Below are 72,089 nucleotides of genomic sequence, written 5' to 3'. Positions count from 1 at the left end.
AGGAAGAAGAAGGAGGAAGAGGAGAAGGAGGAGCAGAAGGAGGAGGAGGAGGAGCAGAAGAAGGAGAAGAAGAAGTAGAAGTAGAAGGAGGAGGAGGAGGAGGAGGAGAAGGAGAAGAACAACAACAACAAGAAGAAGAAGAACAAGAAGGAGGAGGAGGAGGAGGAGAAGGAGGAGGAGAAGAAGGAGGAGAAGGAGAAGAAGGAGAAGGAGGAGGAGAAGAAGGAGAAGGAGGAGAAGGAGGAAGAGGAGAAGAAGGAGAAGGAGGAGGAGGAGAAGGAGGAGGAGGAGGAGAAGAAGGAGAAGAAGGAGGAGGAGGAGAAGGAGGAGGAGGAGGAGGAGGAGAAGGAGAAGAAGGAGAAGGAGGAGGAGGAGGAGGAGGAATAGGAGGAGAAGAAAGAGAAGGAGAAGAAGGAGGAGAAGAAGAAGAAGGAGGAGGAGGAGAAGAAGGAGGAAAAGAAGGAGGAGGAGGAGGAGGAGGAGGAGGAGGAGGAGAAGAAGAAGAAGAATCTGATAACATATCATTATGTCTCTAGAAAAACAAGAATTAAGCCCAAATTAGAAGGAAATAAATATTTCAGAACAGAAATAAACAAAATTAAGACTTAAAAATACAAGATAATAATGAAACAATGAGCTGGTTCTTTTAAAAACAGATTAAGGGCTGGGAAGGTGGCTCAGTGGTAGAGCACTTGCCTTGTATGCATGAGGCCCTGTATTCGATTCCTCAGCACCACATAAGCAGGAAAAGCTGGAAATGGTGCTTGGCTCCAGTGGTAGAGCGCTAGCCTTGAGCTGAAGAGCTGAGGGACAGCACCCAGGCCCAGAGTTCAGGCCCCATGACTGGCAAAAATAAAATAAAAACAGATTAATACGTAGCTAAATCTTAGCATTTTGGGGAGGTGGAGACTTGGATAGTCAGTTTCAGGCCAGCCAGGCAAAAGTCTAGATCCCCATGTTACTCAGCAAAAAGTTGGACATGGTTGTTTTCACTAGTCATCCCAACTATGGAGGAAGTATAAATAGGATTGCAGTTTACCTTAGCCCAGGCATAAACATGAAACCTGTTTATTCAAAACCAAAATAGAAAATCTGAACAGACCAACAGAGTAATGTGAATGAATCACTAATAAAAGCATCCTATCAAAGAAAAACCCGAACTAGATGGTTTCACTACTGTACTGTTCAAATTATTTAAAGCTTTAACATTTAGAAAATGAATACCAATTCTTAAGTCATTCTGGAAAATGGAAGAAGAAAGAATTCTTCCAACATAATCAATGAGACATTACACTAACACAGAAAACAGATAAAGTATATTCAGGACACACACACACACACACACACACACATACACACAGAGGAAGGATACACACAAATGACACTCAACCAAAAATAAACAACAGAATATTCTTAAATGGATGCAAGTCAGACATTGGTGCATGTCTGTAATTCTAACTATACAAAAGACTGAGATTTGAGGATCACATTTGTATACAGCCTGGGCAGAAAAGACCATTAGACTCTTATATCTAGTTAATCACCCAAAAATATCCAGCAATGATGCTGTGGTTCAAGTGGTAGAGCACTAACCTTGAGCTGAAAAACTCAAGAACAGTGCTCAGACCCCGAGTTCAAGCCTTAGAACAGGGACAAAAAAAAAAAAGAAAAACAAGATGCAAAAACTCTAACAAAATATTGATCCAAATGCAATAATACATTAAAAGAATTAAACACTGTGATCAAGTGGGATTAGTCCCAGAAATGCAAAAGTAGCTCACTATATACAAATCAATAAGAATATGAATATATCAACACAATTAAGGATAAAAATAATAGTCAACAGATACAGGAAATTCACTTGATAAAATGTATATTAAATACATGATAAGAATGCTAAAAAAAGTATGTGAAGGAAAATAATCTCACTATGAAAGGCTATTTATAGCAAGTCAACAACTAACATTATATTATATGAGGAAAAGTTGAAGTCTATCTAAGATCTGGAAGACAAGGATACTCACACTCAACATAGTATTTTTTTTGGGGGGGGGGGGGCCGGTCGTGGGGCCTGAATTCTGGGCCTGGGCGCTGTCCCTCAGCTCTTCAGCCCAAGGCTAGCACTCTACCACTTGATCCACAGCACCACTTCCAGCTTTTTTCTTTTTGCTTATGTGGTATTGAGGAATCGAACCCAGGGCCTCATGCATGCAAGGCAAGCGCTCTACCACTGAGCCACCTTCCCAGCCCCTCAACATAGTATTTTAAGTCCTAACCAGAGTGGTCAGGCAAGAGAAAAAAGTAAAGGCATACAAATTGGAAGTCAAATTGTCACTGTTTGCAGATAAGAAGAGCTGGCAAGGATCTAGAGGAAAGATGACCCTTCCACACTGTTAATAATTGTAAATTAGTACAGCCCTTATGAAAAATAGCATAAAGTTCCTCAAAAAAACCCATATGATCCAGAAGACCCCTCCTGTTATATAATTAAAAGAGGTGGAATCAGTATACTGAAGAGATATGTATTTTCCATGTTCAACAGTAGTCACTCTAGCTAAAATATGGAAACAGCCTACATTGTTCAATCAACTAACAAATGGATAAAGAAAATCTTTAACATATACATAATGGCTAAATAAACCATAGAAGAGCCTGAAATTTTGTTTATAACAACATGGTAGGCACTAGAAGTCATTATGTGGTGTGAAATAAGCGAGGCAGAGAAAGACAAATAATATATTATCTCATTCATATGTGGAACCCAAAACATACCAAATAGTTAACCAGAGGCCACAGAGTATAGGTAGAGAGGGGAAAGATGGAAACAACTTATCAGTGCATACTAAGCTCTACTAGATAAGAATAGGGAGTTCTGGGATGTTATTGCACTACAGTGACTACAGATAACAATAATATGATGCATTTCAAAGAGCTAAAATAAAGGATTTTGAGAATTTCTGCCATTAAGAAAGTAAATATTTGAACATGTTTAACATTATATAAACATCATATAATATATACATGTATGAAACATGGCACTCTATTAATATGTATAATTTTATGGTGGTATGGGTTCTATGCATGCTTCAAGTACTCTACCATATACCTACTCCAACCAAGTTAATACATTTTTGTGTTATCAATGAAAAACTAATAATCTCAGAAATAACAAGTATCAGAAAGTACCTTTTGTCCCTACCCCCATACAACATCATAAAACCCACAGCTATTGTTGGATACTCTACATTGCCTTATGAAGATTTATTTCTACACTTGGATTTCCCAATAAACTGTGGGTTTAATAGCTGCATAACCATGTTTTAAGTTATCTTTGTATTTTCAGAACTGGATACAAAGTAGAAACCAACTATCATTTGTTGAATAAAAGAATCTGCTTTCATTACCAGATGAAATACTAAAATTACCAGCCAAAATAGTAAAACTTTGCACAGAACTTTTTTTTTTTTTTTGGGTCCGGTCATGGGGCCTGAACTCTGGGCCTGGGCGCTGTCCCTCAGCTCTTCAGCACAAGGCTAGCACTCTACCACTTGAGCCACAGAGCCACTTCTGGCTTTTTTCATTTTTGCTTTATGTGGTGCTGAGGAATCGAACCTAGGGCCTCAGGCATGCAAGGCAAGCACTCTACCACTGAGCCATCTTCCCAGCCCTGCACAGAACTTTTGTCCAGCTATCTAATAACCTTCCTGATTAGTATCACATGCTAATTATGCAATTAACTAAGTATGAACAGAAAGACATTGTATATCTCCCAAGTTAAGAAAATTTCAGGAGTCCAGAAGAAGGCTGAGGAGAAGCTGAGGGCTAAACAAGCACTCATGTAGAAGCCAGTTTTAGTGTTCCAGTGGAAAATCTAAGGCTAAAGAGTCACACCGAGTGTGCCATCATAGTACAGAGGGTTTGGCCAGAAAGGAAATATTCAGGCAGCTTGGTTAACGAGAAAGATTCGGGCACTCACCAGTGTCTGCAACAGTGGCAGCAGCTGCTGCCATGGCCCACCATATCAACAGAGAGAGCCCAGGACAAAGGCTCCAGAGGTGGAGTGTGAGCAGATTTTACTCACCACCAGCAAAAGCTGATAAGGAGTAGAAATCTTCATCCTGCTGACCATAGATAGTCACAGACCATGGACAGCCTGGAAACCAAGGAAAAGATGTGAGTACCCCCAAGACAACCTCACTCATTCTCACAGAGCAGCAGTGGGAAGGTAGCCCCTCCCCACCACCGGAGAAGAACTCCATCTTTGATACTAACAAAAGACTGGCCAGAGCAGCTAACACATAACTCAGGCCTTGGAAGACTTTATGAGCCATTCAACAAGTCAAAGGAACCTGACCTGCAGGGCTCAACTCCACCACTGGGGAAAGTTGCCCTTCCCAAGCAGAGGCAGCTCTGCAAGGAGGACTATCCTCAGTGGGTAAATTGTCCTCAGTGGGTAAACAGAGCCAGAGGCTGCCATACCCCTCTCAGCTAAGGCAGCAACTCCAGCTGCTAGAGGGTAAAATAAAAACAATTGGAAACTCATTACACATAAATTCTGAGGATGGCTCCGGACCAGGCTGCTTGAGTCTCTCAGGAGCTAGCCCATCAGTGTAAAGCTACAGATTGCTGACAATCCACAGCCCTACCTACAATCCAGCTCCCTCTCACAGCAACTCCAATTAGAGGAAACAGCCTCTTTTGTAATGCTCAAAGCAGATCTCGCTCCCACTGAACTAGCCTGGGAGGAGGGTCATAAAAGTCCCTGGTAAGGCAGAGTTTCATTCTGCACTCACACAAACTGATTTAAGAAACCAGTCAAGCCACAGAAAAACCAAACACCACAAGCAAACCAGAGACTCCACCAAGAGACTGGTTATGGACACTATTTTTTCTACCTAATTTTTGTAAAAAATTTTGTTTTCTATTTTTTTCATCATTTTTACTTTAGCTTTGTTTTTTGTTTTCATTCTCTCTATACTCTTTCCACTTTGGGTCTGCTTTTTTTTTTTTTTTTTTTTGCTTTACTTAAGGTCTAATAGGCCTTATCCTTATTATGTGCATACTTAATTTAGATATTGATTACCCAACTCACAAACTCTCAGCCGTAAGTCATTTATACTTCTATAATTTTAAGTGTTTCATTTTTAAATTTTTTATTTTTCCTTTTTCTTTATCTCCTCATTTCCTTCTATCCCTCTCCTCTCACTGAATTTAGGTCTTCATTATATTCCCTCTCTGTTTCCCTCCCTACATTTTCTAATCTTACTTTCTCCTCACAATTCTCCCCAAACCTATTCATTTCTATCTGCTGATTCCTTCTTTGATTTCCTTAGTCTAATGATCCCTAGTTGTTTGTTGTTGAACTAGATTGTATCTGTTGAACTAGATTGTATCTTTACTCATTTTGACTGCATCAAACAATCTACCCACCTACAGGGCTCTGGCTGAGGCTTGCCTTAAAATAGTGTTCTAGCATGAAATTGGTTTTGCTTTCATACCCAAATGGGCAGAACAAGCTGGAGAAACACAAGAAAAATGCCAAGTCCAAGTATCTCAATTCCTGCTCATGATAATCAGGCAACAGAGCAGTTAATGAATAATCCAGAGTTCCCAAAATGCTCTCAAACACTACTGGTACACATGCTGAATGAAAAGACTGAAAGCCTGCAAAAGACTCTCTGTAAACGTGATGAGGCTAACCAAAGGTTAATACAGGAATTTTGCCAGCATGTGGAGGCTAACCAAAGATAATAGAGAAATAACGTGAGCAGGATGAGAATAAACAAAGATTAATAGAGGCATTCATGGAATCCACAAACAGAAATCTGGAGGAATCCATAGAGACCACAAAGGGAATATACTGAATGAAGCCCTTCAGAAGGAAACAAAGTCCTATGAAACTATAACTAATCAAATAAAGGATTTGAGAATGAACACTGAAAACCAAATTAAGGAGATAAGTCCATACAAGATCTAAATCTAAGCTCCAACAAAGAATTTGAAGCCATCAAACCTGACCAATTAGAAGGAAAAGAAATAAAAAAGAAAGTAGAAAGGCTTGACAGTAGGTTAGACCATACAGAAGATCAAACCTCTGGGATTGAAGACAGCCTAGACATTATAGAGAAAGAACATAGACTTATTTAAGACAAATCCAAGAAATATGATAGATCCATTCAACATTTAGAGGACACCATCAGAAGGCCCAATTTAAGGCTAATGGGTGTAGAGGAGGGCCTAGAGACAGAAGTTAAAGGTCTAGGAAATTTATTTAACAGAATCCTAGCAGAGAACTTCCTAAATATGCAAAAAGATAGGCCCATACAGATACAAGAAGCTTTTAGAACCCCAAATAGACCAGACCAGAATAGGACATCCCACTGTCACATTGTAATCACACAGGATCAAGTCAGACCAAGGAAAGAATCTTTAAAGCTGTCCATGAGAAAAGATCAATCACCTATAAAGGGAAACCAAACAGAATAACTTCAGATTTCTCGCAGAGACAAAGCAAGAAGAGCCTGGAATGATGTATGCCACACCCTAAGGACAAACAACTATCAACCAAGAATACTGTACCCAGCTAAACTCTCCTTCACAACAGAAGGACAAATAAAAACATTCAACAGCAAAGAAAAATTGAAACAATATATCTCCACACAAACCAGCCCTACAAAAGATACTTAAACATGTCCTACACATAGAAAACCAACAAGAGCATAATAAAGGTCAAGAAACAGGCCCCAAACAGAGAATCCAAGAATCATAGGAAGAACACAGCTGGCACAGGCTCCAAGAAGGTGGATAAATGGCAGGAACTACCAAACACCTCTCAGTCCTCTCAATATTAATGGACTTAACTCTCCAATTAAGCGACACAGACTGTCTAATTGGATCAAAAAGCAAGATCCTTCTATTGGCTGCCTTCAAGAGACACACCTTGCCCACAAAAACAAATATATTCTGAAAGTAAAAGTCTGGAATAAAATCTACCAAGCAAATGGCCCCATAAACAGGTGGGAGTTGCAATCCTAACATCAGATAAAATAGACTTCAAATTTAAATTAGCAAGAAGAGATAAAGAAAGTCATTACATACTAATTAAGGGATCTCTCCTTCAGGAGTAGAATGCCAGCCTTGAACAAAAAAGCTAAGAGATACTGTCCAGGACTTGAGTTCATGCACCAGGATCAGTATCAGTATAAGAAGAAGGGAGAAAAGGAAGAGGAAAGGGAAGAGGAGGAGGAGGAGACATCTGAGCAGCAGCAACAGCAGAAACCTTATAAGAAGTCTGACCATTGAGGAATGAACTTGACCTCACTGGCATTTACAGGATTCTGTCCCCAACATTTCAGAATATCTAATCCAGTAAAATGGAATGTTTACCAGAATAGGGCACATGCCAAGCCATAAAGCAAGACTCAGATTTCAAAGGGCTGAAGTAATAGCAAGACTGCTTTCTGGCCTCAGTGGGATTAAGCTAAAATCAGTGACAGAAAGAAAATTAGGAAACTTCCAAATTTGTTAAAATTAAGTAATACATTCTGAATGACCCATGAATCAAATTAGAGAAGTTACATCCCCCAAATATAATGTTGGGTAAAAGAAGCCAAGTATAAATAAGTACATATTGTATTATTTTAATGGTAGAAAGTTCCACGACATCTCTGATGATGAAGATTAGAATAATTTGCTTTATTTGTGGGCAGATCACTATTGCAGAAGTTCCTAGGACACCAATAATATTCTAGATCCTAACTTTTGTGTGTTACATGGGTGTAACTCAGTAAAAACTCAAAACTTGTAGATCTTAACTGAGCATCAGTGGGTCGCCACTGTAATTCTAGATACTGAGGCTAAGATCTGCAGATTGAAGTTTGAAACCAGACTGGGCAGGAAAGTTCAAGACATTTTTTTTCTTTTTTTACATTTTTTATTGTTAAAATACCATACAGAGGGGTTACAATTACATGGGCAAGATAATGATTACATTTCTTTTTTTCAAGACATTTTTATACCCAATTAACCACACAAAAGACAGAACTGGAGCTGTGGTTCAAATTGTAGAGTGCCAACTTGCACCACAAAGCTAAAGGATAGCACCCAGGCCTGTAGTTCAAGCCGCAAAAGTGCACAAATTTCAAAAAAACAATTGTGTATCTCACTATGTTACAGTTCAACATGAATATTTACCAAAAGGAGCAAGCAGGAAAGTCTGTGAAACTCATCTCTAATTAACCACCAAAACACAGGAAGTGGTACTGTCATAAAGTGCTAGCCTTGAGCTTAAGAGCTGAGGGACAGAGCCCAGGCCCAGAGTTTAAGCCTCACCAACGACCCCCCAACCGCCCCCAAAAAAGAGCAATCCACACAAGCGCTGGTGGTTCACACTTGTAATCCTAGCTGTGATCTGAGAATCGCAGTTCAAAGCCAGCCCGGGTAAGGAAAGTCCGTGAGACTCTTATCTCCAGTTAACCACCAGAAAACCAGAAATGGCACTGTGGCTCAAGTGATAGAGTGCTCTCCTTGAGCTGAAGAGCTCAGGGACAACACCCAGGCCCAGAGTTCAACACCAGTGGCTGACAAAAAAAAAAAAAAAAAAAAAGCATTCCAGTCTTTCTTAACCTCTATCATCACATCTAAAACTTCACCCTGCGTTTGGCCCACCTCTTCCCTTATATTTTTCAATTCTGTCCTATACACACTGAATTCCTGCCTGAATTCCTTCCCCTTCCCCTCTCTTTGTTCTTCTACCCCTCTCCTCTCCTTTGTCTCACCATCCCCTCTTGCAAGTATCTATTTCCTGGTACTTAATTTGTTGGGCTTTCACTTAGTCTTTTGAAGGAATTACACTGTTTGTGCTCTCCTTGGAGTCTGTTATACTTCATTCATTTCTAACTCCTTACATACCACCCAGAATGTTTACTTGCAAATTCATTTGTAACCCCTTACTTACCACCCAGTGTGTTTACTTGTAGAGTTATAAGCACATTCTAGCTATCACAAATGAAGGAAACCATGCAACCTATGTTTCTTTGCACCAGGCTTACTTCACTTAATACAGTTTTTTTCCAAGTCTTTCCATGCTTTTACAAATGGAGCAATAACACTCTTTCTGATGGAAGCATAGAATTCCATTGTGGATATACCACATTTTCTTGATCTGTTCATCCACGGAGGGGCATTTGGGCTGACTCCATACTTGGCTATGGTAAATAATGCTGCAAGGCTGCACTAAAGCTACCTTCACAACCATGTTCATTAAAACTAATTAAATTTCAAGTAAACCCACGAACCCTCAGTGGGAATGAACACATCTAATAAAAATGTAAAATAACGAATACAAATGCATCTTTGGAAAGATTCATAAGCACAAACCAATAGAAAAATAAATGTTAATATAGGAAGTGTTCAAGAGTTACTTATGACCTCTGAGGAGCGAGACAATCCATCGAGGCACAGTTAAAGGTGGACAAAAGTTTATTTACACTGTTTACATCAGAAAGGGGTCCTGAGACCACTTGTCCTGGGCTAGATCCCCAGAACCAGGAGCAGCCTCAACCTCCAAGCCTCGAGCCTCCAATAGCCATTCCTGCTCCCCCCCACCAGACCTTTATTAGTGGGTCTGCAAACCTCCAAACCTCAGTCCTCCAGCGCTCGGAAAGGGAAGGCTGTTCCCTTCCGCCCTTGCTCTTTCTCCGCAGGCCTCTCCACGCTCCACAGACCCGCTCTGCTCCGCGCCCGCACGAGCCTTTGCACAGGCCCCAGGAGGAGGCCCACAATGACCTCTGGAGGTGGTCCCACATGGCCTCTCGAGGCTTGCCCTGCCCTCCTCAGGACTCCCGATCTTTCCCCTCCCCACCTCCACTCTACTCCCCTCAAGACTCTGGTTTTTCCCCTACTCTCCACCCGGCCTCGGAACACAACACGCAGCCTATGTATACCCAGCTAGGCTGCGCCCCTCCCCAACCAATGATTTCAAACTGCCCTTCGGGCTCCTCCCCCAAGCTGCCCAGGTCCAATCCCAATAGGCAGCCCAGCATGTGGGGATCAACGCCCCACCCCCCCAGCAGCACGCCCCGCCCCCACTCCGCGGCATGCCCCGCCCCTTTGGCGTCATAGCTTGGCTCTTCTGCGGCGTGTCCCATGGGCTGTGACATCAGCCTCTCAATGCCCCGCCCCTCCAGCAGGCCAGGCCACAGGACCTGATTATCCCGCCTCGCTGATTAGCGGCCCTGCTGGTTATTACACAATGGAATTCTGTGCCTCCATCAGAAAGAATGACATTGCCCCATTGTTTTCCATTGTTAGGAAATGGAAAGACTTGGAAAAAATTATATTAAGTGAAGTAAGCCAGGCCCAAAGAAACATAGGTCCCATGGTTTCCCTTATTTGCAATAACTAGTATATGTCTGAGTCAAGCAGAAAAGGTCAGATAAGGTGATGTTAAATGAAATAAACTCTAAGATATGTATTCAAATGTTTTTTTTTCTTTCTTGCGATTGTTTCTAACACATTTATAAGATAATTTCTTTGTTGCTTTGTATGTCCCTCCCCCACAGTATAACCCCTGCTTTCACTGTATTTGATGTTGGTATGATTTGTGGAGGGGAAGGGAAAAAACCAATTGTTTAAATAGGGATACAGGTGGACTCATTGCAACAATGAGAAGTACAAGTTGTTATGTCGAAAACGAACTTTACAACTTTGGTAAGGGGCTGGGGGGGGCGGGGGGGGGGGGCAGAGGGAGGATGGGAAGGGATGGGAAGGGGAAACAAAGGAGGAGGCTACAATGCTTGATAAGAAATGTGCTCATTATCTTGTCCATGTAATTGTAACCCCTCTGTACAGTATTTTCACAATAAAATAAATACAGGATTTTTTTCAAGTTTTTTAAGAATATAACTCAAAGGCTACTCCAGAAGCATTATTATATTCTCTCTCTACTTGAATAAAAACAGGAGGGAATGCTCTCTCTCCCTCTACCTCCCTGTCACTCTCTCTATGTGTCTCTGTGAGTCTCTATGAGTTTGTTTATGTGTATGTTGTATTTGTGGGTTTGTGGATATGTTGAAAAAATAAATAAGTTGAATGATTGGATCAAGTATGAGTGGATAAAGGAGAAAGTTGAGCAAAAAGAAGAATGGATGAGGGAGCAAGAAAGAGAGATCAAAGCATTATGTCTTATGCAAATAAAACACTGCAGCAAAGGCTTCTAATTAGCTGAGGAGAAGGAACAACCACTCCCAGCCCACTGCCTTCTCAAGCAGGATGAATGGACACAGCGAGAGCTACCAACTAACTTTGCAAATTCGCCACAGGAGCCCAGTGCCAGTGGCTCAAGCCTAAAATCTGAGCTACTCAGGAAGCTGAGATCTGAGAATCACAGTTCAAACGCAGGCAGACAGGCATAAGACTCTTATCTCCAATTATCTACCCAAAAGCTGGGAGTGAACCTGTGGCTCACAGAGTAGAGTGTTAATCAAGGACAAAGGCTCAAAGACAGCTGCTAAGCCCTGAGACAAAGCTCCAGGACTGGCACACACCTCAACACAACAAACTACATCCCCCAAACTCAACTCTAGCATCTATTTAAGTAAGGGCCCTACTGAAGATAGGGGAGTTATAGCCAGTCATAACCCACACAGGATTAAGACACTCTTTCTATGCCAAGCCCCATTCCTAGAGTCTGTTCTCTCTCCCTAAGGACACTGCTCCATCTAGGAGAGCTAAAGACTACCAGCAGCCACAAAGACTGAGCCCCACCCTCTCACCAGAGCCCTTCTTCTCCCTGTACTCTTCTCTCTCAGTCCACACACTGCACCATAATCACAGTGGAAATTATCTCAACATGAAAGCAGCTTTTCAGGTAGCTGCAGATGGACTTCATATGACTAGCAAGAGGCAGTTCTTTTCAGTTAACTGACATTCTGAGATTCCTTGGCTATGTGTGACTTGAAGAGACAGAGAACCACCACAGAAGGCTGCATTCATGTGTCTTTGCACTCAATGTGTTCATCTTTAAGGCAGTGCCAGCTTCTTGCCCTGCCTTCCTCACAGGGAATGTGGAATCCAGGATAAAAAAACATTTTAGGGTTAGGTCTGTGCAGGAGCTGGTTCAAGGTTTGTCTCAGACGTTTAAGACCCTGGGTTTCATCCTTTTGAATAAAGCCATAAGCTGCCAACTGCATGCAATGCAATTGGTGTCTTAAAGTGCTGTTAGGGATTTGAGTTGCATGAGTTGCTTCTATTATGCAGAAAATGAAGAGGCCTACTTTACATAAACATCCATAACTGTACCTTTCCTAGAGTTCTTCCTTCATACCTCTAAGAAATACCTGTAAGAAAGTTGAACTTCACCATGAAAAAACCACTTTTTCAGGGCAGATCTGTAGGTAAAAAGAAATTCTGCATGGGCTGGGAAGGTGGCTCAGTGGTAGAGCGCTTGCCTTGCATGCATGAGGCCCTGGGTTCGATTCCTCAGTACCACATAACAGAAAAAGCCGGAAGTGACGCTGTGGCTCAAGTGGTAGAGCGCTACCCTTGAGAGAGCTGAGGGACAGCGCCCAGGCCCAGAGTTCAGGCCCCAAGACTGGACCCTAAATAAATAAATTCTGCAGTCTTTGTGTCACTTCTGAGGGACCCAGATGCTGGAACAGCTACTGTGGACAAGATTTGGGGTTTGATCATTAGTATGTTCAAGGCTGAATAGATTGACCTACATCTCTCTGGCTTCCCTTGTTTTTGATGAGAAAATTAATGATAATCTGGAGCTTGGGGGTGCTGCTGTATTATATGGTGTTGGACAATGTGCCCTATGAAGACAGTTCATGGATTGTATTTTAAAACCAGGTGTTAGCAGGCAGGTTTACAATACTGAAACTTTTCCCCTTTACTCCAAGGGTTTTTTTTTTTTTTTTGTCAGTCATGTAGCTTGAACTCTGGGCCTAGGCGCTGTCCCTCAGCTCTTCAGCTCAAGGCTAGTGCTCTACCACTTGAGCTACAGCGCCACTTCCAGTTTTCTGGTGATTTATTGGAGATAAGAGTTTCACAGAGTTTCCTGCCTGGACCGGCTTTGAACCTCGATCCTCAGATCTCAGCCTCCTGAGTAGCTAGGATTACAGGCCTGAGCCACCGGTGCCCAGCTTCTCCAAGGGATCTTAATCTATCTGATGACAGCCAACCCTCAACAGAGGCCAGCTGAATGGCAAGTGATGTGCCACCTGTGGTTCTGGGGTACCTTCACCATGCCCCAGCCAGAGTGTCCTGGCCCAGCCAGATCTGCCATACTGCATATCACGGCCTCTTACTTGGGCTTTGATCCAGACCAGGTCAGGCAAGCCCTGCCTGGCTGCATGGCCACCTATAGAATTCTAAAGCAGCAGCAAGACCAGGGCCAACACCTGACTGGCCTGGTAAGGCATGCACTTCCTGGGCCTCCGCCTTGCCTCTCACCTGCACGAAGGACCTGCCAAGCTCTGCACTTGAAGAAAGCCAGTGCTCCTGTGTGCTACCAGGCTGCAGGCTTGCCTGCTGAACAGCAGCAGGAGAGTGGTAGCAGGAAAAGCAGGAGGTCTGTGTGCCTCCTGCCTCCTCTGGAGATCCCACATCACCAACATAGAGGGGAAGAGTGAGGGCAGCAAGGCTGCCCTGGCACCAGCAGCAGCAGCAGCAGCAGTACTACTCACCATGGGCCAACCTAGTGAAATGATCAGCCTGGCCTCTGAGCAGGTGGGCAGCAGGCCCAACTCTTTCCCCCTGTATTATACAACACTTGGATATGGGTCAGAAGAAGAGGAAGATCAGCTCTGCTGTCCCATGTCCAAAAGCATCTCATCCCAGCTGGAAGGGCCCACAGAAAGAGGAGGAAAGCAGCGAGCTGCACCCAGGTCCTGTACTTGCTGAAACCTCCAAAACCTCAGTCCTTTCGGGTCAACCCACAACATCTCCAATAAATGAGTAACTGAGAGGCTGGAGGCGCTGGAGGAAAAATATCACTAGTTGCTTTCAGGAGCCTGTGCTTCTGCTGCTGCCTGCCAAAAGTGCATCCAAAACAAAGAGCCAATCCGGATGCCCCTCCGTAGATGAATGCATCAACAAAATGTGGTGTGTGTGTGTGTGTGTGTGTGTGTGTGTGTGTGTGTGTGTGTGTGTGTGTGTGTGTGTGTGTGTGTGTGTGTGTGTGTGTGTGTGTGTGTGTGTGTGTGTGTGTGTGTGTGTGTAATTCTATGCCTGCATCAGAAAGAATGATACCTCCCCACTTGTTAGGAAATGAAAAGGCTTGGAAAAATTATATTAAGTGAATTAGGCCAGGCCCAAAGAAACATAGGTCCCATGGTTTCCCTTGTTTGCAATAACTAGTATATGTCTAGCACAAGCAGAAAAGTCAAAAGCAATGTATATATGATGCTAAGCGAAATGAACCCCAAGATAGGGACACAAGAGGGTTTATCTTTGTTGCTGTTGTTTTAATATACCTATAATGTACTATGTGATTTTTTTTGTTTCTTTTATATGTTCTTCTCCCATGGTATAAGCCCTTTTCATGTATTTGATTCCCAGGTCCTGCATCTTGTATATACGTTTTTCTAATTTAGGGAGGGGAAAGGCAATAACAAAATGCTGAAATTAAGGATACAGTTTGACCCATTGTAACAATGAGATGTGCAAAAAAACCGAACTTTATAACTTTGGGGGAGGGCGAGGGAGGAGTTTCAGAGGTGGGAGGGAAGGGATGGTAGGGGAAAAACAAAGGAGGGCATAATTGCTTGATAGGAAATGGACTTATTACCTTACTCATGTAACTGTAACCCCTCTGTACAGTATCTTTACAATAAAAATGTATTAAAAATACTGTTATTCTCTATTTTATTGTATTCTATGATTTTGGTCACTTTTACCTCACATTATTACCTGTTCATCATCTTTTTGTATGTATCAGTACTGAGGCTTGAAGTCAGGGTCCTGGTACTATGCCTGAGCTTTTTTGCTCAAGGTTGGCACTCTACCACATGAGCCACAGCTTTACTTCCAGGTTTTTGGTGGTTAATTGTAGATAAGTGCCTCACAGATTTCTCTGCCCAGGCTAGCTTTAATCCTTGGATCTCAAGCTTCTGAGTAGCTAGGATTACAGTAAATTAGTGCAACAAAAAATCCATTTGGGCTCCTCAAATAATTGAAAGTAGAACTTCCATATAATCCTACTGACCAGTTCTAGGTTTAAATCTGAAGGAACCAAAGTGATACCAGAACATCATCTTTATTCTAGCAGTACTCACCTTAAGTGCTCATCAATGGACAAATGAATACAGACAATGTGGGATGTATAAACAATAGAGTATTGTTAGCTGCAAAGAAGAATTATGTCATTTGTGGGAAAATGGATGGATCTGGAGACCATCATGTTAAGCAAAATAAGACAGAAGGTGGCTCAGTGGTAGAGCACTTGCCTTGTATGCATGAGGCCCTGGGTTCGATTCCTCAGCACCACATAAGCAGAAAAAAAAAAGCTGGAAGTGGCACTGTGGCTCAAGTGGTAGAGCGCTAGCCTTGAGCTGAAGAGCTGAAGGACAGTACCCAGGCCCAGAGTTCAGGCCCTCAACCGGACTCTAAAAAAAAAAGTATTGCATGCTTTCTCTCATATGCATAATCCAGGTTGAAACAAAAGCAAATCTAAAATGGGGATATTAGGTGGGAGGAAGACCGGTTGGAGAGGTTAACCCTCTGTACAATATCTGTACAGTATAATATATATATTAAAAAAAACTTTCACAGCATGTGAACCATCTTTAGACAGACCCAACTTTTATTTTTTTGCAACCTGAACACACAGTCCAACTAGCTCAAGAACATTTTCCATATTTTTTGTCTATTCATCAAGCTTTTAAAGGAATACTACCTACAAAAGAGTCGCAATTTATCACTCAATGTTGGCTTCACTACCTCTTCTGTTTTCTTTATAGTTATCTAGGTTCTCCATCTTTAATTCGTCTTCCTTTTTATATTGAACATATTCCACCTCTTTTTCTGGGTTTGGAATTGACTTCCCCTTTGGCAGCAAGAAACATTCAGCATTCAAAACTTGTTCAGAAGTCATTGAACTTCTAAAGTTTATCAAGCTACAGAGGAGAGACTTGACATTATCATCCTGTAATGAAAAACAAATGTATTAAAAAATTAAAGTAAGTGAACAAAAGAACAAATCTGTAATGAAGATAATACAATTTGAAACTTTTAGTCACTATGATAAAAGTCATTTTTTTCTTTCGATTTTTTAAAGCATCCTACCAAGTTCAATTTACTTTTCTTTGAAAAATGACACCTCCAGTAATTAAACAACAGAACTGAATTACAGGAAAAATTATAAAAGAAAAAGGAGAAATCACAGTTGAAATATTTCAAAAACAAGTGAAATTCCAACAAATGACATTTTATGACTTTCCCATTTCTTACATGGTACTAGTCAAGAGTTTCACACTATGAGAATTTAATGTAGGTAGACTTCTAGTGAAAATCCTTCTAATAGAAACCCTTCTACTACTACATGACTTCAATAAAAGTGCAATCAAGTTTTTTTTTCTTGAAACTAGAGCAGTTAACTATAATGATCTTTTATAAGAATTATAAGCAAAAAAGCCATAAAAGCTTTTGCTTTAAAAAAAAGTAGTAAGGAAGGAACTATTCCTTCACTATTTTTTCAGATGTTACTTTGGGAAGCTGAGCTTGAGTCTGGCACCTTACGTCACTCGGCCATCCTGACACCCTTGATGTTCCTTTGGACATAATTTTTCGTAATTACATTTTAAGGCTGTTCATTCCAAGTTTAACAGCATAATAGGGTATCTTGTATCCTGTGCTATCCTCATTAATTAGTCCTAATAAGTCAGAACAAAACAAGTATGTCTTGTCACTGCTATTCAATTATATACAGTAAGTTCTAACCACTTGGGCAGGAAAAAATAAAAAGCCCCCAAACTGAAAAGGAAGTTTTCTCTATTTGCAGATGGCATAAATAAACCACTAACAAATCTACTAAAAATCTAAATCTACTAGAGAACAATCCCACTTTTGGCATTTACCCAAATGTTTACAAACAAGACCACACTAAAGCTACCAGCACAACTATGTTTATTGCAGCATTATTTACCATAGCTAAGATATGGAACCAACCCAGATGCCCCTCAGTAGATGAATGGATCAAGAAAATGTGGTATATATACACAATGGAATTCTAAGCCTCCATCAGAAAGAATGACATTTCCCCATTTGTTAGGAAATGGAAAGGCTTGGAAAAAATTATATTAAGTGAGGTAAGCCAAGCCCAAAGAAACAAAGGTCCCTTATTTGCAATATCTAGTATGTATATGAGTCAAGCAGGAAAGGTCAGATAATGTGATGTTAGGAAAATGAACCCTTAGATAAGTATTTAAATGGTTTTTTCTTTCATGCATTTGTTTCTAACTCATTTATAAGATTATTTCTTTGTAGCTTTGTATGTCCCTCCCCCACAGTATAACCCCTGCTTTCACTATATTTGATGTCGGTATAATTTGTGGAGGAGATGGGGAAAAACAAGTCGTTTAAGGATACAGGTGGACCCGATGCAACTAGGAGAAGTACAAGTTGTCATGTCAAAAACGAACTTTACAACTTTGGTGCGAGGGCGGGGGGGGGGGGGGGGGGCGGGGGGAGGCTGGGAAGGGATGTGAAGGGTAAACAAAGGAGGAGGCTGCAATGCTTGATAAGAAATGTACTCATTATCTTGCCCATGTAATTGTAATCCCTCTGTACAGTATGTTCACAAAAAATAAAAATTAAAATTAAATTAAAAAAAAGAAAAAGAAAAAATTTAACAAAGCATATGTTCTGAAAAACCACAAGATACTAAAGGAAATACCTCAACAGAAAAGCATTTCATGTTAATGGGTTAAAAGGTTAAGCATCAATAAGTTGGCAATACTCCCCAAAATTGATTACAGATTGAACATAACTGTCAATCTTAAAGAAAATGCTAATTATGGAATTCACATTAAATTTCAAGGCCTACTAGAATAGACCAACAATCCTGACAATTCTGAAAAAGAACAAACTAGATGGACTCACATTTCCCAATTTCAAAATTTACTACTCAACAATAATATAATGCCACAGGAATGATTTATGATTGGCTTACTTAAAAAAATACATTCAAATGAAATTCAGATCTCAAACTTTACTGCAGAGCTGTAATAACCAAAACAGCTTAGTACTTGACTATCTACCTTGAGGATAGGGATGGCAAAAGATGGGGAAGGATAATGAAAGGGGTGGCATTGATCAAGATACACTGTATTAATAAACTGATTTGAGGAACTGAAAACTGTACAAAAAAAAAAAAAATGAGGCTGGGTACCAGTGGCTCACACATGTAATCCTAGCTTCTCAGAAGGCTAAGATCTGAGAATTGCAGTTCAAAGCCAGCCCAGGCAGAAAAGTCCCTGTGAGACTCTCATTTCCAATTAAACAACAGAAAACTGGAAATGGAGCTGTGGCTCAAAGTGGCAGAAGAATGCTAGCCTTAAGCAAAAAGAACTCAGAGAAAGCACCCAGGCCTCATGAACAGCAATCAATCAATCAATCAATCAATAAAATAGCCATCTTCACAAAAATGCTATAATTTCTTTAAAACATAATAAAAAGAAATAATTCATTTTTAAAGGATATATCTATGTAGACTTTTCTGGGAAGATTTGCCTGAAACTAGTGTGTTACTAGAGAACAAAACTAGGTAACTGTGGTACATACTAGTGGGAGATTAGGTTTGTAGTAGTGCTTCCTTCTGAAAATTAAAATCTGTAACTTTCAAATATACATATTATCCCTTTCAAGGAACTGATTTCACACAATAGTGAAATGTGTTCTATTAAACTTAAAAGTATTTGGGTAGAGGTTCGGGACATGTGTTGCACATATTTTGAAAAATGAGAATGGTGAATTATCCTTTATACTTTAAACTGTCAGATTTCATAAATTCATATTCTTCTTCATTTGTGGTATGACAACTATAATGACCAGACAATAGTATCATGGCTTGCTTGCTTAACTGTATGTGATCACACAATATAGGTAAAGGAACCCAAATAAAACATTCTTATAATGTGACATAGTTATTCACATTAAGCAAGGACTATAAACAGGGCCTGGGTACTTATTCAGCTTCATTTTACACACACATAGCAGAGTGGCCAGCATAAAGGTGACACATGCTTTATGGGAGGCAATCATCTAAGACTACTCCAAATGACCCTAGCCTCATGGTACTGCTATCTTCATGAATCCCCACCCCCACAGAGAATATGCTAGACATAAAATATTGTTCTAACAAAGATAACATAGCAAAATGATGGAATATCAATTCTGTGGCGTCATTATTTTAAAAATGTAACTAGTGAACATTATTGCATTATAAATAAGTTGCTATGGTGGAAACGTGGCAAAAAAATAAGACGGCAACTTCTGGCCAACAACTAGAATACAACAGACCACTCTCTGTCCAAACTTAAAGAAATGAAATCTATGGACAAATATGTGAGCTTGAAAGCATATCTAGTCCCAGAAAAGCACGGTCAGCAACCTCACTTTTCTAGCACCCTAGAAAAGACCCTGAAGATGATGATGCAAATAAGTTGTGCCAAGTTTACTGACTCACCAAAGAGTAAGATAATACAGGTATTTTAAGTCACTACATTTCAGGATGACATTATAAAAAGCAATTTTTCCTATCAAAACTGAAGAATGAAGATTCTACATTTTGGGAAAAACTGTAACACCTCTGAGGTAATGCCAGCTAGGAACAAGAAATTTGAATAATAGGTTTTTAACATTGTAAACTAACATTAACCTTCCCTGTTATCTCATTTTGTATAGTAAGCCAGGAAATGAAATACTGTTTCATAATCTCCAAGTGATTACAACTTCCTAAAAAGTGTGGCAAAACTTGTAACATTTCCTAAGGTAATTTAAAAACAAAAACAATAACTAATTGAACATTATGTTGAAAACGAACTTTACAACTTTGGTAGGGGGGGAGGAGGGTTAGGTGGGGGGGTGAGGGGAGGATGGAATGGGAAGGGGAAACAAAGGAGGAGGCTACAATGCTTGTTAAGAAATGTACTCATTATCTTGCCCATGTAATTGTAATCCCTCTGTACAGTATTTTCACAATAAAAAAAAATTAAAAAAAAAAATAATTGATGAGCCGAGCTCTACTCAGGAGGCTGAGATATGAGGATCATGGTTCAAAGCCAGCCCAGGCAGGAAAGTCGAGAGACACTTATCTCCAATTAACCACCAGAAAATCGGGAGTGGCACTGTGGCTCAAGTGCTACAGCACTAGCCTTGAGCTAAAGAGCTGAGGAACAGCACCCAGGCCCAGAGTTCAAGCCCCAATACTGACAAAAACAAAAAAAAACTAATTCATGGGATTTTAGTAGTTATAGGAAAAAAAAAAAAAAAACAGATAAACTAAGAGACTATTATCATAAACAAAATCTTGCATTCTTTCACTGTAATCCAAACTATCAAAATATCATAGGAAATTCTAGAGCTAGATAATTATGTTATCACTTAATTTTTTAGTATCTAATCATAATGAATACCCATTTTCCACAAAGATCTAAAAATTCACTTCCTTGAAAGTGGCTTTTCATGCTCCTTTTGTTTTACTTGTTCACATATCTAAATTATTATTTAGATTTATTATTATTTCAGTGCTATAATCCTGTATTTCTAGAACCTAGTTCAATAGGTTCTCAATATGTTGTTTGAATATATATATATCAGAAAGCAATCTAACTGATATAGATGAATTACAAAGAAAAGATATAATGAGGTACTTATATAAAAAAATTAAAATTTCAGTATAATAAGATCATGAAACATACTACAAAGAATTTATTTTCTCAATTATTACTTAGATAATTAATATAAAAAAAATTTGGGGGGTCTGGTTGTGGGGCCTGAACTCTGGGCCTGGGTGCTGTCCCTCAGCTCTTCAGCTCAAGGCTAGTACTCTACCACTTGAGCCACAGCGCCACTTCCGGCTTTTTTTTTGCTTATGTGGTGCTGGGGAATCAAACCCAGGGCCTCATGCATGCAAGGCAAGCACTCTACCACTGAGCCACCTTCCCAGCCCAATTAATATAAATTTGTAACAAACATACAACCCAATAATTTAGATTATTAGGCAGTATCATAAATAAAAAATTTGAAATTTCTCCAAAACTTCTTTAAATTATATTATAGATTCTTACCAAAATTAGAGGACATTTCTAGTTTAATGCTTAATAGTTAAACATACTTCAAACTAACAAATAAAAAATCACATACCGGAGCTGAGAAGGTGGCTCAGTGGTAGAGTGTCTGCTTAACATGCATGAGGCGCTAGGTTTGATTCCTCAGCACCACATAAGCAGAAAAAGCCAGAAGTGGTGCTGTGGCTCAAGTGGTACAGTACTAGACTTGTACTGAAGAATGGAGGGACAGTGCCCAGGCCCAGAGTTCAAGCCCCACAACTGACAGAAATAAATAAATAAATAAAAATTAAAAAAAGAAAGTCACATACCAAATGAAACTGATCCACTTTGGGGATTCCATCTTCATTTGTCTCAAATTCCTGATTCTGAACAGAAAGCTGTAAAAGAACATAAGAATAAGTAGAGATTAGGGTATCAATTTTTTACTCATCCTATACAAAAATATTTAACTTGTGGTGAATAGAGAAGAGCACATTTCAGAAAACACATTAATTCTTGCAAGGTAAAAATGCTTACTCAAGAACAACCAATGAGTTGTCCCTAAAGAGTTAATCAAAACCAAGTATATGGGCTAGGAAGATGGCTCAGTGGTAGAGCGCTTGCCTTGCCTGCATGAGGTCCTGGGTTCGATTCCTCAGCATCACATAAGGAAAAAAAAAGCCGGAAGTGGCACTGTGGCTCAAGTGGTAGAGCGCTAACTTTGAGCTGAAGAGCTGAGGGACAGCACCCAGGCCCAGGCCCAGAGTTCAGACCCCACAACCAGATCCAAAAAAAAAAAAAAAAAAACAAGTGCAGGGATGGCTGTGGCTTAGTGGCAGAGTGCTTGCCTAGCATGCATGAAGCTCTGGGTTCTAGTCCTCAGTGCCATATAAACAGAAAAGGCTGGAAGTGGTGCTGTACCTCAAGTGGTAGAGTGCTAACCTTGAGCAAAAGGAAGCTCAGGGACCATGTCCAGGCCTTGAGTTCAAGTCCCAGGACTAGCAAAAAAAAAACAACAACAAAAACCTATGTATACAATTCAAATACTTTATTACTTCCTTGCTTTATAAGAAAAAGTTGTTGCAGTCTATATTATGTTGACTTTAACAACACTCAGAAATTAGTAAGGAAATAAGGTAATTCACATTCCAATATTTGTGTTCAAGAAATATAAACTATATAGATCAAGAATCACAAGAGGTAGGAGAATGGCAGAAAAGCAGAGAAAAATGTCAAACAGTTCCAAGCCCATCACCAACTTTCCAGGAGAGAAAGGAAGAAAGAGGCTATCACAGGGTAAAGCAAATGACCTTAGTGATAGACTGCTAATACTAGATATAAGCCCATAGCACCTGCAAACCTTAAACCCAGTGAGGGATTTGTGAAAACTGGCTACTTCAGTGTACAAGTCTAGCTTTGGTGAAATAAGACATTCTGTTGTTCCCCTTATCTCAGAGAGAAAAGGCAAGGTACCATCTTGAGAAAGGACCTCTTGATTTGAGACTGAAATACTAAAGGAGCCTGAAAACAATGAATACTAATAGCTCTTGGTATATCGGGACACCCTGACACAGAGTCTGGGTAGATGGCCAACACAGATGATCAAGGAAAAAGGGAGTTTCTGGCATAGTATGCTGAGAATTTCAACCTGTGAAGAACTGCACTACCAAGTTAGGGAGCTGTGGTGATCATCCTCCATAGCCAACAAGTCCCACTGCCTGATGTTAGGACAGAAACAAAACACTGTGCCTGTACCTCCAGGACTGTGTCCTAGCTTCATACGTTGGCTGTTGGGTGAGTAGGACCATGAACCCAAACCCTATGAATCAAGAGATTCAAAAAATCCATATGGCCTCCTCCCCACACTCAAAGCAAAGCCTAAGAACACTCAGACCTGTCCCTGGGAATTGCATCCAAGTGGTTATTTCCTGACATTTAGAACTGAGGGCCCAATCCAGATACCCTTGAATCAAAAACTTCCAGTCTCCTTCTCTGCAAAGGGAGGTAGACTGCTAAACAAAGTCTAAGAACGTTAAAACCAGCAGGCAGAACAGGGTCCTCCATTCAACAACCCAGTCAGTACAGAATTCTGTTCTGTTTGCTTCCTTCATTCTCTGAGGCACCTGGGCATCACTCCAAGGCTTAGATACTTCTTGCCACTGGGGACACAAATCAGTGAGGATACGGAGACAATAGAGATCTGTAACTGCCCACAAATTATAAAGATTGCACACAAGAGAACCTACCTTATACAAAGAAAGGAAGCTTCTAAAATGAAAGCACCCCACAATCAGACAACTGACTCTCTTTAAGTGACTCCAGTTGGATGACCTTGATTTAGACAGTGCTTGGGATCAAACCCAATTCCCTGAGTAGTGGGCAATTGCTTGGCTACTAAGCCATACACTCAGTCTAGTGGTGAGAAATAGAACCTGAACCCAGCCACTAATGCCTAAATGCTGAAGACTATTTACTGGAGGAAAATGCAGAAATTGGAACCTATGACATGATTTAAATGCATAAATCCCAAAATAAAAACATAAGTAATATAAGAAAACAAGACAACATGTCTCCTCCAAAATACAAGGAGATATGACAAAGTAAACAGGACTCAAGAAACAAAGGACATCTACTTAATTTGTGGTACAATTTCTAAATGATTTCATGTTCTTGACCTCGTACATGGTGTATGTGTGTGTTTGTGTGTGTGCGCGCGTGCAGGCACACACACATCCATCTGAGTGAAGCTAGGAGGAGGACACAGAATCAGAGGGAAATGTGGGAAAATACTATGAAGGGGCCCATTAGCTATACTGGACATTGATGAAACTGAATTAAGCAACTCAATGGCAGCAATGGGATGGAAGTAATGAGAGGGTAAAAGGAAATAGCTTACACTAAGCAAAAGATAAGAAATGTCCTTATTACCTGATGTAGAAGAAATAGTTGTATTATCAAAGCTTATAGAATTCATAAATATTATAGAGCATGATAATGACAATTTGCCCTGTAAAGTTTAAATTGTGTATATGACTCTAAGTACCACTATCACACAATACTATGAAATTTCCATAATCACTTAATCTCAATAAAAATTATTTTAAAAAAAGATCAACAGTAACTCATCAATGAAATTAAAGACATGTATAAGCACCTGAATGAATTCAAAGAAGATACAAATAGTTAAATAAACTCAAAGAGAATTCAAATAAACAGGTGAAGAAATTAAGGAAGAAATGCTAGATATAAAAAAGGAATTCAATAAAGATATAAAAATCATGAAATAAAAAGTTGAAATCTTGAAAAATACTTAACATAATCAAATTAAAACCTTCTGCTTAGGCGGGTGCTGGTGGCTCAAGCCTGTAATCCTAGCTTCTCAGGAGGCTGACATCTGAGGGCCACGGTTCAAAGCCAGCCCAGGCAGGAAAGTCTGTGAGACTCTTATCTCCAATAAACCACTAGAAAACTGGAAGTGGTGCTGTGGCTCAAGCGGTAGAGTGCTCGCCTTGAGATGAAGAGCGCAAGGACAGCGCCCAAGCCACAGAGTTCAAGCCCCATGACTGGCCAAAAAATAAAAATAAAAATAAAAAAATAAAACCTTCTGCATGGCAAAACGCATGTGCAGAAAATGAAAAAACTGCTTCAATATAGCGAAAATATTTGAAAATGACATTTGATAAATATATTATGGCTGCTTTTGTGCTAGAACAGCAGGATTCCCACAACACAGAACTTATTGCCCAGAAAGCCTGAAACATTTACCAGCTGGCCCTTTATATAAAATGTCTGCTGATCCCTAGACTAGAATCTTCACTGCTATGTCGACTAGAAGAACACATATACTTCCCTTGTTATTTAATCCCTCATAAACCACAGGTAACAAATAACTAATTGATCTACACTAGAAACCAAATTATTTTCCATAAATGTATGAAAATTTTCTAAATTATAGAACAAAATCATCTTCACTATAAATCTCAACTTTTAAAAAACTAAGATAACACAATACTCAGATATTAAGTCACAGAAGGTATAAGGAAAGGTATCAATAGCTATAATAATATACTAACATACTAAAAGTACAGTAAATTATTGCACTTTATCCAAAATAATGTTAAGAAGAATCACTATAATCATCACTTTGCATACTGAAATCGATTTTTCGAAATATATATTTCGAAAGGTAACATACCCATAATAAAAGGCAGCCATAAGCATATAAGTCTGAACTTGGGGAAGGAGCCTTTCCCATCTTCAATTCAGGTGACATCAAACTCAGTCCACCAACCATCATGTTCACTGAGGCTCTCTGACACTATAAAAAATAATATAAATAATTTGTAGGTAACATGAAGTATTCTGATTATAATAAAGTTTTCAAAAATTAAATTTTTAATTGTATTTTGCTCTAATAAATTGCTCCTAAGACTCAAAATTAACAGAAGACTTTTATTACATTAAATTGAAATGACCTTGGCCAAAAAAGTTAGTGTAACACCATATCAATAGAGAGATGATGGTGCATGACTACAGTCCCAGCTACATGGGAAACATAAACAGGAGAACCACACTTCAAGACTAGCTCCAGGTAAAAATGTGGACCCTACTCATAAAAAAAATTTAAAAAATTTAAAAATAAAAACAAAACAAAACTAGGATAGTGGGAATGTTTTCCTATCAAGCTTGAGGTCCTTAGTTCAAAGACCAGTACCACTGAAAGAAAAAAATGAAATTAAAACATGTCTACCCAAGAACCAATGGTCATGTCAACATTATTCATAACCAAAACCTATAAACCCAAGTGTCAATCAATTGATTAATGTATAAACAAACTATGGCATAGATGATGAAATAATGTATTTGGTCTTAAAAAGAAATGTTGACAATATGTTCTACAACATGGAAAAACTTTTTCTTCTTCTTTTTTTCCAGTCCTTGGGCTTGAACTCAGGGCTGGGGCACTATCTTCAGCTTCTTTTGCTATCACTCTACCTCTTTTTTTTGGGGGGGGGGTCCGGTCAGGGGCCTGAACTCTGGGCCTGGGCGCTGTCCCTCAGCTCCTCAGCTCAAGGCTAGCGCTCTACCACTTGAGCCACAGCGCCACTTCTGGCTTTTTTCTTTTTGCTTATGTGGTGCTGAGAAATCGAACCCAGGCCCTCATGCATGTAAGGCAAGCACTCTACCACTGAGCCACCTTACCAGCCCCATCACTCTACCTTTTAAACCACATCTCAAGAGCTTCTTCTGAGTAGTTTATTGGAAATAAAGAATCTGAAGGACTTTTCTGCCTGGGCTGGCTCTGAACCACTATCCTCAGATCTCAGCCTCCTGAGTAGTTAGAATTATAGTCATGAGCCACCAGCACCCAGCTAACATGGATTTCATGATTTCATTTATATGAGATATCCAGAATAAGTAAATTCATAGAGACAAAAATTTATTAGTGAGGGGCTGGGAAGGTAGCTCAATGGCAGAGCGCTTGCCTTGCATGCCTGAGGCCCTGGGTTCAATTCCTCAGCACCACATAAGCAAAAAGAAAAAAGCCAGAAGTAGCACTGTGGCTCAAGTGGTAGAGCGCTAGCCTTGAGCTGAAGAGCTGAGGGACAGTGCCCAGGCCCAGAGTTCAGGCCCCATGACCGGACCCAAAAAAAAAAATTATTAGTGAGGGCTGGGAAGGTGGCTCAGTGGTAGAGCACTTGCCTTGCATGCATGAGGCCCTGGGTTCAATTCCTCAGCACCACATAAGCAAAAAGAAAAAAGCCGAAAGTGGCGCTGTGGCTCAAGTGGTAGAGTGCTAGCCTTGAGCTGAAGAGCTGAGGGACAGTGCCCAGGCCCAGAGTTCAGGCCCCACAACCGGACCAAAAAAAAAAAAATTTATTAGTTATCTCTAGGGCCTGCATGAAGGAAGAAATGGAGAATGACTTTTGGGGAATGATGAAACATATCCTAGAATTAGACAGTGGTGACCAGTAGAGAACTTTATGAATCAACTAAAAGCTACTACTGAATTGTATAATTTCTGCTACTTGAATTATACTTCAATAAAGCTTTCTGTGGTACTGGGGTTTGAACTCAAGGCTAGGCTGGCATTTAACCACTTGAGCCACTACTCCAGCCCAGCTTTTTCTTGGTTATTTTGAAGATGGAGCCTCACAAACTTTTTGGCCTCCGTTGGCTTAGGACCTCACTCTCCCTATCTCAGCCCCTAAGTAGCTAGGATTACAGGCATGACCAACCAGCACTCAGCCAATACAGCTATTTTTAAAATGAGAATTGTTTAGTCATTTCTACATGTAAAGATTATGTATTTCAAAACAACATGTTGAACATAATATATGTATCTTTATTAATTAAAATGAAGAGGAAACTGATCCTCATAATCTTGTACTTTTTGAATCTGCTTTTATATGTTTTTTCTTTATCTACAAATTGTCTATTATGACATACCACTGTAACTGAAAACATCTATGGTGCCATTTCTAAAAATTCACATTACTAATAAAAAAAAGCATCAAAGTATGTATATTTAAACTTAATGAAAGAGAAGGGACACCATCAGAGAGGTATTCACATATTTCCTAATGATTGTTTGTCAAAGCCACTGAGTGTCATTTCTCCTATGGTTAAAATATACAATGCAAAAACTTAACTCTTGTTCTATAACCTAAGTGATAGCAGATTATTGCATATGACACACCTCAACTGAAAAGCACAGATCCTATGATAAATAATTACATCATGTCTAGAATTAACATCTATATCGTATTTGTAAAACCATGATATTTTACCACAGATTTGGTGAAGTCAAAATCTCCAACAATTCCTTGTTCACGATTTAAAGCAAATATATTGTTCTGATGAAGTGATCCATGAATTATGCCAGCTTTGTGTAATGTATGCAGGCCCTGGGCAACACCTTTCATGACTTTTAAAGCTTCCTTTAGTAGAAACAAAATAGGATACAAAATAGGCAGATTCTTTTAATATATAAATCTATTCTCATTTAAAAGACTGTTCCATAATTGAGTAAGTTTCTTTCAAATGAATCTTTACTAAAAGTATTGCATAAGTCCAGGAGCTAGTAGCTAATACCTATTATTCTACCTACACACAACGCTGAGATCTAAAAGTTTGAATTGAAGTTAGCCTGGCCAAAAAATCATATGAGAGCCTGACTCAAAAATAACTAGCAAAAAACTGGGCTGTAGTGGCTCTAGCAGAAGACTATCAGTAAAGCATATAAGCCCAGCAAGCATGAATCCTTGAGTTCAAACCCTGGTACTACCAAAGAAACAAAACAAAAAGCAACAGAACTCACAGTAGCTGAAGCTTTCATTGTATAACTGGTAAACATGGCTGGTACATACATACACACACACAAATTATACATAATAATCATGGAAGCAACAGCCAAGAAGAGACTGAATAGTGGTACTACACTGGAAGAAACCAGGCCTCCTTTATTATTGTTACAAATTCTAAACTTGCAGTGATAAAAATTAAGGCTGCTACTTAAAAATCTGTAATGGTGATTAGCTTGGACTTTGGAACCAGAAAAAAACCTGATTTCTAGTCCCAATTCTATCTCTTTTTGAAAGACCCTATAAGACACTCAATCTCTCTAAGCCTTATTTTTCTCATTTGCTTAATAGGATAACTCACATCACAGAGCTTCATGACAAAAATAACCCAAGACAAAACTATACAAAATAGCATGTAGTATGACCTAAATAAATATTATGTGATACTGTCTCATCTAATATATCTATGAAAATAATGTTTCTACTTACTTCTGAAGTTAAAGGCCTACTGGCTTGAACTGCACTCAAGTTTGCCTTAGGATAATATGGAACCATCAGATAAGCCATTGGATCAGACTAAGAAGCAAAACAGAATGTGATGAAAATGTAAAATTGAACCTATTTGTGGTATGCACTCATTCTATAAAGTAACTTTGGATTCTTATTAAAAGGAGTGAACTACTATTCTAAAGCCTGGAGCCCAAACTCATTTTAAATAAATTTTCTTCTGCAAGAGAATAAACAAATTGTTTAAACAGGGATACAGGTGGACCCATTGCAACAATGAGATGTACAAGATGCTATGTCGAAAAACGAACTTTACAACTTTGGGGGGAGGAGCGCAGTTGTGGAGATAGGAGGGCAGGGATGGTAGGGGAAAAACAAAGGAGGGGGCAACAATGCTTCATAAGAAATGTACTCATTAGCTTGCTCATGTAATTGTAACCCCTGTTACGGTATTTTCACAAATAAAAAAATACTTATTAAAAAAAAGAATTTTACCTTACACAAAAACAGGAATATCAATGGCAGTAACCCAGACTCCTCTCTAGTTTCTTTACAAGCTTTGTAGTAACTGGCTGCTCTCTGAATCACCTTAACTTCTGTATCAACATCCACAGAAAAGCCCTTGTATCAAAAAAAAAAAAAAAAAGAAGCACTGGTAACTGCAAAATTAAAATTTCTACTTGAATTATACATTAACCCAGCTTAAGCACAAGAAGTAATTTTTATATGTTACATTTCATTCAATTTTAGATCTTTTCTATTTGCTTTGAACACTGTTAAGTTAGAAAAGAAACAATTTTACCTGTATCTCATATACATTTTAGAGTACATGGCAAGTACAATTTCAATATCCTATTATGATGACGAACACCATCTCAAATCATGGAAGAAATAAACAGAAGACTATGCTGTCAACACAGCAGATACTTTCAAGAATTTTATTTTTCTAAAAATAGCAAGAACTTTAAAAAACTATTGGATAGATTTAGTTCACCAAAAAAAAAGGGGGAGCAGGTAAATCCTATTTAAGATAAGTACTACTTAGGGAAATGAGAGAAATTTGAAAGTCAGATTTTCTTCTACTACAGTCATCATTCTAATCAACTTAATCTACTTTATAAAATAAACAATATATTCTTTCATAAAAAGTAACTCTCCCCCAAGTCATAATGTATAGTTACCTTTAAAAGAACTGGCTTCCCATTAACTTCAGAGCATACCACAGGACGCTTGCTACTAAGTACCTTCATGGGCTCACCATCAAGAAGATCTCGTTCCAAGCTTGTAGTAAGAAGACCACCAGAGTCCTAGGTACATATTTTTATTACAGTTTAAGGTTTTTAATCCTAGTAATTTTAAAACATCAACATAAATGCTATTAGGTGGTATGGACATCATCAACCTATTGAAAAAGTAAAATAAAAATGTTGCCATGTGCCAGATATTCCTAGCTACTCAGGAGGCTGAGAGCTAAGGATCACAGTTTGAAGCCAGCCTTGGCAGGAATATCCGTGAGACTCTTATCTCCATTAATGACTACCAAAAAAGCCAAAGTGAAGTTGTGGCTCAAGTGGTAACCTTGAACAAAAAAAGCTCAAGAACAGTCCCTAGGCCCTGATTTCAAGTGGCAATATATTAATTAAGTCAGTCTAGTTTCAAATTCTTGAACTCCCCTCACCCACAATGTAACTTTCATAGAGTTAATGATTGCTATAATTCCAAAAGTGATCAGAGATAACAGATTAATCAGACATGCTTCTAGGGAATCTCACGTTTACTAAAACCAGTTGATGATGTCCATACCATCTAATAGCATCTATATTAATTTTTTAAGTTTGTTTACACAACATTCTTTCCTGTATTATATTTAATACATTATCATTAACTTAATGAAAATCATAACAAATAAAGATGACTGTGAATTTTGTACTCATGGATTCAACCAACTAGGAATTGAAAATATTCAAAAACTTCCATCTATAATTGTTATGCAGATCTTTGCCACTATTTGCCAAATAATACTATATAGCAACTATTTACATAACATTTATATACTAGATATTATACTCAATCTAGAAGTGAGCTGAAAGTATACAGGAAGATATACACAGGTTTTTTGCAAATATTAAGCTATTTTAAATAAGAAACTTAAGCATCTTGGATTTTGGTACAAAATGGGTAAGGAACCAGGTAGAACCAATGCTGCATAGATACCAGAGGGACAGTTCTCTTTTATCTAGTTCCTTATCTCTACCAGCAAAATAAAATGCAGAGGTAACAGATTCTTCCCTGAGAGCCAGAGTTTACCAGTACTGCTCCAGACTGATCCTCAATAATAGCTAACTGAATGATAGGATTTTGAATTCTGCCTGCCTAGAAAATACTATCTTCAACCTTTCCACAATAGACTACTCCTGTCAAATATTTTCCCAGTCTACTTTAAAGTCACATTGTGTTTAAATTCTTCATGGCTATAGGTATCCTCTCTTTATAGTAACTCTTGGAACAATTAAATTTTGGTTAATCATCTCAAAAGAAAAACATCATTAATTCAAATAAATATCATGCAATATCCTGCATGATGACAAGAGAATTTTTTAACATGAAATTATTTTAAGACAACTTCGAGTAAAGACTCTGATAATACTTTTGAAAATTTCACCAGGAAATTTTTTCTGAAAATGATACTATAAATTTCACACTGACATGCAATCTGAACATCATTCATCATTACTTTTCTACATTCTCTGCATAATCTAATCCTCATGGAAAACAAAGCTTACCATGTATTTTAGTAATTCTATTTCAGGGTGAAGTAGAGGAAGCTCAGGGAGCCATTTCTGTGCCAAGTTACTCAGCATCTCCTAAAATTAAAAATGTAATTTTTTATTGTAGACATGCAGTTTTAAAATGTAAAAATGTAATTTTTAAAACTGTATATATGCAGGGGCTGGGAAGGTGGCTCAGTGGTAGAGCACTTGCCTTGCATGCCTGAGGCCCTGGGTTCAATTCCTCAGCACCAGATAAACAAAAAGAAAAAAAAAGCCGGAAGTGGTGCTGTGGCTCAAGTGGTAGAGCGCTAGCCTTGAGCTGAAGAGCTGAGGGACAGCGCCCAGGCCCAGAGTTCAGGCCCCATGACCGGACCCAAAAAAAAAAAAAAAAAAAACTGTATATATTCAACTGTGACATGTTGACTATATTAGCAGGATCTACCTTGTTACGATGTAAAAAGATGGACTATTGATTTTAACTTCTACTTCAAAAAGTATTACTCAAAAACCAAGACTCACCTTGAATCTAAGTTAGCCACTAACAATTCCAGTGGGTCATGCTATAATACTATAATGCTATAATACTCAGAAGACTGAGTTCTGAGGATTCTGATTCAAAAGTAATGTATTTTTTTCTTAACAATTTCCTATGAATTCTACACTTATACAATAATCACTATTACTTCATGAGACATTTTTAAATTCACATAAATATTACTATTCAAAGGTAATACCTATTGCCTATGATTATAGTCCATTTTATTTAAATTCAATTTCTAGACTAAAATCTAATTTAAATTTTTTAAAAAGTCAAATACTTACATACTCTTCCCTCTCATGATAAATTTCCTGAAAGACACTATAACGTAACTCAGTAATTTCTTGTTTTATTTTCTCAATTTCAGATCCATCATGGTCATCAGACTTTATAAGAAAGAAAAAGTAATATTTACAAGCTTATTAGGGCAAACTAAAAGCAAGTTTTCCTTTAACAATTAAAGCAATTTCTACAATAACTCATTCTGGGTAATTTCTGTGTATACTTCAATATCTAGCATGTAAGAACTGCAAGGTACTCTAGCACTTCTTAAATTTCCCAGTACTGCCAATTTCAAAGGAAAAAATGTAAAGGGGTTGGACTTGTGGCTTTGGGGATAACATGTCAGTCAGTGAGTAAGAGCATCAGACCAAGATTTTGAATCCTGGTCTTGAACCAGAACAACAACAAACTCTTAAAAGACTTTATAACAAAACAGTAGGTTTGTTTTACAGACATTCGAACAGTTCAAACCAAAAGTTTACAAAGTAATTCAGACCCAAAGAAACAGGTTGCACAGTTTCCCTCATTTGTCATAACTAGAATGTGCCTATAAATCTATACATAAACACACTGATTGGTGAAAGACAAAAGTTATACTTGGGAACAATAAATTATACAGGACTCTAGGCATTCACACAGTAAGACCAAAGTATAATAGTCTTAAGAGAGTATCACAAAGTCACAATAGCTATGTGCACATTACCATATAAAATAGTTATCAAAATGAACTCAAGAAATGGAAAGAAGATGTACTCATTACCTTTCTCATATAACTGTAACCCCTCTGTACAGCATGTAATAAACTTTTTTAAAAACTTAAGAAATGGAAACAAGAAGGGTTTTGTCTTTTTTGTTACTGTTTTTGTTTTTTGTACCTTTTGTCTTGTTTGTAAGTTTATTTGTTAGGGGAGTGTAAGGGGGAGCACAGAAATGATGGGATAAAGGGTGAACAAATACAGCAGTACTACTCACCAGACACTATGCTGAAAAGAACTATACAACTTGGGGGGGGGGGGGGGAACAGGAGGGAAGAACTGGGAGAAAGCAAGGGATCGGGGTGACACTGTTCAAAAAGAAATCTACTCATTGTCTGACATGTAACTGTAACCCCCTGTATATCACCTTTACAATAACAATTTTAAAAGCTTACAAAATTATACTAAAATATTAATATTACTAAAAATCACAACATCCATTTAAAATGTTTACACTACTAATGTAGTCTGAATCTTACTTCAATGTGCAAAGAAGGTAAAATGCAAATAGCAAAATGTGACTGTAATAACTCTTATTTTATACTCATATTACATATGACTTTCACCCTCAGGTAGTGAGAGCTAGGAATAGACTTCAGTAAGAAGTTACTTGCTTCCTTACTTCTTCCAAATTATTCTTTTCCACCAGTTTCCATCTCAGTTGAGCTTTCAAGCTTTTCAGCATTTTCTTAATGGACAGCAAGTGATCCACACTGGGTTTCTTATTTAAACATTCAATAATCTGACTTTTAAACTAAGTGAAAGAAAGTTACAAAATTTTCAAACATATTAGACAACAACATTTACTACTTTATTTCTCCACTAATACTTGACTACCTGAATTTAAACTGAAATGCTAAAAAATAAAATAAAAACTTCAGTTTTCAAAAAGGTAATGGTACATACACAGGGAAACATTTACAGTATTGACAGAATCTCAATTTTATTTACATATGCAGAAAGAGATATACAGTGAGATACACACTGCTAATATGAATGCAAACTGGAATTTCTAATGATGATATAAATTGACATAATCCTTTCCAAAAATGGTATGATAGTATTATAAAGCTTAAATAATATTCATTCTTTTTACCTTGAACATAACAATTTTAGGGATCACAGAAGTTACACACCTACAAAGATGGTGTAGAATGTTATTCATGATAGAAAAAAATTAGAAGTAACTTCAATGTTCCATATATGTGCATGGTTAATGTTAAAGAGCTGCACAGGAATGATCACTTATTTATTCAAAATGATAATACAGAAGAACTGTACATCACATGGGAAAATATTCATCATGTACAATTAAGGAAGGAGATGTTTTCAAAATAACTTATATAACAAATATAATGCACATTATTTATGTGTGGCTGTGTATATCCACTCAAAAAGGAAATACTGTGAAACTGTCTCTGAAACTAGGATAGGTTTTTTTTTTTTATTTTACATGGAGTAAATACTTCAGTAAATTTGTACAGACAGAAAAAAATGATGAAAAGAAGATGTTTCCAAATACAAAAGTAAAACAAAGATTTTTACCTAAAATATATGAACAAAAATCACCAGTCTTACTATAAATTCAATTATATGCCAGCTAGCAATAAACAATTTACTAACATACTTAGTATTAAACTCAGTGGTATTAAATTCAGTATTATAAATTAACAAAAATGTAAGCATTAAAAATTTTAAATATTGATGGAAAAAACCAGTAAGAGAAAGCAAAATCCAACCTCAACGCTGTCCTTATACTTGGACTGTAGTGTAACAATGAGCCTTTCCTCTAAATAGATCTTCTGTAATACTTGACTATATGTATTTAAAATGATCTCTTTGTCTGCATCATGTTGTTCCTAAATAAAAATTATACACAAAATATTATACACAAAAGAACAGACAAAACAGTTAAAACTTTTTTGCAAGGGCTGAAAGTTGATTCCATTGCCTTGTGTAAACTAGGCAAGCATTCTATCACTGAGCTATAGTTCTGGGCTTGAACCCTCTATACATGATATATACACTAAGCAGGTATTCTACCTACCACTGAGCTACATCCCTAACCCTTAAAATTTCTTACAACAGAAATTTTAACAGAATGAACTGTAAAATATTTTTGAAATACTGTTAAATGCATTTGAAATTATTTCTCAATTTTCTTCTAGACAGAAGAAAATACTGGTATCAAACATGTTCATATAAAAATGTTATCTCTATTATGCTACAGTATTATTCTTAAATCTTTCAGAAGCAGAATGTTAAAGAAAATCAAGGCTATTAATACTCTTGAGTATAAGAACCAAACAATATACAGAACTTCAACACACTAAGTTTTAGTGCATTGAGAAGGCTAACAACATCAATTTAACTTACTTAATAGAGAAATGCAATATAAATAAAGCTGCAAAAAGTAAAAAAGGAAGAAAATGAAAAGCATTACCACTGAGACTGGAAAGCAGACAATAACTGGGAAAGAGTCCTAATAAACAATGTTGAACTTATAAAAATACTGGTGGGGGGAGTGTAGTCGTGGAGATAGGAGGGCAAGGGTGGTAGGGGAAAAACAAAGGAGGGGGCAACAATGTTTGATAAGAAATGTACTTATTACCTTGCTCATGTAATTATAACCTCTCTGTATGGTATTTTCACAAGAAAAAAAACTTATTTAAAAAAATACTAGTACAGGGGGAAAGCCTATCACCACCCCAGTATAACCAAAGAAAGGATTACAAAATATTCTTTTGAAGATCTATGCAAATTACTAACTTGATACAACAATACAAAAAAATACGTAATAAAAAGAGCTATTAATCAATCTTGTGTTTCTACTTCCAGAGCTCTTTGTACTTTATTTCAAGTTTTCAAAGATCTAAAGAAGTCCTTTCTTAGAGCCATGAAAATAAACTCAAGAGTCAAATGATATAGAAGGCTAATCTACTTAAAAGGGGTTTCCTAGAATTAAATACTAGATTTTCTTGTTGTAAAATGTCTTATTAAAAATGAAAGCAAGCCGGGCACCGGTGGCTCACGCCTGTAATCCTAGCTACTCAGGAGGCTGAGATCTGAGGATCTTGGTTCAAAGCCAGCAAGGGCAGGAAAGTCTGTGAGACTCTTATCTCCAATAAACCACTAGAAAACTGGAAGTGGCACTGTGGCCCAAGCGGTAGAGTGCTCGTCTTGAGCTGAAGAGCTGAGGGACAGCGCCCAAGCCCAGAGTTCAAGCCCCACGACCAACAAAAAAAAAAAAAGAAAGAAAGAAAGCAAGCATTGGGCTGGGAAGGTGGCTCAGCGGTAGAGTGCTTGCGTTGCATGCATGAGGCCCTGGGATCGATTCCTCAGCACCACATACACAGGGAGGAAAAAAAGCCGGAAGTGGTGCTATGGCTCAAGTGGTAGAGCACTAGCTGAAGAGCTGAGGGACAGTGCCTAGGCCCAGAGTTCAGGCCCCACAACCGACAAAAATAAATAAATAAATAAAAATGAAAGCATCAAGCTGGACACCAGTGGCTCAAGCCTTAGCAACTAAAAGAGCTGAGATCTGAGATCAAAGCCAGCCCAAGCCAGCACAGGCAGGAAAGACATAAGACTCTTATCTCTAAGCACACAAAAAGGCAGGAAGTGGAACTGTGGCTCAATTAGTAAAGTGCTAAGTTTGAGCTAAAAATCTCAGGGACAAGTGGGGTGGGGTGCTGGTGGTTCACACCTGTTATCCTGGCTTCTCAGGAGGCTGAGATCTGAAAATTTCAGTTGGAAGCCAGCCCAGACATAGGAAAGCCATGAGAAGGAGGGAAGGGGAGAGGAGGGGAGGGGAGGGGAGGGATCATCACCCTGTAGAAGCATAAGACTTTACATTATATTTAGAACAATGGAACTCTTTCAAAAAAAAAGCCTACATAAAGAAAGACCAGTCTCAATACTTGAGCAAGAAAAACTATAGTACTGATTAATGCCTCCCAATTTGCAAGAGAAATCACTGCTTCCAATTAAACAATAATAAAAAGTATCAAAACTCACAGTTAGAGCTAACTCCAGCTCTTTGCAAACACACGATTCAGTCTTTTCTAGGATGTCATCAATATCATCAATTTTGATTTGAGAAGTCAGTGATTTTTCCAAAGAAAGATCAAAAACCTTTTTGACAGAAATAAAAGCATCTCAATTAATTCAACTAGCATTCTTTGTGCTTTAAACTTCAAGCAGAGCATTAAGCTATTCATTGGCAATTTAGGACTCTTAAGATTACAAAATTAAAAAAACAACTCCCATAAAACTTTATGTACAAGAAAAGTCTCACACACACACACACACACACACACTCACACACACACAGCATACCGAAAGAAAATTAGTGGTAAAAGAAAAATAAGAACAAAACCAAGATTATTGTTTTTGTCAATAATATACAGAGCAATGTGAATAAAAGCTATAAAGAAACTTGACCACCGAGGTGTCAAGTTAAAACCTGATAATTAACAGTAGACTATGTCATTTCTTAAATTAAGAAAGGATACAATTAAAATATAAATATCCTTTGTTTTCTGTCACAAACACCAGTGAGCAAAATTTTCTTTACCTTTAGGATGCTCTGGAACCATGCTATAAGATGCTGCAAAGAAGCCTCTGTTTCATTCCTAACACTTGTGAACTCCTTTCCTTTATCACACTTCCAATCATAAAATTTTCTAAGTATTTCTTCAGAGTTTGTTCCTTCTTTAGCTTGTCCATACACTGCTGCTAAAGAGGTAGATAAATCCTAGAAATATTCGTATTTATTAGTTTACTATTTATTAGTGATTCCAACACTGTCAGAATCATAAATAAAGATGCAAAGATAAAAACACAAAACTGTCTAGAAAATGATTTATTTGGACTATAATGTTCGAGGTATATTAAGTACCTAAGTCACAAATAAGAAGTTTCATATTCTTAGGTTTTTAAATCGAAACTGTCCTCTTTTTAATGACTTTAAATAAAAACCATTACAATGATATGGAAGCTTCCAGTATTATTGCTAAGTAAAAATAAACTACACACTAAAATACATACTTCCAATTAAGACATTAAACATAATATAATGTGCTGAAAGCATTTTTAAGAACTGAAAGAGACAACGCAACCAGCAAAGTCTGCTACTTTTTCCAGTAATCAAACCTTAAAATGCTACTCAAATAAGAGGAAAACTCAATGGGTTCCAGAAGTTTTTATCCCAAAACTAAGAAATCCATGGAAAGACAGCAAAAACTGTGATCAGAACCTGCACTTTCTTCATTTTCTTATTCTCTCCATTTTGCTGGGCAGGAAAGTATGTAATGAGTTATATACAGACCACACAAGAACACAGATATATAGGATATATATTATATATATTAATAATATATTAATGTTAATAATATAATATATAATTATAAATATATTATAACTAGGATAAAAGAGTTGACAGTGCAGGAGTATTCTCTTTCATTCTCTTTTCCCTGGAATACATGTCAGCATTTACATCCAATATAGTAGCCCTGGAAAAGAGCAGTGGCTGAGATAATTTTCACACAGGAGTAAAAAGCAAATATGGAATAGCTGAGCATTTGATACAGTAACACAACTTCTCTACCTTAAAAAAAAATTTTAATCCTTAAACCAATCTGAAGTCTTAAAAATTGTGTTAAAGGCTTTTCTTCTTCCCCAGACCCCTCTACCACATACTACAATCTATACAACACAAAACTAAGGTTCATAGTCCTATAATCCTAGCTACTCAGAAAGCTGAAACCTGAGGCTAGAGGTGCAAAGCCAATTTGGGAAGACAAATCAATGAGACTCTTAACTCCAATTAGCCAGCAAAACGCCAGAACTGGAAGTGTGGCTCAAGTAATAGAGTTCTAATCACTAGTCATAATAAAGCCAAGTAAGAGCTTTAGGCTCTGTATTCATATCTCAGTACTAGCACCAAAAAAGTTCTTTATTGCAGACTCTCCAGTCATATTTACTAACAGTGAGAACTGTTATAATGCAACCTTCAGGGTTGGTTGCATTATAGAAAAGTCAATTCTTACTGTACTACTGCTCTTTTATACAAAAGAAGTCACGACTCAAAAAAACAGGTTATTTATACAATTCCATTTAAGAAAATGTTTAAAAGATGAACTTATAATTTAGCATATATTTCATATATTTTTTATCCAAACCTTAAGTGTTTTCAGGCGTTTATTAAGTGGTAAGTCGTCTACTTCCAGAATAAAAACATCTACTGTCATGTATAGCTTCTGTTGCACTTCATTTCTTTCAGCAATCAAAATATTCCCTTCATCCTAGAGAAAGAAAAACAGAATAATCACCACTAATATATCAGATTTCTTTCATATATTTCTCTACATGTAAAAAGGTGATTTCTAAAAGTGAACATTACAGCCTCCAAACAAGCATTTACAACAAATATTATCTTCCTTAGATCACCAGTATGACAAAAGAATTTTCTTTTCCTTAGTTAGAAATAAAATTTTAAGTTCAATAACTATGCTCTATGAATGTATTTTTCCTTTTATTTTTGTAATAAACTTCTCTAAGAAAGTTATACCCATTCATATTAATTACATACTGCTTTCCTCCTATCCCCATCCCTTTCTCCACACCATCTACTCATCTTTCAAGATTTATTTAAACTCCACTAGGATAAAGCCTCCAGTTCACCCAGGAGGTTATTTAGGAATGTTTATATAAAATATATCCAAGAACTCAATGCATTATTTCTATTACAGTACCTACCATAGTATATTGAAACTATTAATATAACCAGCCAAAACCTAAGAAAGATAGAAAGGATACTATCTCTCAAAAAGTCTGTGTCTCCAGTGTATGTGTGTGTGTGTGTGTGTGTGTGTGTGTGTGTGTGTGTGTGTGTAAACACACACACATATATATACACACATACATATACATATATACATACATATACAATGAAGATACAAACTATATATTTATATATATATATATATATATATATCTCAAATTTTCTTGGTCCATTCATCTGAGGGGCAAAAATGTGAGAGAGATATATATGTATTTAGATATAGATATAGATAAAATGGAATTCTATGCCTCCATCAGAAAGAATGACACTACAACATTTGCTAGGAAATGAAAGGACTTGGAAAAAAATTACATTAAGTAAGCCATACTCAAAGAAACATAGGTCCCATGGTTTCCCTTATTTGCAATAACTAATATACATCTAAGATAATCTTACCAGACAATCAGAAAAGGTCAAAAGCTACATACATATGACCATATAAAATGATGCCAAAAGAAATGAACCCCAAGACAGGAACACAAGAGGATTTTTTTCTCTGTTGCTGTTGTTTTTAATGTACTATTGTTTTGTTTCTTTTCTATGTTCTTCCCCCATGGTATAACCCCTATTGTCACTGTATTTGATTCCAGTGCCCTGAATCTTGTATATACATTTCTCTAATTTGGAGAGGGGAAGGGAAACAACAAAATGCTGAAACAAGGATACAAGGATACAGGATGACCCATTTTAACAATGAGACATACAAAACACTATGTTGAAAATGAACTTTACAACTTGGTGGGGGGAAGAGGGAGGATTTCAGGGGGAGGGAAGGGATAGTAGGGGAAAAACAAAGGAGGGGGTAAAAATGCTCAATAGGAAATGTAGTCATTACCTTACTCATGTAACTGTAACCCCTCTCTACAATATCTTTACAACAAAAAAATAAATTTTAAAAAAATTTGTGCCTCCATTACCTGTATTAATATATGACAAATATACTTAAAAACTTATAGATATTTCTTTCATAAACTCAATCCGACTATTTTATAATCATAAATATAAAGACAAAAACCCAAATAACGCTCATTCCTTTCATCAAAAAAGTGCATGGCAGCAGGGAATCAGTGGCTCATGTCTATAATCCTAGCTACCCTGGAGGCTGAGATCCAGAGAATCAAGGTTTGAAACCAGCTAGGGCTGAAAGTTGATGAGGCTCCATTTCCAAAATAACCAGCAGTGACTAAAATAACCAGTGTATGCCAAAGTGAAACTAAATGGTGTAAACTCTTTGAACAATTAACAGATAGTTTAACAAACTATCAGGAAGCTAAAATGCTTTGAATGGAAAGGGAGAACTAGTGGGAGGGAGTAGATGAATGGAGAAGGAAATACTGGATATATGCAGTCATAATACTCAAATCAATTAACCAGCCAACAAAAAGTAGGCCTGGAGGTGGCTTAAGTGGTAGTGCATGTGCTAACCATGAGCAACCCTCAGCAACCCTGAAGTCCTCCCAGCAAAAAAATGGCAAACAAGTTACAATATCACACAAAATACATAAAAATAACAAATTCTAAGATTCGCATTAAATTCAGTGAGATAAATAACATAGCTACTTCATTTGTGCTTTTCTCCAATAACCTTTTCAATCTATCAAATAAACCTTAAGTCCTGGAAAATTAGCAGTGATTTAAAAAAAAAAAAAGTATTTCAAAAATAAGTCCTGCCGGGTGTTGGTGGCTCACACCTGTAATCCTAGCTACTCAGGAGGCTGAGATCTGAGGATCACAGTTCAAAGCCAGCCGGGGCAGGAATGTCTGTGAGTCTCTCATCTCCAATTAACAACCAGAAAACCGAAAGTGGCACTGTGGCAAGTAGAGCACTTGCCTTGAGCTGAAGAGCTGAGGAACAGCACCCAAGCCCAGAGTTCAAGACCCCCAACTGATTAAATAAATAAATAAATAAAAATAAGTCCTGAAACATCAGCAGTAATAGAAACAAATATTTATTTTAAAAAGAGTCACATATATATATTACTAGGATACCAAGTATTGCAATCAGCATGCACAGTTGCAAGAATCTCCATTAAATAGTTCTAGTTTACTATTTCTTCCCAGTCCAGATACAATTTACTATTCAGAAATTACATTCAACATCGCATTCAACAATTCTGCTCAGCAAGATGGCTGAAATAGTTTATCTTATTTCCAAGGGAATATAAAGAGAATTCATCAAATATCAAACACTCATATAAAAGAGAAATGTTAAAGATTTTGGTAACTATAACTACTTTTTTTTTTTTTTTTTTTTTTTTTTTTTGTCGGTTGTGGGGCTTGAACTCTGGGCCTGGGCGCTGTCCCTCAGCTATTCAGCTCAAGGCGAGCGCTCTACCACTTGAGCTACAGCGCCACTTCCGGTTTTCTGGTGGTTTATTGGAGATAGGAGTCTCACGGTCTCTCCTACCCGGGCTGGCTTTGAACCGCGATCCTCAGATCTCAGCCTCCTGAGTAGCTAGGATTACGGGCGTGAGCCACCAGCGCCCGGCTTATAACTACTTTTTGTTAACCACTTATAACCACAATCACCACCTAATTTCTTATAAGGTACTACATTTTTAATATATAAACAATTTGACTATGCAAATAGTGTCTACAAGTAAAAATAAAGCATTCATTTTATTTAAATAAAATAGCATCACAGTATCTGCAGTCCCTCTGATCTCTCAAAAAGTAACTACTGCCAGGTACCAGTGGCTCACACTCATAACCCTACTCAGCAGGCTAATAATATCTGAGGATTATAGTCTGAAGCCAGATAGGGAAAGAAAGTCCATAAGAGTCTTATAACCAATTAATTAACCACTGAAGAAGCCAGAAGTGGAGGTGCAGCCAAAGTGGTAGAGTACTAGCCTTGAGCAAAAAAGCTTAGTACAGTGCCCAGGCTGGTTCAAGCCCCAGGACACAAAAGAAAAAATAAATGTAATTATTTCTTCATGTTTAGTAGATAAAAACCATAATGCAGAAAATTTCTTGACCCACCTCATTATAACAACTTTGAATATTCTTCTGAGCCAGATTGTATTCTGCCCAAACTTTTTCTAATTCAGTTAAAGAAGTTGGAGTAGTAATGTACCCTTCATTCAATACTTGAATAGCATCTGAAAGGTCATTTCCAAAACTGATGTTCACACGTCTATTTAAGGAAAACAGCAAAAAGAGACAAAAAATATGAGAAAAATTGTATGAGAAAAACTCAGTTATATACTAATGATCTAAAAGACACCATTTACAGCAGTGGCTATGAAGAAGTACTTTTTAAGCTTCATATGAAATCAAGGACAAGATGGTAGATTAGAATCTCTCCCTCTGTTTGACTTTATTTAAGAGAGATTTTTTTCCCAAAAGAGTAAGAGCATGAGGAATAATGGTAAGAGACAGCTGAAAAGCATGGGAACGCAGAAAGATAATGCAGAGAAAAGTAACTGGTCACAGTTCCAACCCTAATTTATAGAAGAAAAGGAGAAACTGAAACCACAACCACAAGGTAAGCCAGGCAAACTTAGTAACAACAGACTGATAGAGCTAGATGCCCAATAAGCTCAATCTCTTGAAAGCCTTAAATACAGGAGGGCACTTGTTATGATAGTGAATCCTTATATAGAAGCCTGCCACTAGAAATCCATTCTCATACCCCATTCCTCACAGAGCTAAAGGCAGGCACCATCTTGAAAGAGGTATCTATTGTTTGAGATTAAAATACTCTAGAAATCTGAGAACAACAAATAACTGCAGCTCAGGGAGCCTGGGATGCCTTGTCATAGTGTGTAGGTAGGAGACTTCTATGTGAGGTGGCCATAGAGAAAGCAGAGTCATGGATGTATTTTGAAGACTGAGCAGCAGGAAGCTGAAGCAATGAAGCATGTGAAGGTCGGTGGCTCCACCTCCTATGGTGGATAAGTCACATCATCTGAGGATTACGACACAAACAGGACTCCATGCTGATGGCTAGGGGATTTCTTGGCTTTCACTGCTGTCTCACTGTTGCATGTAGTTTGCTGCCAGGCAGGGCACCCAGGTTGCACAGATTACTCAATTTTCCTGGCCACCTCCTTTCATGGGATTTTCAACTGTTGGGAAGGGCCTGAATGGCACTGAAACTAGAAGCTAAAGTGCTGGGTTCTCTGAATTCATCCCCCTCAAGTACAAAACTCAATACTATTTGCTTGCTTCTTCCATGCTTGATCACATTCAGGGGAGACACCCAAAGTTTGGGTGCTTACTGCCCAAAGGATACAGACTTGGGAGGACCATGAGCAAATGGGAACCTGCCCAACCAGCAGGCTACAGAACTCCCTGTGGCCAGAATAAAAGAGGGAAGCTTCTAAAATAAATGTCATCCTGAAATGGACAACTGAAGTGGACCTGATCCCATTCTCAGCCTCAATTTATACAGAACTACAAGAGATTCCATTTAGTGACGATTGATGGTGTCTGGTACTCTAAAACACACAGGTGGAATGTCTGACTATTGAACTACACTCCCAGACCAGTGGTAAGCAAGAGCATACCAACCCTGCCACCACCCAGGTCTGCATGAACACTGAGAAAGATTCCATGGTTCTGATCAACAACTGTATATATACTACATATTATACTACTATATACTATACTATATATAGTATACATAGTATATACTATATAGTATGTATTATATAGTATAATACATAGTATATAATACCTATTATATATTAGTCATATATTTATATATTACATACTATATAACATAATATTGGACATTATATTATGTAATGCATATAATTATATCCACTTGTATAATTATATAACTGCACAATTATATCTTATTAAAAACTATAATAAGAATCATTGAATAAATTAAACAGTACAGCAACAAACACCTCGATGAATTCAAAGAAAATACAAATAATCATCTGAATGACAAAGAAAATAATGGAGGATATGCAAGAGAAATTCCATGAAGATAAAGAGTGCTGGAAAAAAATAGGACTCTGGAAATAAAATGTTCATAAAATCAGAAATTGTAGCTGAAAGAAAGCTCTCAACAATATGGATCAAGTAGGAAACGGGACTCATTGCTGAAGGAAGACAGAAAGAAAAATTAGAATATTCAGACAATAACAAAAGTATAAACAAAACAGACAAGATCAGCTGGGCACCAGTGGCTCACGCCTGTAATCCTAGCTACTCAGGAGGCTGAGATCTGAGGATTGGGGTTCAAAGCCAGCCCTGACAGGAAAGTCCATGAGACTCTTATTTTCAATTAACCACCAGAAAACTGGAAGTGGCTCTGTGGCTCTAGTGGTAGAACACTAGCCTTTTGCTGAAGAGCTCAAGTACAGCACCCAGGTCCAGAGTTCAAGCCCCACGACAAAAAAAAAAAGAAAAGAAAAAAAAGACAAGATCTTTGGGAACTATTGAAAGATCAAACTTACAAAATATTAGCATAGAAAAAGAGGTACTTGAGGGGGGTAATTGTGGAGGTGGGAGGGAAGGGATGGTAAGGGGTAAACAAAGGAGGGGGCAACAATGTTCAACAGGTAATGTACTCATTACCTTGCTCATGTAACTGTAACCCCTCTCTACAATATCTTTACAATAAAAGAAGTTAAAATAAAGAAGAAAGAAGGAAAAAGTCACATGCTAAAGGCACAGAAAACATGTTAGTCATGGAATTTTTTTTTTAATCTTAGGGCATTTACGGGTATAGCCAGCTTTTAGAACAGCAAACAAGACCAGGAACTTTTACTTATCATATTGTGATTAAAATAGTAAGTATAAGAAACAAGCAAAGAATATTGAAAATTCCAAGGAACTAATATAAGTCATATATTAAGGCAACTCAATCAGAAAACCAGTAGATTCATCAATAGAAACTCTAAAATTCAGGAAAGTATGGGCAAATGTAACTCAAGCTTTTAAAAAAAGTGTCAAGTTTGATTACTGTATCCAGTAAAGCTATCCTTCATACTTGGAGAAATAAACATTTTCCATTATAAGCAAAAATGAAAGAAATTCATAACCATTAAACAGCACTGCAGAAGATACTTAAATTAAAGGAATACTAAAAATAGAAGAAGCTAAATATAATCATAAGAGTATAGAAAAGAATAAATCTCACTTAAAAGTAGATAAGCAAATTGTAATTAGGAAAAGAATAAAATATTTCAGTAATAACTTCAAATGTTAATGATCTCAATTCTCCAGTGGAAAGACACAGACTGGCAATTTGGACTAAAGACAAAGCCCAGGGCTGGGAAGGTGGCTCAGTGGTAGAGCGCTTGCCTTACATGCCTGAGGCCCTGGGTTCGATTCCTCAGCACCACATAAGCAAAAAGAAAAAAGCCAGAAGTGGCGCTGTGGCTCAAGTGGTAGAGAGCTAGCCTTGAGCTGAAGAGCTGAGGGACAGCACCCAGGCCCAGAGTTCAGGCCCCACAACTGGACCCCCCCCCCCAAAAAAAAAGACAAAGCCCAGCTTTTTACTGACTAAAAGAAATGTACCTTACTGGTAACACAGCTTTAAAGTGAAAAGATGCAAAAAGATATTTCAACCAAATAGAGACCAAAAGCAACCAGACAGTCTCTTTAACAAGTGTTAGAACTGAATGTCCGCATGTGGAAAACTAAAACTATATCCCAATCTCTCACTCTATACAAACATCAACTCAAAATGAATCAAAGATCTTACTTTAAGACCAGAAACTTTGAAACCACTTAGAGGAAAATACAAAAGAAATACTTTAAGGTCTTTCTAAATAAGACTCCACTACTCAGAAAATAAGAGCAAAAATTGTAACGAATTCTGATTGCTTGTCTATCAAGTCCAAGGTCCTGAGACCAAACCCCACTACTGCCAAAAAATATATAAGGTTCTACATAGCAATATAATAAAGAGAGTGAAAAGATGGCCTACAGAACAGGAGACAATGTTTGCAAGATATTCATCTGACAAGGGGATTAATATCCAGAATATATAAAGAACAAAAATTAAACAGTAAACAATTTAATCAACAAATTGGCCAGTGAACTAAACAAACAATTAATAAACACATATGTACAATGGCCAGAAAATATATGAAAATATGTTCAACATCCTGAGCCTTCAGGGAAATACAAACCAAAACTACATTGAGATTCTACTTCACTCCAGTTAGAATGGCTATCATCAAGAAAATAAATATAGGGGCTGGGAAGGTGGCTCAGTGGTAGAGTGCTTGCCTTGAGTGCATGAGGCCCTGGGTTCGATTCCTCAGCACCACATAAGCAGAAAAAGCCGGAAGTGGCACTGTGGCTCAAGTGGTAGAGCAATGGCCTTGAGCTGAAGAGTTGAGGGACAGCGCCCAGGCCCAGAGTTCAAGCCCCACGACTGACAAAAATAAATAAATAAATATAAACAAATGCCTGGATCATTCTATGAAGCCATTCTATGAACTCATTCTATGAATCCATTATTGCACTCATTCTAAAATATATGTGTATATATATGTGTGTGTGTGTGTATAAAATATATAGATAGAGTAATAAAATTTCTATACACAGCATTAAGATGAAAGAAAGAAATTAAAGGGTTACAAACAGGGAAAGAAGTCAAACTATCCCTATTTGCAGATGATATGATCCTTTACCTGTAGGACACTTAAAATTCCATACCAAAACAAACTCCTAGAGCTAACAAAGACCTTCAGTAACATTGCAGGATACAAAAATCAACACACAAAAATCAGTAGTTTTTCTGTACACTAACAAAAAGAAGAAGGAAATTAAAAGAATAACTCCACTGACAACAGCTGCATAAAATAACAATAATTAGACATAATCCTAACCAAGAAGTTAAAGGACTTCAATGATGAAATTTACAAAACCTTGAAGAAGACAACAGAAATGGAAAGATTTCCTATGAATATGGAGTGGCAGAATACTGTGACACACACACTACATATATATTATAATGTACCTAATTTCTTTCAATATTTCCACTTTAGCTGCCAGATTTTTCATTCTGGTACCCACACGAGTCTTCCGAGTACTTTCTAAATGTTTAGTCAAATCCATAGTAGTTGCTTTCTCTTGCTGAAATAAAAGAACAAACATTCAAATAAATACCAAATGGGAATGTATATTCCTATTATTATTTAAAGGATTTTAGGTATACTTAAAAAATTTGTAAAGGTTCACACCTATAATCCTCAGGCTGAGCTCTGAAGCAAAGCCAGCCCAGGCAGGAAAGTGTGTGAGATTCTTATCTCCAATTAACCACCAGAAAACCAGAAGTAGCACTGTGGCTCTAATTGGAACCCTTGAATGAAAAGGCTCAGGGACAGTACCCAGGCTCTGAGTTCAAGCCCCAAGACTGACAAATTAACATCCAAACAGAATTAAATTGTTGGGATATCCCAGCCGGTGTCAAGAGAATTAGAGAAATAAAGTTTGAAAACGTATTTTGTGTCAAAAAATACACTTTTGTAAACCATACAGTATTTTTTATTAGTCTATACCCTGTTTAGGGGGAAAAACAATTGAACTTGAACCTAAGCAAACACGGAGACTTACCAACCATAAAAGGATATACATGATGATTTTAAAAAAACAAGTTACAAACTATACAATTAAAAACATCAACCAAGCCAAGTGTCAGTGGCTCACACTTACAATCCTAGCTACTGGGGAGGCTGAGATCTGAGGATCACAGTTTGAAGCCAGCATGAGAAGATGGACAATGAGACTCTTATGTTCACTTAATCACTAAAAAGTCAGAAGTGGAGCTATGGCTCAAGTGCCAGAGTACTAGTTTGAGCAAAAAAGCTCAGGGAAGCACCCAGGCCCTTGAGTTCAAGCCCCATGGTTAGCACCAAAAAAATAAATGAATAAAAGGCTTTCATGGGGCTGAGGCTATATAAGAAACCTGAAAACTATTATTATAATATTAATTAATATTATGGAATTTCTGGTTTTGTGTAAATAGTGCTGGCTTATGGGTTTTGTTATTTGGAAACTTGTAACTGGAGCTTGAAATAAAGCCCAGGGCCTTACACATGGTAAGCCTGCACTCAACAACTGATCTCCAATGCCAATTCCTAGTTACTATTTCTTTAAATTTCTTTTCTATTAGCAATAGATACACACTAAAGAATATGAAGTAATATGAATAGGATCCATAGATATTTTTAAAAAGGCTGGCCAACCCAAGACTGTCAAAACTGTTTTGTGTTAAGCAACATTGCCAAAACTGGTGTTAAGCATAATAATTATTCAATGTTTTTCTTTCTAGAATATCTAAAAAGTTCCATAATAAAAGCTTTACAAAATAATTTAAGAAATTAAATGAAAAATTATTAAACTTCAAATAACCAGTGAAATCCATAGCTCAAGTATAAGAACAAAATACTGGAGAGAAAAGGGGAGGGAAGAGGAGAGCAGATGAGTTCACCAATTTCCCAGCTGAACATTTTACCTTAAGCTATTAAACATACCTGTAGCTCCTGGGAAGTCTGTTCTATTTTCAATTCTAATGCCTTGTAACTTTCAAGTAGAACTTCTTTCTCATTTTTAAGTTTTTCATTCTCTTCCATCAGTTTCTGGTCTTGCTTAATTTTTTCCAGACTAACATTAGATCCTAAATTAAAGTTACCAACAGCCAAACTTTCCCTGTTAAAAACAAATTCACTTTTTGAAAAATATATGATAGATTTAATGAAAATATTCCTGCTAAAAATAGAAATGAGCACTCGAAGAAAAAAACCTTAAGAATTTCTACAAGGGTACTTAAGATAAATTTGAAATTAAATAAAACTAAAAACCCCAGCATACTTACTTTGGAAATGTCACTTGACTTCTTGACCTACTCTCATCCTGCAAGTCAAGAGGAAGCCTCCCATTTAAACGCCCTTTTGGCCTGCTGAAGTTTGATTGGTTGGATCGGTGCCCCCACAAGGGAATTGTATTCTTGAGATTCCTGAGGGTAAGATGACTAGGGTCCGATTTCTTTTCTTCACAGACTTGAGAGCTGGAAGTAAGTTTGCATTTTTCTGCAAATCCTTTTTTAGCCACTTCTTCTCCAATATCTACACCACCATATTCAGCCTGAGCAATGACTGTTCCATCTTGATAGGTTGCTTTAATTTTCATTTTTATTTGCTTTTCAAAAATCAAACTCCCCAAAAAGGTTCTGCCCTGAAAGAGTAAAGAAGATATAAACCAGCAATGTCAACATTTCTTATTTATTTTGTTTCTACGCATTTTTAAAAAGCATTGTATTTCTTCATTCTAAAATCTCTATACAAATGATCTTATTTTGTTGGCTATATGTAAATATACTTTTGCATATGTATGAATGTATTTCAATTGCACATTGCTAAAATCTTTCTTTCTAGCTAACACCTGAATGCGTTGCCATATTCATGTATTTTAATGTATATTAATTAATATCCTACAATAATTTTTCTAACAGTACTGAAATCTGAATTTAGGACTTTGTATTTGCGAGATAGGTGCTCTACCTTGATTGAGCCACTCCTCCAACCCCTTTCACAATGTTTATTTTTAAAGTAGGTTCTTCATTTATACGTAGGCTGACCAGGACTGTGATCCTATTTGTTTCCCTATGCCACAAGGATGACAGGTATACACACTGTACCTCTCCATCATGTCTCCTCAATAGTTTCAGCTAATAAGGGCACACAATCATACCAAGCTATTGGTTGAGGTAGAGGAGATAAAGGTCTTACAAGTTTTTTTATGGCCAAGGCCAGCCATTCTACAATTTCCTCCTCACATCCTAAAATAATTTTGATAACCTTGGAGATTGTATCAATTAAATAAAATGATGATCTGAGGACTTATAGTTAATAAAAATGAATTTCTAGGATGAAAGGTTTCAACAAAACTTTAAGTTGGTTTTAACAATACAGGTAGGTACACATTTTAGTGAAGACAAGAGTGGAAGCAATGAATAAGAAACTCAAAACACAAAAATAAAATGAACATGAATACATTGTCCAACCACTTGAAGAAAATAACTTATTTAAAAATAAATAAATATGAACTGGCACCAGTGGCTTACACTTGTAATCCTAGCTACTCATGAGGCTGCTGAGGATCGTAGTTCAGAGTCATACCATTCATGCATGTCTGTCAAACTCTTCTCTCCAATTAACCAGCAAAAATCCAAATGGCTCAAGTGATGGAGTACTCGCCTTAGTCACAAAAGCTCACGGTCTGGGCCCAGGCCCTAAGTTTAAGCCTTAACACTAGCACAAGAAATAAATAAAGGGCTGGGAAGGTGGCTCAGTGGTAGAGCGCTTGCCTTGCATGCCTGAGGCCCTGGGTTCGATTCCTCAGCACCACATAAGCAAAAAGAAAAAAGCTGGAAGTGGTGCTGTGGCTGAAGTGGTAGAGCACTAGCCTTGAGCTGAAGAGCTGAGAGACAGCGCCCAGGCCCAGAGTTCAGGCCCCACGACCGGACCAAATAAAAAAGAAAGAAATAGAAAAGCATTCCAAGATCCAAGAAAGTAAATAATATTGGTGCTAGAATGGAAGCAGAGCTCAAGTAGTAGAGAGCAAATAAAGATGAGTAAGAGTACAAAGCCCTGAGTTCAAGTTTCAGTAAAGTCAAGTAATAGTAAAGACTAAATATATTTACTTTTTTAAATGTATAATAGTATAGACAGTAGGAATTAGACCTATGTAGGAGTCCTTAACTATTTTTGTGACATAAGCTCTCATCAATTTGGTGAAAGATCTGTACTCTCTTGGAATGTTTTTCAATGTAGTAAATACATAGCATTATACAAAGAAATGATCTCAGTTATAACAACACCCAAAGAGCCCTTGGGCCTGAAAAAATACAACCAGAGAGGCAGAGAGACTCCAAACTGTACATACTCAAGAATCACCAACCAATCATCACTATATTAAATAAGAATGAGGGTGTTCTAACCCACAAAACAACTAAATATCTAAGTTAACAAAAATATAGATGTGGTAAAATTTTCAAAGCATAAAATTTAGAAATGTATTAGCCGAGTGCTGTAGTGGCTAATATCTGTAATCCTAGCTACTCACAAGGCTATGATCATGGTTCAAAGCCAGCCAATACAGAAAAGTCTGAGACTCTTATCTCCAATTAACCAGCAAAAAGCCAGAAGTAGAGCTGTGGTAAAGTGCCAGCCTTGAGAAAAAAAACTTAAGAGACAGTGCCCAAGCTCTGAATTCAAGCTCTAGGTACAAACAAAAACAATTTAGAAACACAATCAAGAATTAGTGGCACATGCTTGTATTCCCAGCACACTGGAGATTTATACAAGATGATCACAAGTTCAAAGACAGCCTAGACTACATTGTAAGACCCTGCCTCAAAAAAAATCAGAAATGCATATACTATATCAAAAGGTTTACACTGACTAAGAATACCAATATACGCAGCAAATTTGGTCCAAAGGCCATAACCAAAGAAAATAAGGCAAGCCAACAAACTCAAATGTAATTTTCTGAAATATATTAAGAATTTAATTAAGCACAGATAATGGAGCTTATCTACAAAAAACCCTTAGTTTCAAAACATTTTCTCAAATGACTATCCAAAACTGAAGGACAACTTCTGTTCCTAGGAAATTTTTAAAGATTATTGCTGGAATATGTGGATTTATTTTTTCTTCTGATACTAGGGGTACTCAAGCTGTCTCAAATTATGTAGGCAAGCACTCCTGCTAATTGAGGTTGAGTCATGCCCCTTACTACATGGAATCTTAATATATTAAAACCTGTTTATTTGGTGAGTATAAAAAGTGGGATGAAAATAGTCTACTTTCTGTTAAGTTCCAATAACCTAAAACTGAGTGTTCTAGAATTCATATGGAAATATGACTATTAGATGTTTCCTCTGAAGTCATATTCCTTTTCCTTACAGACATCCATCACAATTAGTAAAATCTCCATGAATCACATATATCCATAGTCTAAAATTAAAATTAAGTACCAAAAAGCCACAACTCCATGTGCAGCTTTTTTGGTACTTAATTGAAAGTAAGAGTCTCAGGAACTTTCCTGCTTCAAACTGTGATCCTCAGATCTCAACCTCTTGAGTAGCAAGGATTATAAGCATGAGCCACTAGTATCCAGCTATAATTACTCTTCTCTGATTATCAAGAATGATTACCTACCAAAGATAAGCACAAATACATAATTACTTTTGAAGTATTCTAGTTTGTTTGTTGAAGTATGAGGTTCAATCCAGGACCTTGAGCACATTATGCAAGTATCCTACCATTGAGCTCTGATTTTATATATCATTATTTTTCACTAATTTAGATGTGCTTTCTTTTTCCAGAACTAATGTCCAAACAGTGGGCCTCCTCTACTGATCTGAAGTCCCAACCCTAGATTAGCTTTTATATTAAACATATTTAATGAAATTTAAAATTTTTAGGCATATAGATTTACTTTCATTAACAAAAGTGTCAAAAATATGTGACTTACCTGATCAAACTGGGTAACTTCTTGGCCAGAAGGAATCTGTAGTCCCCACAGTCTATACTTTTTGGCAACACTAGAAAACTGTAGTTCTGAAGAAATTTCTACAATATCAGATCGGTTCAGAATTTCAGTATTTCCATAGTCAATGTACCTCACCAGACACTAGAAAAAAGGAGACAAATACTGAGCCCAGATTAAACATCTACAAGAAAAGCACAAACAAAAGTCTATTACACTTTTGACTCTGTTATTTCTCCTAGTATAAAAATCAATCAACATTTTGAAGTTCAGGTTAGAAACAATAAAATCTTACAACTTGTGGGTGAGGACAGGAGGGAAAAATGGGGAAAGAGCAAGGGAAGGAGTGACATTGTTCAAAAAGAAAAGTACCCATTACCTGCCTTATGTAACTGTAACCCTCTGTACCTCAACTTTACAATAACAATAAAATATAAAGTAAGATAATCATGTCAGGAAAATAAAAAATAAATAAAAATAAGATCCACAAATGAAATTTGATAACTTCCTCTAATAAAATTAAAACCATCTTGCTAGATAGACTTTGAACTTACCAAATTCACCTTTACCCCAACTCATCTGTTTTAAAATTTTTAAGAAAAGTTTACTATTAAGCCAAATATCATCTAATCCCTAATTTAAAAACTTAAAGCCAATCCAAAATCAAATGCGAAATATATTCTCCCATTGTCAAATTATAGGAAAAAGTGGTAGTAGGTGGATGAAATCAAAATAAACCATTATGTGTGATAATACTAAATAACAAGATTGTTTAAAACTAATTAGAACATTAAAGTGTTTCATCTTATCACTTTATTACATCAAGAAAATATATTCATAAAACACATACATTATAAAATTTATAAGTCCAGAAAGCAGATAACAGAAAAACTACTAGAGGAAAATCTACAGAGATGTTTTCACACAACTTACAATGTTCAATTGCCACCAGACAGCTACTCAGAATCTCATTCCCCCAAAATCCCCTTAAAATCTTCCACAAGCTCTCAATGTAAAAAAATAAAATACAGCCAGGCACCATGGTTCACACCTACTTAGGAGGCTGAGATCCAGAGGATCAAGGTTCAAAGCCAGCTAGGAAAGAAAAGTCTGGGAAACTCCATCTCCAAAATAACCTGCTGAAGGCTTAGCTCAAGTATAGAATACCAGCGAAGCAGAGCAAGTGAAATGTTCTGCATTCAAACCCCAGTACCAAGAGGAAAACACACACACACACACACACACACACACACACACACACAAAATTTATCACATTTGAGACATTAACAAAAGCTGAAAATCAATCTCTTTTTTTTTTTTTGTAGGTTTAGGGTTTGAACTCAGGGCCTGGCCCTAAGCTCTTTTGCTCAAGGCTAGCTCTCTACCACTCTAAGCCACAGCTCCACTTCCAGTTTTTGAGTGGTTAACTGGAGGTAAGAGTCTCACAGGGACTTTTCTGCCTAGGCTGGCTCTGAACAGCAATCATCAGATCTCAATCTCCTGAGTAGCTAGGATTATGGGCATGAGCCACCAGTGCCCAGCACAAATGAGTCTTTTATGATTGACAATATCCATGACTAAGGTAAAGGGTACATTATGTTCGGATAAAATGTACTTAGCCTATTCATCAATCTTAATAAAATGAAACTTTAAAGTTTCTCATTACAGAAAACCAAACATAATGAGTAAGAACTGAGGAACAAAGAACTAGGCATCCAAAAATAATCCACAAATTATGTCATCTATTGTTAGATGATCTGTGATTATATAACAACTTAAACTTAGAATATTCCTGAATCTGTTTTCAAGCAATTGACTTTTCATGTTATGAATTTTAAAAATGTATTAATCAACTTATACATTCATTAAACCAGCCCTATTACTACTTTGAGAAAATAAATGACATATATTTCCTGCCTTTTCATCGTTGATGACTTTCAGTACTTTGCATCTGTACCAACACTTATCTTCAGAAAATAATCCTCCATAAATCTATGAGGAAAAGAAAAAATTATTTAACTTCAGAATGAAAAAACATACTAAAGAGATCACAACAAAAATCAATACATATTAAGCACTTAATATGTATAAATGAATGCTTTCCATATAATAACTTACTTAATTATAACAGCTAAAAAGGCAGGTAACTTTGTACTTGGTTTTCACCAATACACACCTACATACTTAAAAGTTATAAACTAATATACAACCACACCAAAATTCAAACTTCTAACTTCAAAATCTATTATGCCCCTCTGCCTCTTTAAAAAAAAAACATAAGGTACAAAAACCAGTACAGGTCAGTGCAGTGGCTCACTGCAACCCAAGCTACTCAGTAGATGGAAATTTGAAAGACTGCACATCTAGGCCAGCTCAGGCAAAAAAGTTAGTAAATCTCAAGTCAACAAAGAAAGCTGAAGGTGGCAATTCACACCTGTCACCCCAGCTACCCAGGAGGCCTAAGTAGAAGGATCTATGCCCAGGCCAGACCAGGCAAAAAACATAAATCCCTATATGAAAAAATAAAAGTAAAAAGGACTAGAGGCTTGGATCAAAAGTTTTTTTATAGTTACCTCCAAGTAAAACCTTTATAAATGAAGATTAGTATCCTTATATGAGTCCCCAAATAAAAGGGGATCCAGCAGCTTATGTGCCCCTTCTGCTATCTGGAGCTATATGGAAGTACAAGCTGGCACCAGACTCTCACTAGCACTGAGCCTGGACTACTTTTCCGGTGTGGAGGATTAGTCTGTCTGAGCTGCTATATATAAAATACCTTAAACTAAGTATTGAAAAGGTAGGTCATAAAGAGGATATGTCTAATAAGAATATTAAAACATACTTAACCTCCATACTCATGTCAGGACATGAGGGAACTGGAATTCTTATATATTGCTATGAGATGCAATGTATGGTAAGGATATAAACTGGTTCAACACTTACAAAACAGAAGTAACTAAAACATGCTTAGCCAATGACTTTATCATTCTATTTTTACAGATATAAGCAAAACAAATGAGTCAACATGTCCAGTAGATTTAAGGATTTCAAACCATTTTTTAGTCTTAATCTTCGTCATACATAGCAAATAATCTAACTGATCAAGGAGAACAAAAAACTAAATTGTGTAGGGGCTGGGAAGGTGGCTCAGTGGTAGAGCGCTTGCCTTGCATGCCTGAGGCCCTGGGTTTGATTCCTCAGCACCACATAAGCAAAAAGAAAAAAGCCGGAAGTGGTGCTGTGGTTCAAGTGGTAGAGCTTGAGCTGAAGAGTTGAGGGACAGCACCCAAGCCCAGAGTTCAGGCCCCACGACTGGACCCAAAAAAAAAAAAAAAACTAAATTGTGTGTATTTGTACACTGAAACACTGCATAGCTTGGGAAAAATGACCAATACACAACAATATAAATGAAACTCAGAAATTATATTGGGCAAACGAAACTAGTCTTATACCATGAAGTGCATATTACAAAAATTTTAAACTGGCAGCCAGGCACTGGTGGCTCACTCCTGTAATCCTAGCTACTCAGCAGGCTAAGATCTGAGGATCACGGTTCAAAGCCAGCCCGGGCAAGAAAAGTCCATGAGACTCTTATCTCCAATAAGCCACTAGAAAACCGGAAGTGGTGCTGTGGCTCAAGCGGTAGAGCGCTCACCTTGAGCTGAAGAGCGCAGGGACAGTGCCCAAGCCCAGAGTTCAAGCCCCATGACCGACCAAAAAAAATTTTTTTAACTGGCAAATAAATTTATGACAAAGCCAGAATGACTACCACTGTTATGAAGACATCTGGCTAAGAATTGTCTGCAAAAGTGTCCTGGGCAAAATTTCTAAGATAATTGCCCCTACTGATGTGAGGGGTTAGTTATGTGGATACATACCTATGTAAAATTTAATCAACCAAACTATATACTTAGTATCTTAGTAGATGAACGTTTCACCAAGAGTTATATACTGACAAAAAGAAGAAAAGAGAAAAATAGACTGTTCTCCACAGGTTTCTTACAGATTTCCTGTGAATTTCAACTACAAGGATTCTAACCATTTATTCATCATTTCGTGTCATTTAATACCTAATACAGTATCTGGTACCTAGCAAATCTTCCACAGGTTTTGTGAGGTGGTTAGATGAAATATGTTCACCTTTAAATATATTGTTCAGGGCTATTTTGTAATATATTGTATCTATAACCACCACCTACCTCCCTCACTTTTAATCTGTACAACTGAAATTCTGCCTTCATTAAACAGCTCCTTTCCATTACAACTTTCTCCCTCCACTCCCAGGTAATTATTTTGTCTCTGATTTTAACTACTCTGTAAGTAGAATTAATTAGTGAGTATGATACTCATGTAAGTGGAATCATACAATTCTGTATGATTCCTCAATGTTGTAATTTATGTCAGAATTTCTTTCCTTTTTAAGGCAAATAATATCAGGATATTCTTTTTTTTTCGGTACTGAACTCAGGACTTTGTGTTTGTTAGGCACTCTACAACTTGAGCCACATCTTAAGCTATCCATCTATACTTTTAAATTAATATATTCACTGTGGTGTTGCTAATACAAATTCTAAGTATATCCAGGTTTCAATAGCTCACACCTGTAATCCTAAGTATTCAGGAGGGTGAGCTCTGACAAAAAAAAAAGCTCAGGGAGAGAACCCAGATCCTGAGTTCAAGCACCAGGACTGGCACCCAAAAAAAAAAAAAAAATGAAGTATCTGTTTCTTCCTTTCAAATAGGATTCAAATTCCAAAAACTATAAAAATCAAGATGTAGGAAAACTAGCAAGTGGGTTGAAATGACTTTGTCAAAGAATATGGCTCACCTTCTTTGAATCAAGATTCCCAAAAACTGAATTGGCATGAGGACAAACTTCTGACAGTAAAGAACCAATCTTTATAATATCCTTATTTCTATTGATATTCTAGGAATAAAGAAAAAGAAAAAGCATAAGATTCAGCAAAATACCATTTTATAATGTTATATAATTAAGAATTTCACTAGAGTATTAAAAATTTTGGAACATTAGAAATTTAACTCTATCAGTATTTTTCATAATTTAAATGAGTTCTTGTAAGAAATCAAATAAGACTATAAAAAGTTTACTTCCCAATGAGTTCAAATACTTGGAATTCAACCAAGATAACAACATTATTAAATCATATTAAGCAGGTTCCTTGGAAATTTCTGTGCTAAAAATTTATCAAAGCAGAAAGCACAGTGCTCAAAAAAAGACATATTTAAATGACAAGTAGCCAATCTGTGTTCTTTGGCCAATTTTTGTCTTAATAGCCAGAGCTGAATAATTTAAACAAAAATAATGGTAGCATTAGATTATAACTCATGGAGTAAGCATCTGAATCTATATTAATATAGATGATCAAATATACAAGTGGCAAAACAGAGGCAACTCTTCCTTACAGAAAAACAGTAAATGCAGCAGAAATAAGAACTGAAAATTATCGGTCAAGTGCTATAGCAATAAATACTAAAATTTGTAGGTTAACAGTTCAACATAAACAAGATTATACAGTCCTTATGGTAGCTGTCCTCAAAACATCTATTACTGGGGCTGGGAAGGTGGCTCAATGGTAGAGCGCTTGCCTTGCATACTCGAGGCCCTGGGTTCGATTCTTCAGCACCACATAAGCAAAAAGAAAAAAGCTGGAAGTGGTGCTATGGCTCAAGTGGTACAGCGCTAGCCTTGAGCTGAAGAGCTGAGGGACAGTGCCCAGGCCCAGAGTTCAGGGCCCATGACCAGACCCAAAAAAAAAAAAAAAATCTATTACTTAGTGACAAAAAATTGCTAGTGACAAAACAAAAATATTTAATCACAGTTAGAAAACAAAAAAAACAGAAGCTATCATTTTAACCAAGTAGATCATGGCTACAGTACTCAATGACAAAAATATAGTGACATCATAAATCCCCAATATGATGCACTCAAGACAAACATTACTTCTGTGTATTCTTACTAGTAAGTTTATGAGAAATCATCAAACTCAAATGAAGGAATACTTTATAAAATTACTAATAATCATCAAAAGTGCCTAAAGTCATAAAATACAAGGAAAATTTAATAAAGTATTAACTAAGATACACAACTAAGTATAGCTTAGAATCTTAGAGATGAGAACAGGAAAAAAAACCTAGTAAGATTTGAATAAAGACTATAATTTAGTTAATAGTATTATACAAAGCTTAATTTCCTAGCTTTGACCATTTTGTTAATCATTATATAAGAAGTTAGTCAGCACTTTTGGTGCTTAACTTTGTATTTAAAATTGAGTGCACTTATCTGAATTTCAGCCTACCAAAGAATATTGTTTTATTAGTGCTTTAAATTTTGCAGTAAGAAAAATACTGTACCTCAAATTAAATATTAAAAAAAAAGAGTCTGAATTTCCTTTTTGCTCTTCCTGGGACAGTATCTACAGATTTTGTAGTTTTTTCCTCTGTCTTTAATCTCTTCACAACTGGCCACATTTGAGTAGCTGAAGTTTTCAAGACAGTTCTGTGAACTCTAGTACAAGAACACTCAGAATGGTCCAGTGTTGACATGCCATCATGGGCTTTCCTCCAGTATAGTTCTAACGAAACTTTAGAAGAAATTTCCCAACCACATGCGAATAAAATTGAATTGTTTACCCTTATATCAAGAGGGCTGGACAAACACCAAAATTTTCCATGTAGCCTGTGCGTAGGCAGACTTCAAATGGTTCCTGCTGAAAAACCTAAAACCCTTAAGATAGTCTATGTATACTAAACATGTCCCTGAGAAGATGAAAGTGGCTTCCTTACAAGCAGAATAGAAAATCATTGTGAACATACTCAAGGCAAAAGCAGAGTCAGAAAACAATTTTTAAAAACTAAAGGGTTTTACTGAGTAGAAAAAAAAAAAAGATTAAAAAAAAACTAAAGGGTTTACTGAGTAGAAAAAAATGAGATTAACATTTTTAAGAAACAATCCTATAAAAGACCCCTAGATGGAGCTATAAGTTCAAAAGCTCATTGTAAAGTCAATTTTGCTTATTTTCTTTTTTAACTCAGATGTATTATAAGCTACTAGGTAGTTTTCAATTGTAGCCAAATTAAACATAAATCTTTAATTATATTTTATAAAGCATAATCGAAAATCAGGTGTTAAAAATGATACATATTTTCCTAGGTTTTTTTGTTTTTGTTTTGTTGAAGAAGACTTCAGTTTGGGAAGGAAAAGGAAGGAGGGAGAAGCCAATCAAGCTATTATTTACCTGGGCCCAAAATGTCACTGCATCTTCTACATGACTTCCAACCACATCTTCAACTAAAATCAAATAAAATGCAAAGAAAATTTAAAATTATTCAGTATCATTGAGTTTTTACACCCCCAAAATAATTTTTAGTGTCACTACCTTTATTGCAATGTGTATCTTCATCCACTTGGACAATCCCTGAAAGACTAAAACAATTCAATACTTTAGGTTAGGTTATAATAGTCCATCTATTAACAACAAATAAAGACTAAACCACTGAATATTTAAGTTATTAAAATTGTGTTTTAGACAGTTGTCGGTGGTCCATGTCTGTAATCCTAGCTACTCAGGAGGCAGAGATGTGAGGACCATGGTTCTAAGCCAGCCCAGTCGGAAAGTCCATGAGACTCATCTCCAGTTAACCACCAGAAAACCAAAAGTGGCACCATGGCTCAAAGTGGTAGAATACCAGCATTGAGCAGAAAAACAAGTTCAAAGACAGCACCTAGGCCCTAAATTCAAGCCCTAGGACCAATGACAAAAAAAAAAAAAAAAATGTGTTTTGTTCTAATGAAGTTACCAAGATTCCAATTATATTAAAAAGATACTGAAGCCAGGTGCCAGTAGCTCACACCTGTAACCATAACTACTCAGGAGACTGAGACATGAGGCTCATAGTTGGAAGCCAGCCCAGGCAAGAAAGTCCATGAGACACTCATCTCCAACTACTCAGAAAAGCTGAAAGTGGTGCCGTGGCTCAAGTGATAGAGCACTAGCCATGAGCAGAGAAAGGCTCAGGTACAGAGCCCAGGCCCTGAGTTCAAGACCAGGGTGGGGGGCTGGGAAGGCAGCTCAGTGATAAGAGTGCTTGCCTTGCATGCATGAGGCCCTGAATTCAATTTCTCAGTACCACATAAGCAGAAAAAGCTGGAAGTGGCACTGTAGCTCAAGTGGTAGAGCGCTAGCCTTGACCTGAAGAGCTGAGGGACAGCACCCAGGCTCAGGCCCAGAGTTCAGGCCCCACAACCAACAAAAAAAAAGATCAGGGCTGACAAAAGAAAAAATTTTAAGACACTGAATGTATTGTTTCATAATTTTATAATGAAAATTCTTTTACCAAACTTTGACAGATCTACAAAGAAGAAAACATTCATATTTCTATCACTAATAAATCTATACTTTGCAATAATCTGCACTTTCTTCTTTTGTTTTGGCCAGTCCTAGGGCTTGAACTCAGGGCCTGGGAACTGTCCCTGGGCTTCTTTTGCTGAAGGCTAGTACTCTACCACTTGAGCCACAGACCCACTTCCAGCTTTTTTCTGTTTATGTGATACAGAGGAATCGAACCCAGGGCTTCATGCATACTAGGCAAGCACTCTACCATTAAGCCACATTCCGAGTCCTGCACATTCTTTTAAAAAAAAAATTAATGTCCTCTCAAACCAATGTAAATGTAAACAAAGAAATACTACAATAGCTTGAGACTGTTAACCAATTTATTTAAAAGGCACAGTGGGCTAGGTGCCAGTGGCTCAAGCTTGTAATCCTTTATACTCAGGAGGATGAGACCTGGAAGATTCCCTTCAAAGGTAGCCTGGGAAAAAAGTCAAGACCCATTTCTAATTAACAGGCAAAAAGCTAAGCTAAGCCAGGTGCTGATGGCTCACGCCTATAATATTAGCTATTCAGGGAGGCTGAGATTTAAGGATGTGGTTCGAAGCTAGCCCAAGAAAGAAAATCTTGACTCATCTCCAATTAACCACCAAAATGCCAGAAGTGAAACTATGGCTCAAGTGGTACAGTGCTAAAAAAGTAAGTGCATAAAAGCTAAAGGATAGCACCCAAGCCCTGAGAGAACACACACACACCACACACACACACACACACACACACACACACACACACACACACACACACACACACACACACACACACACACACACACACACACACACACACACACACACACACACACACAGATCCAGACCAGAGGTATGGCTCAAGTGGTAGCATGCCAACTGAGCAAGCAACCAAACAAATTTCAAATAAAATAATTAAAAGGCACAAAGACAAAAGATGGTAAAACACACTGAATTTTGCTCTTTCCTTTAAAAATGTTATTATGTATTACAGTTTACCAACTACAAAATCTTTTTAAAGAATTTGTTTTATAATTGTATTCCAAAGTAATGGAATATTACTTTCCTTTCAAAATCTTGAAAGAAAATAAAAAAATTTTCACGGCTCAGTCCCTACTAATCTTTACTTCCTTCTCAAAAAAAAAAAAGTTATTTACAAAAGACATAAGCCACAATCTGACAAGCAGAGAATATGATTAGCTAGAATGACTTTTTCTCCCTCATCTCCAATACTGTTTTTGTGACCTTGAATCTTAAAACAAATATTTTATACTCTGCACAGGACAGGAGAAAAATTGGGATGAAGGATTCAGAATAATAGGTCTTTATAGAACATCCTGATACATGCCATATTTTTTAAGTAATTTTTGAGAGTTTTAAAAGTGATCTGACACCATCACTATATCAAAGATTAAAATGCTCTCAACTATGAAAAGGAAAAAGTTATCAAGTCTCACCAAAAAGTGGTTATTTAAAAAATTCAGGGGGCTGGGAAGGTGGCTCAGTGGCAGAGCACTTGCCTTGCATGCCTGAGGCCTGGGTTTGAGTCCTCAGCACCACATAAGCAAAAAGAAAAAAGCCAGAAGTGGTGCTGTGGCTCAAATGGTAGAGCGCTAGCCTTGAGCTGAAGAACTGAGGGACAGCGCCCAGGCCCAGAGTTCAGGCCCCACGACCGGACCCAAAAAAAAAAAAATTAAATTAAAACTTGGGCCAATAAGGTGGCTCTGTGGTAGAGTGCTTGCCTTGCATGCATGAGGCCCTGGATTCGATTCCTCAGTACCACATAAAAGCAGAAAAAGCCGGAAGTGGCACTGTGGTTCAAGTGGTAGAGCAGTAGCCTTGAGCTGAAGAGCTAAGGGACAGCGCCCAGGCCAGAGTTCAGGCCCCATGACCAACCAAAAAAAAAAAAAAATTAAATTAAAACTTGTGGTCTCCAATGGCTCCTACCTATAATCCTAACTACTTGAAGGCTAAGATCTGGGGACCTCAACTGGAAGCCAGCCTGGGCAGAATATCCCATTAACCAGCCCAAACCCTGGCTGAAGGCACGGCCACGCAGTCAAACATCAGCAGAGGAAGCAAGTAAGCTGAGAGCACAGGAAGGTATGCCAGAAGCTGCTGGGAAACCTCACTGACAAAAAAAAAAAAAAGGGTGGGGGGAATCAAAACTCTTATTTGTGAGCAAATGGCTCATGCCTATAATCCTATAATGCTCAAGAAGCTGAGATCTGAGGATGGCAAGTTCAAAGCCCGCTCAGGCGGGAAAAATCAGACTCTTCATCTCCAATTAACTACCAAAAAGCCAGAAGTATAAATGTGGATCATATGGTAGAGCGCTAGCCTTGGGGAGAAATACTCAGGGACTGAGCCTCAGCCCTGTGAGTTCAAAACCCACAACTGACCCTTTTTTTTTTTTTTTTTAAGTTTTTTATTCTAATTTTGGCTCATCTTAAAAGATTTTTTTTTTCCCAGCCAGGTGCCGGTGGCTCACACCTGTAATCGTAGCTACTCAAGAAGACTGAGATCTGAGGATGGCCATTTGTAGCCAGCCCAGGCAGGAAAATTCATGAGACTCTTATCTCCAATCAACTACTCAAAAAAGCCAGAAGTGGTGCTGTGGCTCAAGCCGTAGAGTGCTTTCTTTGAGTAACAGAAGCGGTTCAGTGCTCGGGAGTTCAAGCCCCAGGACCAAACAGAGATGTGTTCTCCAGCCACACTAAGTGGTGGTAAACAAGGATTACTATTAACCAGGATTTTTTGTAAGTGTTCATTTTTAGTGGACTGAGAAGATAGAAAACCTAGTAGTAATCTGTTAAGAGAAAGTCGATCATTTTGAACCCTGATCATAGGGGAAAAAAAGAATTAAAAAAAAAAAAAAAAAAGCAGTGTTGACTTCGGTACAGCCGCCAGCAGCTGTACAGAAGCTGCTTTCTAAAGGACAGTTTAAACCGTGGGGCGCCGACTGTGCGGGGAGAGGAGCCCAGAACCCCCAGGGGCACCACCTGCGGCAGTCCGGGCGTCGGTGGACCCCGGGCGTCGGTGGACCGCAGCGGTAGCCGCCCGCGAGCGCCGCGGAGGCCCGGAAACAGGCCTCGTCCTCGGTTGGAGCCCTCACCCAAGACGGCGAGGGAAAGGCGGTTCCTGAGACGGCCGCCCGCACCCCTCCCCGGGGAGCCTTACCAACCTCTCACTCTCCTCGGCCGCAGCTGCACTCGAAGCAGCAAACTTCCCCTGGCCCCACATGCTGGATCCGGCCGCCTTCACCCCCGAGACGGGCTTCCACCCACCGCCCGGCACGCGGACTTCCGTGTCCAGCACTGCGCGTGCGCACAAGACGCTTCTCGCAACACGCGAGAGCAGCAAGCGAGTCACATGGCTATCGCGCGAGGCCTGCCTCTCGCTGCGGGGCCTGCCTCTCGCTGCGGGGCCCACTGCACGCTGGACGTCGCACGCACAGTGTGGCTGCGCGCGGGCAATCTTCGCGGTAGGTGCACCTCATACTGCGCACGAAGGGCCGGTTTGCGTCCCGCCTGGTCTTGACAGTGGATTACATGAGTTCTCCTAAGTCATTCGCACAGATTTAAACCCCAATGCCCAAACTGGATGGATCCCCATATTCTTCGCAAAAGATGGGAAGAAGCCAGGCGTCTGTGGCTCACGACTGTAACCCTCGCTACTCGGCAGGCTGAGATCGGAGGATCGCAGTTCGAAGCCAGGAAGCCAGTCCCGGCACGGGAGTCCACGAGACTCAGCAGGAAGTGGAGTTTGGGCCCAAGTGGTAGAGCGCTAGCCCAGAGTTCAAGCCCCATGGCTGGCATAGAATCATTAAAGAATAATCTAGCAGGGTGCAGGTGGTTCACGCCTGAAATCCTAGCTACTCAGGAGGCTGAGATCTGAGGATCACGGTTCAAAGCCAGCCCAGGCAGCAAAGTCCGTGAAACACTTTATCTCCTATTAACCACCAGAAAACCAGAAGTGGCACTGTGGCTCAAGTGGTAGAGCGCTAGCCTTGAGCTGAAGAGCTGAGGGACAGTGCCCAGGCCCAGAGTTCAGGCCCCATGATCAATTAAAAAAAAAGAATTTTTATACAGATGGAAAGAAGAAATTTGCTTTCACAAATGAAAACGCACTTTTTTTTCAGATCAGTAACCTTACATGCCTATGCATATTTGTTGAAAACCCTTTCACTTCTCTACTACATTGTCTTTGCAATATTGTGGAAGATCAATGGACCATATATGTGTATGTCTATTTCTGGACTCTGTTCTTTTAAGTTGATCTCTTCACTTTCTTTACATGGTTCTGATTACTCTGGGTTTCTAAGTCATGAAGAAAGGTACTGTAAACAACTTTTTCAAATATTTTTTAGCTGTACATTTCCAGGCAAATTACCATCATTTGTCAGTGTCTACACACACACACACACACACACACATCCTGTTGAGATTTTGCTGAGGATTATACTGAATCTTCACATCCATTTCAGAATTCACACCTTGACTCTATTTGATCTTCTAATACATGAACACAATCTATAGCTTCGTTTGTTCAGTTTTTCTTATATTCTAATCAGTTTTATACTTTCTGTAAAAAAAAAAAAAAAAAGACGTCTTTTATCAGATTTATCCATGAGATTTTCCATTTTTATGTTACCATAAGTGGAATCTTATTCATTTCAATTTCTGGCTATTTGTTGCTAATATATAGAAATACAATTTTTGGAGGTATTAGACCTTGAACTCAGGGCCTTGTGCTTGCTAGGCAAGCATTCTACCACCACTTGAGCCATGCCTCCTGCACTACAAAGACAATTATTGCATGTCGGGTCTTCATCTGTCGAAAGATGGAGGGTGTTGAGGAAAGGTAAGTGCGAGGAAAGGTAAGTGCAGCTGCTTGCCGGTTCCCCAGCCTCCTTTAGCCCAGGAGACAATCAGACGCAGGGGGAGTCAAGTCAAGCAGGAAAACTGGTATATTAATACAGAGCAAACCCTTTTTAAAGCAAAAAAGAGCAGGTGGCATGGGAGGGGAGGAAGAGGAACCAATCACTGTAAAGGTCACACCCTATCATGCACCTAAGCTTCCATGGGCTGGTTACACACTGAACATAAAGCAAATCGGGTTCTGCCCACTCAACTCCCTCTCAGCACCATCTTTGCTGCCCATGTGCCCTACAATTGGAGGCTTATCATGCTTACTACACCCTTGTAAAACTCATTATTTCTAGTGATAGAATGTTTTATGGGACTTTAACTTTGCCTACATTACATTACATGCAAATAATGATTATTTTGCTTTCTCCTATCCAATTTAGGTGCCTTTAAAAAAAAAATCTTGCCTTAGTATCATGGCTAGAACTTCCATTTCCCAAAGAGCTTACAGCAGATACACTTGCTGTGTTCCTAACTTAGGAAGAAAGCATTTTTCTTTCATTGTTTAATATATATTAGCTGTGAGGTTTTCAGAAATACCTTTTAACAAATTGAAGGAACCATCTATTCTAGTTTGCTGTAAGATTTTTATTATAAATTTGCATTGAATCTTTCCAAATACTTATTTTATATTCATTGATATGATTGTATGGATTTTTTAAAATAGTTTGTTCATGAGTTACATTGAGTAACTTCTAAAAGTTAAACCAACCTTACCCATTTGGTTGTGAAGCCCAGGCTATCTTCAAACCACAATCCTCAGATCTCAGCCTCCTGGAAGTAGCTAGAATTACAGTGGTGAGCTACCAGAGCCCCTATGGGCATATTTTTACATACAATTTGGATTTAATAGGTTGAAAGCTAGTAAGATTGCCTTTATTTATTATCAAATTAGCTTGGTAGCTTATGTCTGTGTTGGAATTTTTTTTTTATTGTCCTGCTGCTTCAACATCTCCACTAACAAGTTGTGAGTACACTGTCCAAGCAAATCAGGTAAACCACTCTGTCAGAAGTTTCCCTTCTTGCCCTCCCTTGTTAATGATTTAATGACACTCAAAAGCACCAATTAAGTACTCTCATTCCTTTTGCTCCTGGAATCCACTCTGACCTTTTCACAGGGCACTTGCATATGGGTTTCACACTTGGCTCCTTATCTGCTTCATTGAGGTATTCCTTTGATCTGCTTCTTCTCCTATATGACCTTAGGTGACATGCCAAGTCTCCATTTTCTCAGACATGTGAATACAATAAATCACTTAATTTCATGTCTCTCTGTAATCTACGCCAGCATGTTAGAACAATCCTTAAAGATCCTACAAGAAAGACTAATTTCTTTGTTTACAAATCAGTGTGTTTGAAGAGATTTATCCATTTCATGTTAAGTTGTCAAGATCATTGACATAAAACTATTTAAAATGTTGTTTCCCCCCTCCTCTAGTCCTGGGGCTTGAACTTAAGGCCTGGACACTGTCCTTCAGCTTCTTTATGCTCAAGGACAACACTTTACTACTTGAACCACAGTGCCACTTCCAGCTTTTTCTGGGTAGTTTATTGGAAATAAGAGTCTCATGGACTTCCCTGTCCTTCAAACCTTGATCCTCTGGTCTCTACCTCCTGAGTAACTAGGATTAAAGGCATGAGCCACAGTGCCTGCCTTAAAATATTCTTTACTGTCTTCTTGACATTCATAAAATCTATAGTGATATCATCCATATCATTTCTATCTTTGATAGTTTGTTCTTCCCCCAAGCTACTACCAGAATCTTACCAATTTTATTGGTCTCTTAAAACTAGATTATGCTTTATTTTTTCTCTCTTACCTTTCTGCTTATTTCATGTTCCAATCTTTATTATTTCCTTTTCCTGTTTATCTTTTGCTCTTTTATTATTAGTATTAATTATACAAAATATGGATTTGTAATGTTTTCTTACATGTATTTGCTTTGACTATATTCACCTCACCTATTACCCTCCCATATTCCAATTCCAGTCTCCTCAATTCCTTTCCCTTTCCCTAACAGTCCTCTTACTTTCATGACTTCTTTTGTAGGTTCTACATGAGGGAAAAATATACTCTATCTTTCGTGAGTCTGGTTTATTACATATAATGACCTCCAGTTCCATCCATTTACCTACAAACAACACAATTTTGTTCTTTATTGCTGAATAGTAATAAATGCCACATTTTCTTTTCCATTTTTCCACTGATGAGCATCGGCTAGGTGTGGTGCTTCATACCTGTAGTCCCAGCTACTTAGGAAACTAAAGCAAGAGGATCACTTGAGCCCAGGAGTTCAAGACCAGCTGGGGTAACACACCAACATACCAAGAGCCACTAGTGCCACTTTAAAAGTAGAAATCATAGACATCAGTAGAGTTGAGGTTTAGGCCAACACGGTATAAACACCAAGACCCTATCTCAATCAGATAATAGTACATACCTGTCTTTTTTGTTGTTGTTTATGTGATATTGAGGAATCAAACTCAGGGCCTCATGCATGCTAGGCAAGCACTCTACTACTAAACCATGTTCTCAGTCCCACCTGTCATCTTGTTACTGGAAATTTAGTTCCCTGAACTCAATGCCAATTCACAAATAATGAGACCAGAGTTTTTTCCAGACAACATGAGAACTACTTGAGCTGGTATCTGAGAAGGAAGCACAGTCCCCAGTAGTGGTAGAAGTTTTTATGGAAAAGCTCAGGAACGTGGACTACTAGATGTGTATACTGAGACATGACTTTGGACCAGATGGTGGCCTTAGTTCCACTTATTTTTTGATGTGCTAGTGTTAGTTTCCAGAGTTGCATTCCTGTCCTGAATGGGTTCTTTCACTTCTATGATCAGTAAGATAAGAAGACATTCTGAATCCCTTCCCATGGAGAGTAGGGTAGGAGGAAGGGAGAGATAAGAGAATGAAAAAAAAATTATTTTTAAAACTCTACCTAAAAACATCCTGGTTATTGAGTTGTAAGCATATTTAGGTGTCTGTTCCTGTTATAATCCAAGCTAGGTAAAAATTGTTAATAGGCAGATTGTAATCCAGGCTGGCCAGACATACATGCAAGACCCTCTTTGAAAAATAACAAAGGCAAAAGAGAATAAGAGCATGGCTCATGCCTTCTTAGATAGAAAAGACCCTAAGTTCACTCCCCACCTCCCTCCCGTTGTACCCTAAAAAAAAAAAACCACTCTGTAAACTTAATGATATTTCTATCCTTTGGAATCCATGTTGGTGCAGACCTGGTGTTTTTGGTTGAAAATTCTGAGAATTCTGTCTACTGTATAGTTACCCTTACCCTGGTAAATGATGGTAAATACTTACCCCTGTGAGGAATGATCACAGAGCAGGGATATTATTTAAATGTATTTGAAGATCCTTCCTAAGTAGATCTAGGCTCTCCCAACCAATTGCATTTTTTAGTTCCTGGATGTAGAAACTAGTGAGAAACTGATTTTCCATTACCATGATCAATGTCAGGCTACTCCTTACCAATTCTCAAGTTTTGCCTTTTTTCATTTTTTTTTCCAGGTGTAAGGTGGGGACAATTATAACATTAGCTGTCTTAAACCTCTACCCTTCTATATTAGAATATCAGCAACTTAAATTTATTCACAGACACATGCCTTGGCACTCAATAAGTTAAGATGTCCACTGAGCCTCCTACAGCCTCATACACCTAGCCTTCAAGGTGCATGCATCCCATCATCAAACTACATTGATACTACATTAGAATGGTAGCATCTTCTATCATCAATTCTATCCTGAAGAAGTCACATCAACCACTACCAACTTCTCTAAGTTTTCTGAGATACTTTCAATCATGACATGTTTTATTATCTTAGTTATATGTCATCTAGGCCTTCCCGGTAAAAATATAAGTCTCAAACAATCTAATTCCAGTCTCAAACAATCTAATTGTAAGGTATATTAAATAGGTAGGTTTCTTTAGGTAGCTGAAGAGAGCACACGCGCTATCCAGGCAGGAAAAGAAGTTTATTTGCCGAACTGCTGCCCCCACCATGCATGGTGGAGCAGCATGGCTGAAAAGGAAAGGGGGGGATGACCCACCTCTGGGCCAGACCTTATCTAGGCCAGGGACAGGAAGAGGTGTGGCCACACTGGATCCGGATGTGACCTCAGCGGATGCAGATGTGACCTCTTCCAGGTGTCCATTGAGGACTGCATCAACAAGGAATGCCTGGTTTATTATTGCACTCAAGTTTGGCCACAGTACCAACTGGATAATCACTCTCGATGGCCCAAAGATGGGACTCTTGACTATGTCATTCTCAGAGATTTAGATGATTTTTGCCCTCACAATGGTAAATGGTCTGAGCTCATTCATATTCAGCCACTCTTTGCTCTCCCAGACAACCCTGCCCTATGCCAATCATGCCCGGCCTTTCCACTCCTCCTGGCACGTGGAGAACCCAACTCTGAGAGCACGGCCCCCCTCCGGAGCCTAATGTGCCTGACCCTCTTTTTGACTCTGCCCCTCTTCCTGCTGACCATCTGGTGCCTTCCCCACCTTCTTCTTCACTTTCCTTCCCTTCACCCTCTCTGCCTTCCCCTCCCCCCCCTGCAGCTTACACACGGTCTCACACTGGCAGTACACCACCTCCACCAGACCCCATGTTCCCTTTGCGAGAGGTGGCAGGGCCTGAAGGTATAATTAGAGTGCATGCACCATTCTCAGTGTTTGGTATTACTCAGATTGGGATCTTATGCCCAAGATTCTAATAATCATGTCAAGCAGTTTAAGAACCTGGCTCAGACCTATGACCTTACTTGGCAGGACATACATCTAATGCTATCCTCTACCCTTACCACTGAGGAAAAGGAAAGGGTATGGACTCCGCCCAGGCACATGCTGATGACGCCCACCGCTTAGATATTAACTTTCCAGTGGGAACAACAGCTGTGCCTAGGGAAGAGCCCAATTGGAATTATCAACATGATGCTCCTGGGCAGGAAAGCAGAAATAGGATGATAACTTGCTTAGTGGCTGGCCTTCAAAAGGCAGTCTACTCCCTGTTAATT

At 38.0% G+C, this 72,089-nt stretch overlaps 1 protein-coding gene across 1 annotated transcript; it reads right to left on the bottom strand.

The window, feature by feature from the left end:
• Positions 1-15,813: 15,813 nt before the first annotated feature.
• On the bottom strand, positions 15,814-65,382 carry Stk31 (serine/threonine kinase 31). The gene is made up of 24 exons (XM_042685050.1): positions 65,302-65,382; positions 61,138-61,184; positions 60,997-61,049; positions 58,569-58,667; positions 55,658-55,732; positions 53,726-53,884; positions 50,064-50,422; positions 49,723-49,897; positions 48,207-48,322; positions 43,256-43,409; positions 39,612-39,734; positions 38,006-38,185; positions 37,447-37,563; positions 35,169-35,288; positions 34,052-34,183; positions 32,677-32,778; positions 31,867-31,947; positions 30,265-30,390; positions 29,579-29,704; positions 29,066-29,152; positions 28,064-28,213; positions 25,468-25,590; positions 21,602-21,670; positions 15,814-16,147 (listed from the first exon to the last, which is right to left on the bottom strand). The coding sequence occupies exons 1-24, from the start codon at positions 65,358-65,360 to the stop codon at positions 15,920-15,922; spliced, it is 3,060 nt and encodes a 1,019-aa protein (XP_042540984.1). The 5' UTR covers positions 65,361-65,382; the 3' UTR covers positions 15,814-15,919.
• Positions 65,383-72,089: the final 6,707 nt, after the last annotated feature.

The sequence above is a fragment of the Dipodomys spectabilis genome, unplaced genomic scaffold, assembly GCF_019054845.1.
Source record: "Dipodomys spectabilis isolate Male_0828 unplaced genomic scaffold, ASM1905484v1 ptg000092l, whole genome shotgun sequence".
NCBI classification, from domain to species: Eukaryota; Metazoa; Chordata; class Mammalia; order Rodentia; family Heteromyidae; genus Dipodomys; species Dipodomys spectabilis.
This window is presented reverse-complemented; position numbering and strand designations above follow the sequence as displayed.

Coding starts and splice junctions, on each gene's coding strand:
- Stk31 (XM_042685050.1), bottom strand. CDS start 65,360: ATGTGGGGCCAGGGGAAGTTTGCTGCTTCGAGTGCAGCTGCGGCCGAG. Junction 61,185..65,301: donor GCGGCCGAGGAGAGTGAGAG/GTTGGTAAGGCT, acceptor GAATTGTTTTAG/TCTTTCAGGGATTGTCCAAG. Junction 37,564..38,005: donor GGTTCCAGAGCATCCTAAAG/GTAAAGAAAATT, acceptor TCTGTCAAAAAG/GTTTTTGATCTTTCTTTGGA.